The sequence below is a fragment of the Ischnura elegans genome, chromosome 12, assembly GCF_921293095.1.
Source record: "Ischnura elegans chromosome 12, ioIscEleg1.1, whole genome shotgun sequence".
NCBI classification, from domain to species: domain Eukaryota; kingdom Metazoa; phylum Arthropoda; class Insecta; order Odonata; family Coenagrionidae; genus Ischnura; species Ischnura elegans.
Genome location: NC_060257.1, coordinates 65692810 through 65764898, shown reverse-complemented (window position 1 = coordinate 65764898; position 72089 = coordinate 65692810). Strand labels below are relative to the sequence as shown.

The 72089-nt window shown below is 39.2% G+C and overlaps 1 protein-coding gene across 1 annotated transcript; it reads left to right on the top strand.

Annotated features, from left to right (window-relative positions):
- The first annotated feature begins 27412 nt into the window (after positions 1–27412).
- On the top strand, positions 27413–47014 carry LOC124169378. The gene is made up of 2 exons (XM_046547968.1): positions 27413–27902; positions 40606–47014. Exon 2 carries the CDS (start codon positions 40626–40628, stop codon positions 46227–46229), a length of 5604 nt encoding a protein of 1867 aa, XP_046403924.1. The 5' UTR covers positions 27413–27902; positions 40606–40625; the 3' UTR covers positions 46230–47014.
- The last annotated feature ends 25075 nt before the right edge of the window (positions 47015–72089 follow it).

Below are 72089 nucleotides of genomic sequence, written 5' to 3'. Positions count from 1 at the left end.
GCAACGTTCGGAACTACGTGTATTTTGCTCCGAACAAGGGTTCACTCAACTAGTTCTACCAACTATCGTTAGGACAATCGTTTGAACAATCGTAATCCGAACGAGGCATTGTTGGAGGTGGGGGTGCGAAGGCCCTCAACGAAGGGATGAGGAGAAGGGCCTTAAGCCCGCATGACACTTTCCAATTTATTGGCCAATAACTCAGCACGCAAATTTGGCGTACCGTATGTCTCGTTTCAATATTTACACCAACATTGGCCATAACAGTGCTATGAGCCGTGTCCCAATTGGACATTTGCATATTCCAATCCCAGGATTTAGGCATGACGCCATCTTGGAAGGATGTCCCAACTCGCTAGCCAGCTTGAGGGAGGGAATTTAGGCAGCTAACGCGGCCGCCAGATTTAGGCATCGAGGAGTGCATCCTTCGCCCCACTTTTCCCATGATTAAAACGTGCAAAGCGTCTTCAGGAAGAAATCAGAGTAAGGGCATCATGACTGTCAACAAGGGATAGTACTTGTTTGCAAGTAGTGTTGATATTTTGAGACTTGTTTGAATAATTAGTAATTTTTATTTTGTTTATAATAATGAAATTTCATTAATAGATATGTGGGAATTACGGAGAAATTAGTTAAAGAGAAGGCGGCGTTAATTTTAATTCCAATTAATGCTTATATGCTTCTTATACATGTGTGTTATTTTATATTTATTATATTGATCACATGTTATGTTTTTGCTACCCTTTACTTTTTTGACGTGTTAAATAATTTCTATATACTTAATTATCTAACACTATGTCTAAATGCTTATTCATGTAACACCTTTTTTGCACATTGGGTTAACACCCGTAAGAACAAACAATTATGATATTATTATCATTACACATTGCTGCAAATAGACTATTGGCTGGTGGCAGCATTAGATGTACTATGGGGGAAAAAAGTATCCCGACAGAGTTTGTGCCGCCACCATCGCTTCGCAGGAGAATGAAATCTCTTTCTGACGGTACATAATCCTTGGAATTAGACGAGGGAAATTCAAATGCGATCTTTTTTCAGCCACCAAGGTCGTGACGGTGAATTTTTCTGCCTCGAACCGAGGCTCGAACGTATTTCGTACTCCTCTCTAGAATGTTGGCACATTCGATATCCTTAGGAATTGAGCCTTCCTTTTACCCACTATCTCACTCTAACCCTCTTTTCCGTTCCTTCTCCGCACCTACTCCGCCACTCGTAATACAATTCACTGAAAGCCCATCACCACTTCCTCATTTTCTCGTCTCTGAAAATTTACGGGATAAATATTTCCTAGACGTAATCTGCAAGGCAGCAATGGCGAGGAGCGATTTTGAGCATCAGGAATTCCTCTAAATACACTGGTCAACAAAAAACTTTTTTTCTATCCTAGGAGTTGTTGTTGGGTGATCCTAGAGGTGATTTTCGTATTGATTCCAAATCTGAGCTCAGATGTTTTTTTATTAAGTCTACTTTCTTTAGGACAACCGAACTAAATAAGGGTTCAAGGATATTTAAGCAAATAAATCGAGATTTTAAAAAATGTGAAAAAGTACTTTCATAGGATTTCCTCGTATATTTAGCATCTGGTAAGTTCCTATTCAGTGTCAATCAGTAATGTGCTAACATGTTGCTGAAATTTCTTTGGTTCTATTTTTCCAAATGTAAAATATCTTGGCCAAGACGCTAACTGTGTTCATCTCTAACAGCGCTGAGGCTTGGTAGAAAAAGACAGGGTTTGAGTCGAGAAAATAAATTTTAAATTCATATTGCAGCCCGTATTTTGATACGATTTAATTATATGATTATAGCCACCAGATTATGATAATTTTCAGCCATGATATTTGGTAAAACATGTTCAGATACATTTCTAAATGCGTTCCACGCGCTTCTCTCCGTTGACCTAACTTACTGTTAAAATGCGGAGTCCTTCAATCCCTAATCTGTGGCCCAATGCATATTCCTTATTTGATCTTTGCCTTCCTTCATTAAAGGATTTTTTTTCAAATTAGTAAAACCAGCACCATTATTGTCCATGGCTTCAACAAAGTTTAAAAAAGTCCTTATTTATTTTTGCAGAGGTGGAAAAAGAATATTTTTTGGATCAACCAAAGGCTGACAAAAGAAATTTTTGGATCAAGGGACGAGTTCTTTAGGTTCCGGGCAAATTTTTTTCTAGTAATAATTTTTTCTGTCTCTGATGTCCCATTCGCAGATGAAGCAACAACATTTCGTATAGCCAATCTGTAATCCTAGTAACATTGCAATTACTTTAAGTGGTCACAAATTTTCCATTTATATTTTTGGTAGTGATTTCTTTCTAAAAGTAACTGCAAATTCTCGTTAGATTCTTTCATATCAGTTTCATGAGTTAACAGTATTGATGGGAGCTCATTTCCATTATATAAGAGATTAGCCTTTAAATTAACATAGGAGGACTGAATGAACAAACGCTAATCATCTGTGTTTAATTCAAAATTAAGAGTATCCATAACAGAGAGAACATCATTGCAAAAAGAAATTCGTTTTTTGGAGAAGAAGCAAATTAAATTCTTCATGATGAGAGCGGGACATCAAAAGTTTCAAATTTGGATCCAGCAATTTTCAACCCTTTAATCGTGATCCTAAGATTTTACCTTCCTTTTTTGATGAAATTTAAATTGTGCAGTAGATCATTTAAATCTTCTTGCGTTATAAAATGAGGTCCAGCAGATTTACTCGGTCAAAAATTTGGGTTCTTCGAGTCTCCGAACTCTTCATTATCACGCTCTTGATTACTTTCTGAATCTTTGCTAAGATTAACATACTCCATTGGTGTCGGCACTTGTAAATATTTGCAGTGAGGGAACGGTAGTATCGCTGATTCAAAGTCGTCTGGGTATTTTACTTCGTGTTTTGACTTCGCTGTAATTCATTTCATTTTTTAAATTGAAAAATGATCTGCCAAATCATGGGGACGGCAAATTCCTTATGACATTTTCCATTAGTCCAAACATTAAGAAGCTCTACACTTGTGCCACACAACACATGGGGAGCCCATTCTTTATCTTGGCCACCCAACAGGAAGTAAAAATAAAGCTTATAATCATGTCTGAAAAAGGGAGTAATTTTCCACCTTTGAGCCTTCAAAGTACTTTCACCGAATACATAATCAAAAAATCACGATGGTTCACGCACTATCTAGACTCGATTAAAGCTAAGCCACTTCTCAGCGATTACATTGTAATAAGCTGTAATTTCCTGCGAGCATCAAAATTCTCCATCTTCTACCATCTTCAGAGAAAGCAAATGTCTTCACGCTCCTACAGCTGGTCACATAATTATGTGAAGTGGCAGCTGAGGCAGCATTGCTTTGAATAAAACGGTAGGATAGCACAATTTTAAACATATTTTGACAGAATAGCAAGGCATGACATCGTAGGACAACATGTTTTGTCAGGAAAGTTTTATTTTCACTTTCTCATGCTATCACGATACATAAATGAATTAATTTACTACTTTCGTAAAAGCAAAAACAAGCATTAGGCTGTACTAAAGAAACTAGATGTGATAGAAAGAATCTAATCACAGATTCGGAATCAGTGCAAAAATACGTCTAAGATCACTCAAGAAGGTCTCTAGAACAAAATCTATGCTGGCCAGTGATACCTAAACAATTATCACTTTAAAAGGTTTTAGTGCGTCAATTGAGACTGAAAACAAATTTTTTAAAATTAAAAAATGCATGACACTTTGCTGCCAAATTACTTTTAACAATATATAAGGGCCAAATAAAATATCTAAATTAATGTAACAAAAAATGAAGGACAAAAAATATGGTCCAATAAATTCACACTTCACTTGGGACAATATCTCTCCTTTTATTAAATTCAAAATCTCAGCAGCACTTTGATGTATTATAATATGTCAGCATCAACATATCCGGTTGTACACCTAGGTCCTAATCAGTCTCTTCTCAGGTGGAGGTCTTCTCCGATTTTTCAATGCATCATTACCCTCCCTGTTGCGTTTCTCTGAGTAGTGTACGGTACTTAAATTTTTATTCATCCTTCGCTATGTTTCCGCAACTGTTAAGCCTGCCTATAACATGCTGACTACTTTTACCTCTTTCGCCTGCCGACAAAGGTATCCTCAATCAAGAAAGGAAAGCATCCTTCTCGATCGAAAGGAAAACGCGTTCTGACAATGTGCACGGCAAAGCTAAAACTTCTTCAAAACCAACTGCATTCAAATGTGTGGTCTATCAAATATTCTCGTTGACTGCTTTGTTTACGTTGAGAGAAAGCATACTGATTTTTGTCGTTTTGATGAGATATGAGAAGGAAAATTCAGAGGAGCGTTCCCAATGTGCGCACATGATGCCATCGAATGCGCCTCAAATTCTACAGAGTTCATCGCCAGTCATGCTCTGGGTTGCGGGAGACTCAGTAGTCGGTCGCGTATTTAGACGACGGAGATGAGAAATGGTTTGCCTTGTTTGAATTTCCCTCACTGACCAAAGAATAACAACCCACTGGAAAGGAAACCCACTATCCCGCGGAGCGATAGTGGCGGCACAAACTTTGTCGGGATACTTTTTTCCCCCATAGTACATGAATAACAAATGTGTACATACAAAGTTCATATCTATCTAAAACAAGTTTAAAAATAGAATCGACACCCATGGTAAAATAATACAGTCATTCTAATCTCATACTACTAATAATTTAACATTGTCCCAATAAACCAATTTCAAACAATCCATTAAATACATTAATTCTAATATAATGCAACTAAAAAATGAACATTGGCCAAATTAATCCAATTTCACAGACTCCCTTTTAAGCACTATGTAATTAATCAATAAGTGATGAACACTTCTTCCCAAAAATTTTCACATTTGAAGGGAAGATCTTAAAAATAACTTCAGGTAGGTCATTCCACTCCTTTATTCCTCTATGTAGGAAGGATTTTCTCAAAATGCCTGTTTTCTGTTCTTTTAACTTAATTTTGAATTTATGATCTTTCCTTCCTATGTAGCAGGGTGAGTCCAGCTTCAGGCCTATTTCTTTCCAACCCCGCTCATTTGTACCTAAAAAGTAGACTCTCGATAGTTTGACACTCTGGGGAAAATCGACAAGCCTGACACATTTTTTCCTCATCTCCATAACGTATTTTTGAGGGGGCTCGGGCCCCTCTGGCCCACGGATAGGCGTCTTTTTAATTTTCTTCAACATTTATTTAATCTAATTTTTCCATCCCTGCATTTTTTCAAGGTAGATTTTTCATGTCCTCAAAGGGTCCATTTGCCATGAATTCTTTTCGATTTTTCTCATAAATTCCCTGACTCCATTTCTCTTGAGGTAACAGAACGCAAAACCAAACCTTACGCTTGTGACACGAGTTACTCGCAGTCACCCAAAGTCGGGAGACATAAGGTGAAATTTGGTAGCGAACGCCATTTTATATAAAATCATTTCCACTGCCTTAGCATGTGATCATACCATGCTGGTAATGGCGCTAAATGAAACACGATAGACTTTATAAATATTATATGTAGCTGAACCCTATGTTGGTCTCACGTATCAGGGGTAATATTTGTAACCTTTAACCTTTGATTGTACCTGCAAAAACCTTGCTTATGTTTGTGTTCAAGTGGAGAGACGAAATTGTTAAAAAAATTTATTTATTATTTGAGAATACTGTAAATTTGACTTATAATAATAAAATCGGATTTAAAATACCGTATAAGGGAGACAGTGGAACCATTAATTTACTGAAACAATTAACTCGGTCGAAAAGCAAATGTATTAAATTTAAGGGAGTCATATCACGAGAAATAATTCACAAAAATCTTATTTCAATATTTAATGTATCTTCGCGTAAATGCTATAAAATATGTTTTTGCTATAATTTTCGTAATTCTCATGTTGTGAATCATCATCACTGGTCAACAATCCTAGGATTGGTTTGACGCAGCTCTCCACTCAGTTCTCCTATCAGCTAATCTTTTCACACGTACGTATTTCTTCTCTTTCACATCCTTCTTCACTTGTTCCATATATTTTGTTCGAGGTCTTCCTTTTCCGTTCTTGTCTTCCACTTGTCCTTCGACAATTGTCTTCATCAGGCCATCATGTCTCAAGTTGTGGCCTGTAAGGTTGTTCCATCTTCTTGTTAAGGTTTTCATGAGGCTTCTCTTCTCTCCTACTCTCCTCGTTACTGATTCAGTCGATCCATTTCGTTTTCATCATTTTTCTGTAGCACCACATTTCGAAGGCCTTTATCTTTGCTTTCTCCGCTGCGTTCAATGCCCATGCCTCACTTCCGTATAGGAGCATACTCCAAATGTAGATTCTTATAAATTGTTTCTTCACTTCCATATTTAAGTTTCCCGCTGTAAGCAGGTCTCCCTTTTGGTGGAGTGCTCTCTTCGCCTGGGCTTTTCTGCTGATAATTTCCTTCTTACTTCTCCCGTCACTAGTTATCTTGCTTCCCAAATAACCGAATTCATCCACCTCTATCAGTTTTTGCTTCCCTATTTTAATGTTGGTCTTCACTTCTTCTCTTCTGCTGCAAACTAAGATCTTGGTTTTCTTCGTGATTATTTTCAGTTGATATCTACCCATTACCCTACCCATATTAACCAGAACATTTTTCAAATCCGTCTCTATTTCTGCTACAACGGCTATGTCATCGGCAAATCTTAGCATGCTAATTTTTTTTCCATGGATATTCACTCCCAATGCCTTTTATTTGAGATCATTAAAAGCTTTCTCAATGTAAACGTTGAAAATTACGGGTGACAATGTACAGCCTTGTCGCACTACTTTCCTAATTCTTGCTTCTTCACAGCTGGGCCCTGATTTTATCAAGGCTACTTGGTTTTAGTATAAACTGTGGATGATTCTTCTGACATTATAAAGAACCCCAATTTCCTTTAGGATTCCAAGCATTGTGCTCCAATCCACGTTGTCAAATGCTTTCTCTAAGTCCACAAACTCAACGAACGTTGGCTTGTTCTTTTCCATTATCTTCTCTATGAGTAGTCTAAGGGCTAGTAATGCTTCCTTTGTGCCTTTGATTTTTCTGCATCCAAATTGGTCCTCATCCAAGTACTCTTCTGCTTTTCGTTCTATTCTTCTATAGATGATCCTTGTCAGTATCTTCGACGCGTGATTAGTAAGGCTTATGGCCCTAAAGTCATTAGTCGAAGACCAAATGTACTAAAATTACCGGAGTCATATCTTGAGAAATAATGCACAAAAATCATATTTCATTATTTATTGTATTTTCGCGTAAATGCTATAAAATATGTTTTTTCTATAATTTTCGTAACTCTCATGCTGTGAATATATATGCAGTTCTCCTATAGCCTCTTATTGATCATGGAAAAAAGACATATGAATCTATATATTCTACATTGTCTCTTATTTTACTCATATTATCTGATCTAACGTAGTATGTTGGCGTTGGTAATACATGGCTAACTTCGTCCGAGAAGACATTGCTCTTGAATTTATTTAATAAGTTTAGTCTTTTTTTCAGACTATGATCTGACGGAAATTCCCATCCGAGTTTATCTAAGAGGTCAGTTACACTAACAACTCTGGGGTACAGTGGAATCATTGATTTACTTAAACAATTTACTCGGTTGAAGAGCAAATGTACTTAAATTAATGGAGTCATATCACGAGAAGTAATGCACACAAATATTATTTCATAATATTATTTAGCTTCTCGTAAATGTTATAAAATATTTTTTGCTATAATTTACATAACTTTCATGTTGTGAATATTTATGCAATTCTCCTAATTATAGCAAGATTTATAAGGAAAGACTTGGCGAATATTTCTCTAAACATATTTTACGAAAATAACACGTTTAAAATATTTGCTGACAAATATAAGACTTCAGGACAAGCGGGCACTGTCGGACAGCTCAAATTGGAACACAGTGGGACAACTTGGATTGGGGCACAGTGGGACACCGACTAACAGCCCAGGTGCTTCGAACTATCAATATCCGTAACCTTAACGCACTCAAATTCATGTCATGCTTACTTTATAGTGTTTTGGCTTCAGATTGATGCTTTTTGATTTAAAGCAGTACATTTCAATGCAACAATGTGCGGACAAAACTGGCAATAGCAATGCGCATAAGAAAAGTAAATCCGAAGTGAATGATTAGTGTGTACCCCGATCGTATGCGACAATTTGTCTAAATTACCTGAATCCCACAACTGTTATATATATTGTGATAGATCACGGGTCTATACAATAATATCGTGGAAGTTCTGCGGCGCGCGTTCGCGATAAAGGTATCTAAATACTGGGGATGGATTAACCTCAGTGCAGAGCACAGCACAAGATAGAAACGACCTCTTACAAAATGATCGGGTTTACACATTTATTTGCAAAAATTGACCGTACAAAAAAAACAAATCAGAGAAATACCCTTTCCTAGTTCTAATGAGGGATGAATGATTTGCTTTTGTGATGAAACATAAATGAAAAATAAATGAATCAAAAGACGAAGAACACTACCCCACCAAAATTACTTAATTCTAATACAAGAAAAATAATAGGATGAATGGATGAATGATGAATTTACAAATGCCAAAGAATGTACAGGCTCCTCGTCCAGTTCTGCGAAATGTCCAGCACTATCGCTTTGAATATGCAAACCTCGTGGACGGGAGATTAGTGATACAACTTTTCTCTTTGAACGTTGAAAAAGCTTGGCAAAGGGTTGCGTGATATCGTTCCACAACTCACTAATTTCGAGTGAACAGCACTCGGGGTCTCTTCTTGAGGAATTATGTTGGATCGAGCAGGGAGAGTGGATAATACACTATCCGGGGAGATGGGTCTGAGTATTTTACCGCGTCAATGGTGTGGTTCTCTGTCGAATCACCGTCTCGGCTGGTTGAGCCCAACAGGCTACTCTCCGCCTGCGGCTTCGAAGCACAGCGGGTGGTTCCCACGTTGAGTCGTGAACTCCGACTGACTCCTTATCTCCCGTTGACTCTCGTTCTCTTGTGCGCTGGCCTTATCTCGGCTCGGAAGGTCTCTCTGCTTCCGCGCACTTCCAAACACAAATGTCCTCCCGTCTCCTCGTGAACACCCGTTATATAGCGGCGTTCACGTGACATAACAAAAAAAATGACACTCGAAAAACCCTTGTACTTGATGGGGACGCCGCTCTAACAGTGCTGTGCCCGCTAAATTTAAATGAGCGATGGCTCACACCTGGAACCTATCGCGATGAAATCATTGAAAAAAAACGACGGTGCTAGTCGTACCGTCACATCGCCCCCCAGCACGAACGAATTTTTCCGTTTTCTTGCTGGGTGAAAGATGAATGCAAGAAAAATGAAAAATGAGTTCGAGCTTCTGCACGAAAAAAAAAAATCAAGAAACAATTTACTTTAGTGATTCCTTATCCCCTATAAGGAACCAAGGAAAATGCATTATAAATGCCTAATTCGGATCCATCCTCCCTTGACAACAAGTAAGCATTAGGACCAACCTTCTTCCCATCTGTCTCGGCTGGGGACTGGAGGTGAGTCACACAGCCGACGCGAGTTTAACGCGAAGTCTTGACCTTCTACTCGAGGTGCGCCTGGAGGAGGCGGACTGGGGGATTTCTCCTTGTGTCGCTCCTTCCCAACCTTGCGTCCTCGCTCAAACGTGACGGAATTTATACGATAACCCTTATCAGCTGCTCGCGGCCTCGTATTTTCGGAACCTTGCAATGCACCTGGTTGGAACGAATTTTGAGTAGCCAGCGTGCCTGTCTGATAAGACTGGTCATACAATCCTAGTAATACAATCAGTCGTTCAACCGTTAAATGATCAATTGACTTTAACATATTCTGAATCTGAATGGAAAACTGTCTAATTAGGACCTGAATAATTTCTTCTTCACTCATCGGTGGGGAACACAATCGCGCTTGCGCTACTTTTTCAATCGCAAACTGTTTCATCGTGTTCGACTTTCCCCTCACATACCTGTCTGTAATGATTTGCATGCGGAAATTATACTGGGTGTCAGTATCCCAAAAGTTAGCCAAAAATTTTTCCTTAAATTCCGCAAGTGTTGACGGAACTGGCCATAGCGAGTTACTCCATATCTTGGCATCACCGCTCAACATTTGAAAAAACACTTGTGGTTGCAACGCCTCTGGCACAGAGACTATGGAAAAATAATTATTAACTTCCTTTAGGAAGGCAATAGGGTGCTCGTTGCAAAGGGCAGAAAAGGTGGGTTTTGTGAGAGAGTGGGTTGATACGGCCGCTGATTGCGTGGTCGTGCCCCTATCTTTTAAAGCGGTCACTTCAGACTCAAGGGAGTTGATTCTAACGTCGCAGTGTACTTTCACTTCCTTCTGCGTCGCGATCACTGCATCGTAAGCCTGTTCCAACGCACTGGTACGAACCTTTACATCGCCAATCTCCGCACTTACCATTCCTCTACATTCTTCGCGAACGGCCCTTCCTATCGTTTTTACACCGTCTGCATACCGTGTTTCTACCTCATTAATTTTCCTTTTTACTTGGGAAATCTCCTGCGAAAAACCTTCGTTCCACCTATTCATCTCAGCTTTGATTTCCAGAAACATGGCTTCATTACTTTCCTTACTCTCACGTATTTCCTGTCGCATGGTATCATTACTACTTTTTATGTATTTTATCTCCTGTCGAATGGTATCATTACTACCTTTTATTTCCTGACGCGTGATTTCATGACTCTCATTACATTTATCAATACCTTTTTTCACCTCCTGACTCATGAGTTCCTTACTCTCTTTTATCTCCTGTCGCATTGAATGCATTAAGGAAAGGAGGGTATTAAGCGGGTCTTCGCGGGACTCCGTTTGACTGACATTGAGACTACCGGGTTCGCCGGGTTGCACGGATAAAGATCCAACCTCCTTCCTTTCGGGGGTCTCTAACACCATACCCGCTAGTCCGAGCGCCAACCCATCGGTATCTGAATGAACGCTCTGGTCGTCCGTATCGACCTCGTCATCCTTTTTCTCCCGATACTGTCTAAACGCTGCCATCTGATCCTCCTTGTCTGCCATTATTTAAATTAAACTTGCAAAACCCAATGATACGGAATCTGAAAATTTTGATTCGACGTAACCCTTTTGACAAAATGAATCGCGTATTCATACGAAATATGACCGCGCGTTCATGGACGTCAATTGCGACCATTGGTCATTAAATTCAATCTCAAAAAAGTGGTGCTGACTGAAGGTCACTTTCAACTGAAAGGAATTTTCCATGCCAGTACGAACTATTCGAGCGGCCCCGCACGTTGGTGCGCCAATTGTGATAGATCACGGGTCTATACAATAATATCGTGGAAGTTCTGCGGCGCGCGTTCGCGATAAAGGTATCTAAATACTGGGGATGGATTAACCTCAGTGCAGAGCACAGCACAAGATAGAAACGACCTCTTACAAAATGATCGGGTTTACACATTTATTTGCAAAAATTGACCGTACAAAAAAAACAAATCAGAGAAATACCCTTTCCTAGTTCTAATGAGGGATGAATGATTTGCTTTTGTGATGAAACATAAATGAAAAATAAATGAATCAAACGACGAAGAACACTACCCCACCAAAATTACTTAATTCTAATACAAGAAAAATAATAGGATGAATGGATGAATGATGAATTTACAAATGCCAAAGAATGTACAGGCTCCTCGTCCAGTTCTGCGAAATGTCCAGCACTATCGCTTTGAATATGCAAACCTCGTGGACGGGAGATTAGTGATACAACTTTTCTCTTTGAACGTTGAAAAAGCTTGGCAAAGGGTTGCGTGATATCGTTCCACAACTCACTAATTTCGAGTGAACAGCACTCGGGGTCTCTTCTTGAGGAATTATGTTGGATCGAGCAGGGAGAGTGGATAATACACTATCCGGGGAGATGGGTCTGAGTATTTTACCGCGTCAATGGTGTGGTTCTCTGTCGAATCACCGTCTCGGCTGGTTGAGCCCAACAGGCTACTCTCCGCCTGCGGCTTCGAAGCACAGCGGGTGGTTCCCACGTTGAGTCGTGAACTCCGACTGACTCCTTATCTCCCGTTGACTCTCGTTCTCTTGTGCGCTGGCCTTATCTCGGCTCGGAAGGTCTCTCTGCTTCCGCGCACTTCCAAACACAAATGTCCTCCCGTCTCCTCGTGAACACCCGTTATATAGCGGCGTTCACGTGACATAACAAAAAAAAATGACACTCGAAAAACCCTTGTACTTGATGGGGACGCCGCTCTAACAGTGCTGTGCCCGCTAAATTTAAATGAGCGATGGCTCACACCTGGAACCTATCGCGATGAAATCATTGAAAAAAACGACGGTGCTAGTCGTACCGTCACATCATATATATATATATATATATATATATATATATATATATATATATATATATATATATATATATATTGTGACGGTACGACTAGCACCGTCGTTTTTTTTCAATGATTTCATCGCGGCCAATTCCAGGTGTGAGCCATCGCTCATTTAAATTTAGCGGGCACAGCACTGTTAGAGCGGCGTCCCCATCAAGTACAAGGGTTTTTCGAGTGTCATTTTTTTTGTTATGTCACGTGAACGCCGCTATATAACGGGTGTTCACGAGGAGGCGGGAGGACATTTGTGTTTGGAAGTGCGCGGAAGCAGAGAGACCTTCCGAGCCGAGATAAGGCCAGCGCACAAGAGAACGAGAGTCAACGGGAGATAAGGAGTCAGTCGGAGTTCACGACTCAACGTGGGAACCACCCGCTGTGCTTCGAAGCCGCAGGCGGAGAGTAGCCTGTTGGGCTCAACCAGCCGAGACGGTGATTCGACAGAGAACCACACCATTGACGCGGTAAAATACTCAGACCCATCTCCCCGGATAGTGCATTATCCACTCTCCCTGCTCGATCCAACATAATTCCTCAAGAAGAGACCCCGAGTGCTGTTCACTCGAAATTAGTGATTTGTGGAACGATATCACGCAACCCTTTGCCAAGCTTTTTCAACATTCAAAGAGAAAAGTTGTATCACTAATCTCCCGTCCACGAGGTTTGCATATTCAAAGCGATAGTGCTGGACATTTCGCAGAACTGGACGAGGAGCCTGTACATTCTTTGGCATTTGTAAATTCATCATTCATCCATTCATCCTATTATTTTTTGTATTAGAATTAAGTAATTTTGGTGGGGTAGTGTTCTTCGTCTTTTGATTCATTTATTTTTCATTTATGTTTCATCACAAAAGCAAATCATTCATCCCTCATTAGAACTAGGAAAGGGTATTTCTCTGATTTGTTTTTTTTTGTACGGTCAATTTTTGCAAATAAATGTGTAAAACCGATCATTTTGTAAGAGGTCGTTTCTATCTTGTGCTGTGCTCTGCACTGAGGTCAATCCATCCCCAGTATTTAGATACCTTTATCGCGAACGCGCGCCGCAGAACTTCCACGATATTATTGTATAGACCCGTGATCTATCACAATTGGCGCACCAACGTGCGGGGCCGCTCGAATAGTTCGTACTGGCATGGAAAATTCCTTTCAGTTGAAAGTGACCTTCAGTCAGCACCACTTTTTTGAGATTGAATTTAATGACCAATGGTCGCAATTGACGTCCATGAACGCGCGGTCATATTTCGTATGAATACGCGATTCATTTTGTCAAAAGGGTTACGTCGAATCAAAATTTTCAGATTCCGTATCATTGGGTTTTGCAAGTTTAATTTAAATAATGGCAGACAAGGAGGATCAGATGGCAGCGTTTAGACAGTATCGGGAGAAAAAGGATGACGAGGTCGATACGGACGACCAGAGCGTTCATTCAGATACCGATGGGTTGGCGCTCGGACTAGCGGGTATGGTGTTAGAGACCCCCGAAAGGAAGGAGGTTGGATCTTTATCAGTGCAACCCGGCGAACCCGGTAGTCTCAATGTCAGTCAAACGGAGTCCCGTGAAGACCCGCTTAATACCCTCCTTTCCTTAATGCATTCAATGCGTCAGGAGATGAAAAAAGGCATTGATAAATGTAATGAGAGTAATGAAATCATGCGACAGGAAATCAAAGAGAGTAAGGCACTCATGAGTCAGGAGGTAAAAAAAGGTATTGATAAATGTAATGAGAGTCATGAAATCACGCGTCAGGAAATAAAAGGTAGTAATGATACCATGCGACAGGAGATACGTGAGAGTAAGGAAAGTAATGAAGCCATGTTTCTGGAAATCAAAGCTGAGATGAATAGGTGGAACGAAGGTTTTTCGCAGGAGATTTCCCAAGTAAAGAGGAAAATTAATGAGGTAGAAACACGGTGTGCAGACGGTGTAAAAACGATAGGAAGGGCCGTTCGCGAAGAATGTAGAGGAATGGTAAGTGCGGAGATTGGCGATGTAAAGGTTCGTACCAGTGCGTTGGAACAGGCTTACGATGCAGTGATCGCGACGCAGAAGGAAGTGAAAGTACACTGCGACGTTAGAATCAACTCCCTTGAGTCTGAAGTGACCGCTTTAAAAGATAGGGGCACGACCACGCAATCAGCGGCCGTATCAACCCACTCTCTCACAAAACCCACCTTTTCTGCCCTTAGCAACGAGCACCCTATTGCCTTCCTAAAGGAAGTTAATAATTATTTTTCCATAGTCTCTGTGCCAGAGGCGTTGCAACCACAAGTGTTTTTTCAAATGTTGAGCGGTGATGCCAAGATATGGAGTAACTCGCTATGGCCAGTTCCGTCAACACTTGCGGAATTTAAGGAAAAATTTTTGGCTAACTTTTGGGATACTGACACCCAGTATAATTTCCGCATGCAAATCATTACAGACAGGTATGTGAGGGGAAAGTCGAACACGATGAAACAGTTTGCGATTGAAAAAGTAGCGCAAGCGCGATTGTGTTCCCCACCGATGAGTGAAGAAGAAATTATTCAAGTCCTAATTAGACAGTTTTCCATTCAGATTCAGAATATGTTAAAGTCAATTGATCATTTAACGGTTGAACGACTGATTGTATTACTAGGATTGTATGACCAGTCTTATCAGACAGGCACGCTGGCTACTCAAAATTCGTTCCATCCAGGTGCATTGCAAGGTTCCGAAAATACGAGGCCGCGAGCAGCTGATAAGGGTTATCGTATAAATTCCGTCACGTTTGAGCGAGGACGCAAGGTTGGGAAGGAGCGACACAAGGAGAAATCCCCCAGTCCGCCTCCTCCAGGCGCACCTCGAGTAGAAGGTCAAGACTTCGCGTTAAACTCGCGTCGGCTGTGTGACTCACCTCCAGTCCCCAGCCGAGACAGATGGGAAGAAGGTTGGTCCTAATGCTTACTTGTTGTCAAGGGAGGATGGATCCGAATTAGGCATTTATAATGCATTTTCCTTGGTTCCTTATAGGGGATAAGGAATCACTAAAGTAAATTGTTTCTTGATTTTTTTTTTTTTCTTTTTCGTGCATAAGCTCGAACTCATTTTTCATTTTTCTTGCATTCATCTTTCACCCAGCAAGAAAAAGGAAAAATTCGTTCGTGCTGGGGGGCGATGTGACGGTACGACTAGCACCGTCGTTTTTTTTCAATGATTTCATCGCGGCCAATTCCAGGTGTGAGCCATCGCTCATTTAAATTTAGCGGGCACAGCACTGTTAGAGCGGCGTCCCCATCAAGTACAAGGGTTTTTCGAGTGTCATTTTTTTTGTTATGTCACGTGAACGCCGCTATATAACGGGTGTTCACGAGGAGGCGGGAGGACATTTGTGTTTGGAAGTGCGCGGAAGCAGAGAGACCTTCCGAGCCGAGATAAGGCCAGCGCACAAGAGAACGAGAGTCAACGGGAGATAAGGAGTCAGTCGGAGTTCACGACTCAACGTGGGAACCACCCGCTGTGCTTCGAAGCCGCAGGCGGAGAGTAGCCTGTTGGGCTCAACCAGCCGAGACGGTGATTCGACAGAGAACCACACCATTGACGCGGTAAAATACTCAGACCCATCTCCCCGGATAGTGCATTATCCACTCTCCCTGCTCGATCCAACATAATTCCTCAAGAAGAGACCCCGAGTGCTGTTCACTCGAAATTAGTGATTTGTGGAACGATATCACGCAACCCTTTGCCAAGCTTTTTCAACATTCAAAGAGAAAAGTTGTATCACTAATCTCCCGTCCACGAGGTTTGCATATTCAAAGCGATAGTGCTGGACATTTCGCAGAACTGGACGAGGAGCCTGTACATTCTTTGGCATTTGTAAATTCATCATTCATCCATTCATCCTATTATTTTTTGTATTAGAATTAAGTAATTTTGGTGGGGTAGTGTTCTTCGTCTTTTGATTCATTTATTTTTCATTTATGTTTCATCACAAAAGCAAATCATTCATCCCTCATTAGAACTAGGAAAGGGTATTTCTCTGATTTGTTTTTTTTGTACGGTCAATTTTTGCAAATAAATGTGTAAAACCGATCATTTTGTAAGAGGTCGTTTCTATCTTGTGCTGTGCTCTGCACTGAGGTCAATCCATCCCCAGTATTTAGATACCTTTATCGCGAACGCGCGCCGCAGAACTTCCACGATATTATTGTATAGACCCGTGATCTATCACAATATATAAAAGTTTAAAAACACAGTCACCAAAAATAGACACAAAATAAAAAAGAAAACACTCACACGTAAATTAAACTGAGAGACTTTCGCGGTTGTAGCCGCTTCATCAGTCAAGGAGAGAATGAGGTGGGAAGGAGTGTTTTGGAAAAAGGAGTGTGTTGGCAAAAGGGGAAAAGGTGATGGGAGGAGGGAGGGGTGTATTGGGGCGGGGCTAACAGGATACATTCAAACCAGGCTGTTTATTGGCTTGCAGGCGCCAGATGCATGCCAATTCGAGGGTGTGGAGATTGAGGGGCGAGTCAGTGGGTGGCAGGGAGGCAATGATAGAAACTTTGAAACATAGATTAAACATGGAATCATGCGATAAACAATGTGTGGGGACCGGGAGAGATGCATGTGGGGATGACGGACAGCAGGAGGCGCGGTGATTATTTATTCTAAGGTTGAGAGGGGTGGTGCATTGGCCTATATAAAAAGCGGGGCAGAAGTTGCATTGAAGGAGGTATATGATGTTGGTGGAGGTACAGGTGGTGGAAGGAAATATCGGGAGGAATTTAAGTTTGGAGAGGAAAGAGGCTGGGGGTGGAGAGAAAATTTTGCAGGTTTTACATCTAGGACGGTTGCACGGCGAGGGTGGGGTAGTGGGGACTGAATTCAGTTTTTGAAGGGGGCGGGTGGCTTTGAAGATGGTGCTGAGGTTAGGTGGTCTCTTATACGTGATCCGTGGAAGAGAGGGGAAAATTTGTGAGGTGGATTTGTGGTTGGAGAGAATGGGGTACAAGTCCTTCAGGATGTCCTGTAAGGCATGAGCACCGGGGAAGTAAGTGGTGAGAAGAGATGGAGAGCAATTCTTTTCGGCACGGGGTTTATTGGACCTGTAGGGTTTTTTTTCTAATTTTGTTGATTAACAGTTTATCGGGATACCCGCGGCGTAGAAGAGAAGTGTGTAGATTGGAAAGGATTGTACCCCATTCTCTCCAACCACAAATCCACCTCACAAATTTTCCCCTCTCTTCCACGGATCACGTATAAGAGACCACCTAACCTCAGCACCATCTTCAAAGCCACCCGCCCCCTTCAAAAACTGAATTCAGTCCCCACTACCCCACCCTCGCCGTGCAACCGTCCTAGATGTAAAACCTGCAAAATTTTCTCTCCACCCCCAGCCTCTTTCCTCTCCAAACTTAAATTCCTCCCGATATTTCCTTCCACCACCTGTACCTCCACCAACATCATATACCTCCTTCAATGCAACTTCTGCCCCGCTTTTTATATAGGCCAATGCACCACCCCTCTCAACCTTAGAATAAATAATCACCGCGCCTCCTGCTGTCCGTCATCCCCACATGCATCTCTCCCGGTCCCCACACATTGTTTATCGCATGATTCCATGTTTAATCTATGTTTCAAAGTTTCTATCATTGCCTCCCTGCCACCCACTGACTCGCCCCTCAATCTCCACACCCTCGAATTGGCATGCATCTGGCGCCTGCAAGCCAATAAACAGCCTGGTTTGAATGTATCCTGTTAGCCCCGCCCCAATACACCCCTCCCTCCTCCCATCACCTTTTCCCCTTTTGCCAACACACTCCTTTTTCCAAAACACTCCTTCCCACCTCATTCTCTCCTTGACTGATGAAGCGGCTACAACCGCGAAAGTCTCTCAGTTTAATTTTCGTGTGAGTGTTTTCTTTTTTATTTTGTGTCTATTTTTGGTGACTGTGTTTTTAAACTTTCATATTATGTGCTACGTTGCATCGCATTTCTGCAAAACATTGAATATATATATATATATATATACGAGTTGATGAGCGCTTGAATTCATCAAGCGGGTTTTGGAGGGGGGCTGGGAACATATTCGTGTCACGTGTGTTCTAGTATTGGATCCATAAGTTTCTTAAAAAGCGAAAAAAAAACACCCAAAATGTCGTTGAAATGGGCGGAATGGACGAACAACACGCTCATTTGCCCTCAACAATACTTAAGGTCGTCTTAGTTACCACGATGATATAAGCGTTGAGGGAACGTTTGGAATTGAATATTTACGCAATGGAGTGATTGATAATAGATATCGATATAAATTGAAAAATATGGTTGGCAAGGAGACGTTATTTTCACTAAATAATCATATTGTTAATAAGGTGTGACGCTGAAAATTTCAGACGAGTAAGGTCAATATCATAGGAGAAAATTAAACCTATAGATATAACATCATATCGATATATATTCATAAGGAAACGAATCGCATGAAAATAATTTATATTTATGAAGAGTACATTGCTCTCTTAAAATAATGCTTATAGTTTTATCCCAATTACTATTGAAATTTGTCTGGAGAAGGGATCTATCGAATGCTCACTTGTATCGATTATAACTTTGACTGTAATAACTGCATTAGTTTCCTTTTACTTTAAGTTATTTTGTATTACAATATTATATTTAAGCAAGAGTTTCAGTCCCTTGACTTAATTAATAAAAAATATATTAGGTAAAAATCGAATTCCAGGATTTTCGATATGATTTTTCTTGCTGGCTAATAGATGAAGCGGAATTTCTATCATTTTTAATTGTGACCCCTGTGAGAAGGATTATATCCTTAAATTTTTGTTCATCTCGCAAAAGAGGAAACGTATATAGAACGATTTGAGTATATCCCCATTTACTTTACATTAAAAATAATTATCGACATAAAACGAAAACTATGGTTGCCATGGAGCCCTCATTATAAATAAACATTTATATTACCAGTCAGGTACTACCCTGAAAATTACGGACAGGTACGGTCAATAGCAAAGGAGAAAATGAGACCTATCGATATAAATTCATATCGATATATTATCATTAGGAATCGTTACCCATCAAAATTATTTACATGTGTGCATAGAGCTTTTCCGTCTTACCATAATATTATAATTTATATTCCGTAACTATGTAAATAAGTCTCATAAAGGGATCTATCGAATGCACACTTGTATCGATTATAACTTCAGTTGTAATCAATTGATCCGCTTGATTTATCTTTTATCGGATAAAATACATTAGAAGTTGTATTATGTATAACTTTCAAATTCAAAACTTGATTAACAATAAAGTTATTAGCGATTAAAGCGTAACTAAGGAGATTAGTATCGATGTAACTCGCACCTGAATCGATCGAGCGGAATGGCCATCATTTCAAAAGTTGACCTTTTTAATAAAAGTATTACCCTGAAAATTTCATTCGTCTACCTTGAACGGTTGCTAAGATATTCAAGTTTGTATGCTCCAAAAAAAAATGGCGACAATGATTTTTCGCGTACAGGATATTTTTCGGAATTTTATTATGAATTAACCAAGATTGTTGCGGGAAAAGTAAGGTAGATCATGTACGAGCCTGCGTTATTGGGTTTGCGTATTTTGGGGAGAAGATAGAATTGTGGAGTGTTGAAATCGGCAGGTGAAAGAAGATTACTGTCGGAGGGGCTGAGTCCTTCTGCGGCGCCAAAATTTTTAGAAAGGAGAGGATTTCTTTTTGAAATTGCGGGTTGGGATCTTTAGGGAGGGGAGAATAGGAAGTCGGGTCGTTCAGTTGCCTTAAACCTTCCTCCACATATTTTTCTTTGTCGAGAACGACTACCATTGAGCCCTTATCCGCTGAGGTTATGATGATGTCTTTGGAGGTGGAGAGATTTCTTAAGGCCTGAAATTCCAGGCGTGTGAGATTTTTAGGTGGGGTGAGAGAATGGAGGAAATTGTGGTCAGTGATTCTGTTTAGAAAAAGTTTGATGAATATCTCTACGGGATGGTTTGCATGGAGTGGTTTAGGCTCTCGTACAGACGGTGGGGCGAATTGAGCCAGTGGGTGAAGAGTGTCATGGTTGGAAGATGTGTTATGTTGGGACTGCCAGAATGCTTTCCATCGCAGGTTTCGGCAAAAATTAAGGGCGTCCGTCATAAGGCTCACGTGGTTAACTCTCGGCGTGGGTGAAAAAGATAATCCTTTGCTGAGGACTGCCCGCTCGTTGGCGTCGAAGACATGCGAGGAAAGGTTCACAACATTGTCTTCGAGGGAAGGGTTCGCTGCATTGTCTGTCTCGTTTTCGCACTGCATGTGTGGAGGCGGTCGCGGTGGGTGGCCAACGATGTTATGTTCACCAATTTAATATTATCCCACTATCAATCCCTCCACACACACACTAGCAATCTCATATCCCTCACAAAAATCATTGCTATGTCCCAGCCTCACACAATTGTTCTTCCGATAAATGTTTTTCCCTAACCATCATTGAAATTCTACCAGAGAAGGCAACCATCATCGGGGTGAGAACGAGGGAAATGGCACATATTTGGGTTGAAAAGGCGTTTGAAGAACCCGGGTTAAACATTGCCCACTGAAAGTCAAAGCAAACCCTACCCTCCCTTCCCCCCTCTCCCCTTCCCCTTCTTCCACCCGCACTACTTCACCAAGGAGAGCTACTGGAGGATCTGCCTGCAGCAGTTTACTTCCAGCACTGAGGATAGCGGGTCAACATATATGTGCTCTTTATATGAAACAGTTCAGTCTTCGCCAGAAGTGAGCTTGAGATAGTGAGGAGAGAGTCTCATGAACATTAGTTGCAGCGACATTACTCCTTTCTACAGGCCTGCTCAGGAAACATTCAGTGATTTGCGTGAAGGGAAGAATAAAAGGCAATTAAATTTATTTTTTAAAGAGAATTTTGATGCAATAATGTTTACGAAATACTATTGAATTTAAATTATTTATATATTATGATATCCAAGGCTTATAAAATAAATTGCCACCATAGTAAACTTACTTTCAACTGCAGCACGACCTCACCACGGACTGTCTCCCCTGCTCACGAAAAAATTAGCATATTACTTTTCTCAGAGAAATGGAAAGAAATACCCGCCATCGTGCGATTAGAAAGGAACCGCTGATAATGATTTGTTTCACGGATGTGCGAAGCGGAATCCTTCGATTAGTCTTCGGAAACCAGAGGCAACCTCACTGGCAAGAGCCATGGGTTTCAATAGGACGGTTCTCGACTGCATTTTTTTCCGATCTATCAGCTCTTTATGCCAAACACGTATTTTTTCTGGGAGTGTATACAACCATGGTGAAAGTGGTTCCACCACCGTTCAACTCCAAGTGAAAGTGATAGCCTCCAAAGGTGAAAAACAAGTAGATTAGGTTACCTCCTTTGAAAGAGACTCCTTGATGATATTTTCTTATATTATAAACGCTGAGGTTATTACAATTGCTCCTTTTTTGAGTATTCTAGAGTGGAATTCCTTCCAAAAATACTATTTAAGTGTCCCATAGGATCAGTAGGTGCCTCAAATCCTTCTAGATGGATGACTTCCTATTTATTTTTACTGGTTTTAAAACATTTTAATCGATCATGCAAAATGTTCTAAAGAAAATTTTGCACTGCTAATTGTACACAACCATGAATCGTGCATTTCTGTTGATGCTATTGAGTTAGTGAAAACGAAAGGGGTTTTACTGTTAACTTTGCCACCTCACTGCAGTTACAAACCGCAGCCATTAGATAACTGTGTCTCCGCCACTTTGAAAAAAATATTAAAATGGCCGTGACTCGTCCAGAAATCATATAGAAGAGAGAATAACAATTTGCAACTTGGCTGAGTTAGTGGGTACAGCATATAAAAAGCATTTACATCCAACAATATTATTACTACGTTTACTCCAACCGGGATATGCCGTGTTAACCCTAGTATTTTCAATGACAGGGACCTTGCCCAAGCCACTGTCAAAGATCACTCTGCTGCACCTTCAGAATTTCATTTAGAAACCGACGATATCGCGAAAGCCCAGGACACCCCGGGCTGAAAACTTCGTTTCAGAGGGCAAAGTTGTCCATCCCTCAGGAAATTTGTCCAAAATCTATCAGGCTAATATCTAAAAATACTAGACAGAAGAAAAGATCGGAGATCCCTAGTACCCTACGGATACACAAGTTAACAAAAGACTGGAAAATTAATATCATCAAAGGAAGGCGAGAAAAAACATCCTGGCCATAAGAAAATATTGAAAAATATATGGTAATAATGTCAAGAAAATAAAAGCTTTTCACATTTAAGGACTACAAAAGGGGATTTGAAATGGAAAAAATAGCTACGATTTTAGAATGAAGGTACTAAATTTACAGCAAAGGACAGTTGACAGAACGTAAGCTATTAATGTAATTAAATTTTGTTGAAAAACATTATATGCAGTGATTTAAAATTGATAATGACATGACTAAATATTTTTTTCCGCTCATGTATCTTGAATAAAAACTTCTTGATAAAAAATGTTCGCTTGCATATATATATTTTACCTATTAATGTAAATAAATTCATTTGTACCCTCAATAAATTTAAACTTTGTTGACTAGTGCATGCCTGTGCCTACTCTGTACCATGCACTGCCCCTCGGACACTTTTCAACAAAGAAAAAAACTTAAGTATGTCAACTATTTTAAGTTAATTGTGTTACTTGCGGATTTTTTGTGCGTTTTGGAATATACTCTTCATGCAATGGTACCAAAATTTTCCATTAACCAATAATTCTGTGGGAAACAAAAAAGCAATGCTAAAACTGTCACACTGTGCCCCAGTCTCCCCTACGATAGAAATTATTTACTCACTCCACCACAACGAGAGAAAACACCTACCACTCAAAATAACCGCTGCCGGCCCTTCTATTGCAAGGGAAGATGGTTACAGCTTATGCACGCCTGAAGGCTGAAAGCCATGACCCAAGAGTGCGACTTGATTCTTCATAGTTCGGTCCGCTTCTCATCTACTTACGAACGCAACGTGGATTATAATATCGAATTGAAGTCTAGGAAAGATAAGATAAGCATGCACTCAAAAAAGGATAGGATGAGGCATCCAATTTTAACTAGATAAGTGAAAGTTGGATATAGTATCCACTGCAAATACACGGCTGCCAACACGATCGGGTATACTATCCAATTAAATTGGACGCTTGCAACTTGGTTGTAGTGTCCAGGTGTTGGTCCCGTCGGAAGAGATCGCTCATCCAACAGTATAATCCCACAGCCAACTCGATAGTTAAGGCGATTAATGACTCGTTCAGAATACGATTGTCCTAGCAATAGTTGGCCGAACTAAAAGTGTGAATGCATGTCCTGACAATAGGTACTGTAGTTCCGAAATTTGCCACTTTACGATAGTTAGGCGCTGGGAGAGGAAGGCCGAATGAGGGAGCGACAGGAGAAAGACGAAAAGTTCGTGAATCTCCCTTCGCTCTATTTTTTTCATAAATTTCCTCCAAGTGAGGAAGAAAATGGGCGGTAGAAAAATTATTCGTTGAACATACTTCGAACACAGCAATGAATACCCGGCATCTGCGTCACGGTTGAGGAAGTTACTTCTCAGCCGTATCTCGATAGATTCCTTAATCATTATTTCCCTGAATTTAGTCTCACGGCATAGAATTTTCACTTCTTCCCACTTCCCTGCATGGTCGGATTTAATGGCGTGTTCTACAACCCCCGATTTTTTCGGGTTGGCAGAGCCTAAGGTGCCTATTATGTTCTTTAATCCTGGTATTAATGGTTCTTCCCGTTTCCCCAACGTACACCTGCCCACACTTGCAAGGAATTTGGTATAATACTGGAGTTTCGAGAGCACAAGTATCCACTAAATACAATTTGGAATTATGTCACTCGGTGGGGTAGCGTGGCATTTCCTTCGGGGTGGTCTAGGGGGGATTTTTGATCTACATAGTTCTAAGTAGAAGATTTAACACTAATTGGTGCACTTTTCATATTCTAAGAAAATGTTTTTGTAAATTCATGATTTTTTAATTTTTTTGTTCTCATTTATTAAGTAAATACATAGTGTTTTCATATTTCGGGGGGGTGGGGGGTGGGGGAATGTTCCGGAACCCCGGACCCCTACCCTCGCTACGACACTGGTGTCATTATTAATAATAATATCCACTCCTTATATTATTAGTTATGGCTCCCTCATACTTAATATATGGCGTCCCAGAAACCAATTAAATTGGTTGTGGGATGCAACTCCTGGATACTACATCAATTTTTTTAAAGTGCATACTAGCGCCAGGTCTCGTTGATAAGACGCGATTCGTTTGGTGGATATGGCAATTGTTGAACGTCGTTCCCTTATTCCTTGTTCCACTAAGATTAACACCGCTCCTCGAGACGAAGATTGCGATATGCTCAAGGTGACTTTCTTGAAGGACTAGAAGTTTTCGATTGAGTAAGTAGATCGAACGCGAAGAGATTGCCTCTTATCTCAGTGGCTCTTTCACAAAACATGTTTCCGAAAACAAGGAAGATTAAATACTGGAGTGCTTTAAGAAGATTGAAAATCAAGACGGCGGATTATGCTTGAAAAAAAAGAACTCTTAGCCTTAAATTCACCAACAGCAATAATGTTGGTGAATCTGATATGCATTGATCAGAAAGTATAAAATTTATATTCTTACATTCGCATCTCATTTTTCCATTGCGATTCTAAAACTTATTTTAATTTTCACATCAATCACACATTAAATTTCCAAAACTTCAAGGTACCGTAGGCCGTAAATTTCTTCTTTTGAATGAAACACTTGTCTTTTATAAAAAAAGCTATTTTTTATACTTTTATACAATTTTTATTCCCGGTCGATATTATCGTTTTAAACAATATTCACTGAGCCAACATTATTGCTGTTGGTGTATTCAAGTCTATGATTTTTTTCAAGCATAATCCGCAATCTTGATTTTAAATCTTCTAAAAGCATTCCAGTATCTAATCTTCTTTGTTTCACATTCGATCTACTTACTCAATCGAAAACTTCTAGTACTTCGAGAAAGTCTCGTTTAGCATATCGCAATCTTCGTCTCAAGGAGCAGTTTAATCTAAGTGAACAAGGAATAAGCGAACGACGTTCAACAATTGCCACATCCACCAAACGAAGCACGTCTTATCACCGAGACCTGGCGCGAGTATGCACTTTAAAAAATCGCTTTGATTCCAAGAGTTGGATCCCACAACCAATTTAGTTAGTTTCTAGGACGCCATTTATTATGCATGAGGGAGACATTTTAAATGGCTGAGTAGAGATGGCTGTGAAAACAAACTCGTTCGATTTCATAGCCAACGTCATTGGGACTTACGCCCATCTATATTGGCGGCATTGTTGCTATAGCGTTCAATGAATGGGTAATATTTCAACGGATATTATTATTAATAATGACAATAGTGGCGTAGCGAGGGGAGGGGTCGGGGGTTCCGGAACATCCCCCCCCCCCCACAGAAATATGAAAACACAATGAAATTACTTCATAAATGAGAAAAAAAGTATTGGAAAATCATTAATATACAAAAAATATTTTCTTTGATTATGAAAAGTGTACCAATTAGTTTTAAATCTTCTACTTAGATCGCTGAAGATCAAAAATCCCCCCTGGTTTTGGACCACCCCGATCGAAATGCCTGACTACCCCATCGAATGACACAATTTGAAAGTGTATTTAGTGGATCCTTGTGGTTTCGGAACTCCAGGAGTCTACCAAATTCCTTGCGAGTGTGTGCAGGTGTACGTTGGGGAAACGGGGAGAACCATTAATACCAGGATTAAGGAACATAAGAGGCATCTTAAGCTCTGCCAACCGGAAAAAATCGGGGGTTGTAGAACACGCCATTAAATCCGACCTTGCAGGGAAGTGGGAAGAAGTGAAAATTCTATGCCGTGAGACTAAATTCTGGGAAATAATGATTATGGAATCTATCGAGATACGGCTGAGAAGTAACACCCTCAACCGTGATGCAGACGCCGGGTATTCACAACGTAATGTTTGGAAACCGGCTCTTAGGAAAATAACATTGGCTGCCTCCCGGCCAATCACATTAGACCTTCCAACCGATGAGAGCTATACGAGCTGGCAAACTTCATCCACTCACAATGATCCCTGAGGATGGAACCCGACTCGTGTTCCGAAACGTCGGCAGAATGGAGAGAGACCACCCGGCTGAAAGCCCGAATAGTCTTTTTCTAATATATTCGCTGGGAATGCATCAGATCTTGCTTCAAACTTAAAAGCTACTTACTTACCAACAAGCACGCCAAACATGTGCATTTATAAGTCGTTTATTATAGGAACATGGAGCGTATGGTTTCGCAGCGAGAGGCATCGCTGTTAACGCCTTTCGGGAGCAGCTACTTGTTGCGCTTAGCTTTCGCGTCCATTACAGGGCGCAACATCAGGCGAAGAATGATTGAACGATGAAGGAATGAATGATCATCAGGCATTCATCGCCTGATGATGAGCCCTGTAATGGACGAGAAAGCTCACACGACAAAGCGGAGCACGCAGCTGCTCCCGAAAGCCGTTGGCAATGATATTATAAGAGCTGTTTGGGAGTCCGTCGCTATAGCGATGACTTTGACACAAAAGCGATATTATGCGTCGTTCAGATTACGATTGTTCTAGCAATCGTTGGAATGATCGTGCATTCACACAACGATGGTAAGAACCTGTGCTACCCAAAAATGCTGAAATCTAAAGTGAACGAGAAATTGACGGTTAGCAAGACTATTGAGTTATGCAGGGTCAAGAGATTAGGTACTGTGTTCAAAGTATATTTAACAAATAATTTTACTTCCACCATATTCTTCCTTACTTGGACAAATTTATGAAAAAAATAGAGCGAAGGGAACTTCACGAACTTTTCGTCTTTCTATTGTCGCTCCCTCATTCGGCCTTCCTCTGCCAGCGCCTAACCATCGTAAAGTGGCAAATTTCGGAACTACAGCACCTATTACAGGACATGCATTCACACTGCTAGTTCGGCCAACTATTATTAGGGCGATTGCTAGGACAATCGTAATCTGAACGAGTATTTAGTCGCCTGAACTATCGAGTTGGCTGTGGGATCCAACTGTTGGATGAGCGATCTCTTCCGACGGGACCGACATTTGGACACTACAACCAAGTTGCGAGCGTCCAATTTAATTGGATAGTATACCCGATCGTGTTGGCTGCCGTATCTGTCGCAGTGGATATTTAATCAAACTTTCACTTATCTGTACTGTACTACTGTGTGTCCTACAATCCTTTTTTTGACTGCATGATTATCTTATCTGTTTCCAAACTTCAATTCGATATAAGAATCCATGTAGCGTTCGTAAGGAGGTGAGAAGCGGACCGAAGTATGAAGAATCAAGTCGCACTCCTGGGTCATGGCTTTCAGCCTTTAGGCGTGCATAAGCTGTAACCATCTTCCCTTGCAATAGAAGGGCCGGCAGCGGTCATTTTCACTGGTAGGTGTTTTCTCTCGTTGTGGTGGAGCGAGTAAATAATTTCTATCGTAGGGGAGACTGGGGCACAGTGTGACAATTTTAGCATTGCTTTTTTGTTTCCCAAAGAATTATTGGTTAATGGAAAATTTTGGTACCATTGCTTGAAGAGTGTATTCCAAAACGCACAAAAAATCCGCAAGTAACGCAATGAACTTAAAATAGTTGAAATTCTTAAGATTTTTTCTTGGTTGAAAAGTGTCCGATGAGCAGGGCAATGGGACAGAGTAGGCACAGGCATGCACTGGTCAACAAAATACAATGTATATATTAATCGAGGGTACAAATAAATTTATTTACATTAATAGGTGAAATATACATGCGCGCGAACATTTTTTATTAAGAAGTTTTTATTCAAGATACATGAGCGGAAAAAAATATTTGGTCATGTCATTATCAATTTTAAATCACTGCAAGCAAATTTTTTCCAAAAAAATTAAATTATATTAATGGCTTACGTTCTGCCAACTGTCCATTGTGTATATGTTGTCACTTAACTGTAAAATCGTAGCTATTTTTTCCATTTCAAATCCCCTTTTGTAGTCCTTAAATTTGAAAAGCTTTTATTTTCTTGACATATTTACCGTTCATTTTTCAATATTTTCTTATGACCAGGATGTTTTTTCTCGCCTTCCTTTGATGATATTAATTTTTCAGTCTCTTGTTAATTTGTGTATCCGTAGGCTACTAGGGATCTCCGATCTTTTCTTCTGTCTAGTATTTTTAGATAGTAGCCTGATAGATTTTGGACAAATTTCCTGAGGGATGGACAACTATGCCCTCTAAAACGAAGTTTTCAGCCCGGGATGTCCTGGGCTTTCGCGATATCGCCGGTTTCTAAATGAAATCCTGAAGGTGCAACAGAGTGATCTTTGACACTCGCTTGGGCAAGGTCCCTGTCATTAAAAATACTACGGTTAACAGGGCATATCCCGGTTGGAGTAAACGTAGTAATAATATTGTTGGATGTAAATGCTTTTTATATGCTCTATCCACTAACTCAGACAAGTTGCAAATTGTTATTTTCTCTTCTATATGATTTCTAGACGATTCGCGGTCATTTTAATATTTTTTCAAAGGGGCGGAGACACGGTTATCTAATGGCTGCGGTTTGTGACTGCAGTGAGGTGGCAAAGTTAACATTAAAGATCCTTTCATTTTCACTAACTCAATAGCATCAACAGAAATGCACGATTAAATGTTGTGTAAAATTAGCAATGCAAGATTTTCTTTAGAACATTTTGCATAATCGATTAGAGTGTTTTAAAGCCAGTAAAAATAAATTGGAAGTCGTCCATATAGAAGGATTTGCGGCACCTTCTGATCCTGTGGAACACTTAAATAGTATCGATAGTATTTTTGGGAGGAATTCCACTCTAGAATACTTAAAAAAGGAGCAATTGTATTAACCTGAGCGTTTATAATATAAGAAAATATCATCAAGGAGTCTCTTCCAAAGGAGGTAACCTAATCTACTTGTTTTTCACCTTTGGAGGCTATCACTTTTACTTGGAGTTGAACGGTGGTGGAACCATTTTCACCATGGTTGTATACACTCCCAGAAAAAATACGTTTTTGACATAAATTGTGTGTAATAATTTATTTCTCAGCTGCCGTATCACTCATGATACCTTAATAAAATTATATTTTAAAATTATTGCCTTGTAACTATGGCATTAATTCTGAACATTTCTCGTTTGAGACTATTATATATTTTAGCTATTTCTATGTTTGTAATCTATCATCTTTACACTTATTTTTCATTTTTTTCAACCCTGTGATGAGTTGGTTCAATGATTTCAAGTAGGCAGGTCATACTTTTCTAGATTACACTTCCATTTAATTTCACATTTGGCAAGACAGTTATAATATTAAGCAATTCGGAGAGCACTTGATGCTTATAAATTGCACCTGTTGCTAGCTATTGAAATCCTTATTAATTATGCTTCGCATAGTGTTGCAGTGTGTCCTCGTTCACAACAACTTAAATCGACTTACCGTAACAACGCAGTAGAATGCTGAGGAAGAGCGTGTACTAGTTAACAATAAGTGAGTACAGTAACTCGACTGGATATTGCATTAGTACAGAAAAGGTCAACTTTCTCACAGAATACACGCAAGGGCAAAGGATGATTGACAGTAAGTAACCCGTTTTACATATTTTTTCGTCGATTTCAAGAATTCAACGTCATCATAGTTGTGATTTCCCATATCAGTCTGGGTCGCATTTAAGTTAGGTTAATCCAAATTATGATAATGTGACATATTCTGAATTTAGAAAAGTGGCTTTGTTACACTCTAACATTGCATTTGATTCCATTACTTCATTTTTACTTTTAATTGTTAAGGTTTACATCAAAATACTCGCGTTTGCTCGTTAGGGGTTCCGCCCCTTACAACCCCCGGATTCGGCTTCGCCGTCTAATTTTTTTGGGTGTGCAAGGAATTTTTAATCGAATAATCTGACCCGAAAGTGTTATGAGCCGGCTTCGCCGGCTAGGGGGTGGAGAAGAGGACCCTTGGCTGATCAACCACCAGCTTCGTCGGTAAACTCTTCGGAACGTCATCGCCCATCCTCTTACCGCTGTCCACAAAGTCCTCGGGTGCTATAGCACTCGAAACCCTAGAACCCACTTCGCGGCCAGCTTGGTCGGCCGCCTCCCCGAACCGCTTCGCCGTTCCCTGCCGCGGTTGGTCGGAGGGGAGAGTCGCTAACTTCGGATACGCCGATCCTCGTTTCAGGGGTTGGATATCAACCCAGGGGCAATGGAGTCCCCCTAAGCTGCGCCGCTTGTTCCTCGGGACGGCTTCGCAGTTTCTAGTAAAGGACGAGGGTAGAGTAGTAATAGGCGAGGGTTACCTACGCCCCCCGCGCCTACACCTGGTAGTCCTCGAAACGGCCGGCGCCGTGTTATTTTGTTGGTATTTGAAGAATTTTCATGCGAGTAATCTGACCGCGAAGTGCTAGTGCAGAGGGGAGGGAAGCGGACCCTTGGATGCGTCACGACCGCCATTGCCGGTTAACTCCTCGTAGCACCTTTGCTGTTCCTCGAACGTCTGTCTAAGTTCCAGGGGCCGATATTTCCGGCCGGGGGAAAGTGTAGCGCCCGCCGCAGCTAGCTTCGCCAGCACACTTATTCGATGACGTATACAAGTACGCGGTAGAAAATGCGTGTAATAAAATATTACGTGAATTAAAGTTATGTCTGGATAGTATTATACTGCGTTACGTTACATTGTAAATTATCCAAACATGATCATGTTGTACATACAGGCAATGACCTTTCTTGGGACGTTAAGTATGGCTAAAGTGTCGGTATTTATATTGCGGGTTCTACTCATGATTTTAAATATAAATATACTTAAATGGAATGCAATTATAGTTATACATTTAATAAAAACTGTACAATGATGTGGAAAATGTTGGTGTTCTTTTGTATCAAAAATTCGTCGAAAACACCACAATATGGAGAAACACTGCATTTTCTCCCGTTATGTTTACGATTCGAAAGTTTTCCGGTAAAACTTACATAAAAAACGAGTAAAATAAATGGAAGAGAGCCTGAAAACATTCATTTGCTTTCCTAGTAAACTGTAACCACACGTATAGCATCCAAAGGTCGGGTGTATGAAATTATAGCATGCGCCCCTTCGGAAAATAGTAAACTTCAAAGATGGTTTAATTCTTTTCACTTCAACAAAGTATGACGGAAAGAAACTGTTATTAATGTTAAGTGGAGAACATTGTAAGAATGAAAAATGTATTATTTTACTTCGTCTTACTGTCAAAAGTACGTGGAAGGGAGCACAAAGTATTGTAAAAAAGTACAATTTCTGCGTTTGAATAATGCTATGTAAATTTATTTTCCGCAGAAATAATACTACCGCTGCTGCGTGCATCTGTATAAGGCATAATTTTATGGGTCATAATTATTTCAATTCCATTCCCTAGACTCATTAGCTTCAACAGATTTATTTGATTATGTAGCCTACTATATGGCTACACGAACTCGAAAAAGTGAAGTGAAACAGAAATATCACCAGACCTGTAAGTTTTATGTTCTCTAACATCCTTAAAATTAGCAATTCTAAAACCTATTCTTCTATGGTTATTTTCATTAACATTATACATAAGAATAGCTATTCTGATACATGTTTTTAATTGTTACGGGATAGATGGTTCCAAGAACGCAAATCAGCGTTAGACGGTAGTCACAACCGGTTGCGCAAGGTATTTTCAATATCGTTATCCATAAAAATTTAAATTCTAAAACATTTTCAGCACTGTTACGCGAGAGAGGGCACCTCTAAGAAAAAGCAGCGTTAGACGATACCCGCAACCACTCAGTAAAGATTTTTTCATAAACATTTTCCACATAAATTTACATTTAAAACCGCATTCATCACAGATACGCGGGAGATTATACCAGGAAAGCAAAGAAAAGTGTATGGGTGTTACAACCAGGAGGGCTATTTTTACTGCAACATTAACCATAACAATTTCAATGCAACACCATTATCATCACCGTAACGCGAAATACTGTAGTCCAAATTGGTCGTTTGGGCTTTCTGTTCTGTAGTAATTCGTGACATAATTAGGCAGTTATACTGGTCGGAACAATAATAGAGTGCACATTGCATTGAAAACAGTGTGTTGTTTAACTACTTTATTTGAATTAAGTTTTTAAAACTCCCCTCGAAAAGTTATATCGTTGCTTCCAAGTCACTTTCACTTCCACTCCATGGGAAAAATCGAACCCTTGTCTGAGTGTAGAGGTAGCGTCAACGGAGAGCTCCACACGTTTCGTATGGCTACATTGACAATCGGTTCACTGTCCGAGATTCCTGTACCCCAAACAAGCTTCCCTAACTCCTATGCGTCTATGCACGGAGGGTACCTCTCAGCACCGCTGACGCTTTCCAAATTGATCGTTTTGCATTGTTGCTATGAAGTAAGGCGTTATGTAAATAAACATTTATTCGGGACGGACCAACAAGAGAGTGCACATTACATTGAATTCAGTGTGTTATTTAACTCTTTTATTTTAATCGAGTGATTAAAACTCCCCTAAGATCCGTTAAGTATATATTATGAGAATGTATTGAAAACAGGATATAGTTGCATTCGAATCTTTCCTTGTACACTATAGCTTTCGATCTAATTTTTCCTTTACCGACATTCGCCATATTCATTAAGAAAACAGGAGTGGGGCTATTTCCCTCTCAGTAGGTGTCTTTGGGGAGGAAGACGCAAATAAGTTGAGGCTGTACCCCAGGGAAGAAAGGAAAGAGGGCTGATTCATTTCTCATTGACTTTCTTCACAGTTGCCAAATGCATTTATCAGTGGAATTAACCTCAACTTCAACACATGATAATGTATTTACTTACGTCTCAATATTAGCTATCATATTAAACTGCCAATGGAATACATATTATAAAAATTAAGAAGAAGCCGAATGGAAAAGCGAAGTCGGCCAAGGGTTGGCGGTAAAGCACGCAGCGGGGATAAAAAAAAACCGTCTCGTAGCTGATTGGCCATGTGATCAGCCGCCGGCAGGGAGCACCACGCCCCCCCCCCCGTATTTAAACACACTCTGTCATTTATCTAATTCCAGGATTTTCGATATGATTTTTCTTGCTGGGAAATAGATCAAGCGGAATATCCATCATTGCTTAATGTGACCTCTATGGTAAGGACTATATTCTTATATTTTTGTTAATCTCGCAAAAGAGAAAACTGATATAAAACGCTTTTACTTTGTCCCTATTTAATTTGCATTGAATTAATTTTCAGTAAAACATAAAACTATGGTTTCAACGAAGCCATACAGGTAACTGAAATTTTATAATGCCAATTGATGTACTATCCTTTAAAATTTCGGACAGGTACGGTCAATAGCAAAGGAGAGAATGAGACCTATCAATATGAATTCACGATATGCATATCTGTTTTAAAAAATTTTAAATTAAAAGTCGATTTTTTGGAGGTATATAGGGGAAACCGGGGGTTGATAGGCTTGCACTGCCAGGGGTCAAGAAACCTCCACATCAATTCCGTGGTGATGAGTGATAGGGGTTGGAAAAGCGGCGGAATTGTGACGAAAAGTACCCGAAAATGGGCCTTTATGGATATTTAATTTTTTTAGGGGATTTCAGGTGGTTCAAAGATGACAGTATTATATGGTCACATCTATTTACTATCATATCTAAAAGAGGTTACCCCTATGAACTCCATATTTCGAGAGTAATACAGCAAAGAGTAAGTCTCTACCGGGAAACAAATGAGTAGCGTCCGTCATTTTTATTTTTTCGCAGAAATATCGATTGAAACATTTCTTAAATGATTAAGTTTTCCAAAACATTATGCATAGTTGTATATAATTGAAAAGTTTTAACTACATCGGTCAGGAATAAGTGGGCGAAATCTTGTGTTAATGTTTTGGAAATCGTAATTTTCGATGATTTTTGGAATATTTTCATTTTATTCTGAGTAACCAAGGGCGACGAAATAAAATTGTTACCTACATTCCGTAGACGATGTTATGAGCATATATAATATTCAGTTTTGTTATCCTACACCTGAAATTACGTCGAGAGTAGAGGAAGGTTTATTTAACTCCTTTATTTGATTTAAGTTTTAAATCTCCCCTAAGAACCCCATAAGTATAAATGAATAAGATGAACGTATTCATCAGGGGCGCAGCTAGGTATAAACGCTAGCGGGGTTACAGGCGCAACTAATACTGGGGTGCTTGGGGTATTGCATACCCGCTAGGGTAAGCGGGAGGTGCGGAGGCCTTCCGCCGGAAAAAAATTAAGATAAACGGTTCAAATTGGTGATTTTTACGGCCTTCTGAGGGATATTTTTTTTAATTAATTCTAGCACTATTCCGTAAGTAATATTAATCCAATTAAGTTAAATAGATTTAAGATTTAAATTAAAAATTTATGTGAGCCTTGGGGGGGGGGGGGGTTTATCCCCCATAACCCCCCCTCGCTGCGCCACTGGTATTCATGACAGTACATAGTTGCATTCATGTCTTTCCCTGTACAGTATAGCTTTCGATCTTATCTTTCCTTTACTGAGATTCGCCAAAATGGAACCCAGTAAAGAAGAGTTGATTGGTGTCTCATTGACCTTGGGCCCATGAGGCCCTGGAATGGGCCCTGAGTCATTTCCATAAGAAATGCATATAAAGTTAGTTTTTAATGCCTGCAGACGTATTTGCTTTCGCATATTTAAATTAGTGATAATTGTCACATTAAGTTAAGCCATATACCATTGGAAAGAAATAGAAATGCACTTTATTATTCCAGCAATCAAAATTTCGTTTTCTACCATATTTACGGTGAATTTAGAAACAACATCCAAAAAATCCTGAAATTTGAGCGTTTTGGCTTACTGTCGTCTTGACGACCGTCAGTATTGTTTATTTTGTTTGAAATCTCTTTCTATCACACTAAATTATAAATGGCATTTTCCAAGAAGATGTATTACCACCACGAATTTCTATTATTCCGACAGATGTGCCAATTGAATAAAATCGGGTTAAATTTCCAATTAGATTGGCATTGGTAATGGCAGTAAATAAGACCAAAGTATGTCTGTTTGTGGCTTAGATATGGAAAAACCGTATTTTTCACGCAGACACGATCTTACATGACATGTTTTATCGCCTGGGTATACCATCCAGTTTGTTTGTGTTGGCTAAAGATGGACTTACTATATATACCATACACTTCATCGCACTAAAAGACAAAAATTTCGGGCAGGTACGGTTAATATGGTAGGAGAAAATGACACCTATTAATATAACTTTATATCGATATATCTTGATAAGAAGATGTAGTTTGCAAAATACTTGATATGTATCGATACTACGTTGCCTTCTAGCATACCGTTAAAAGCCTTATCGCTGCAACTATAGTAACAGGTCTGCAAAAGCGATATATAAAATGCACAATTATACCGATCACAAGTTCAACTGTAACAGCTGCATTAGTTTTCTTAAACTTTAATCTTGTTTTGTACCTTATTTTTATCTACTGGAAAGAGTTTCAGTTTATTACCTAATCTATTAACAATAAAGACCACTTACGACCACTCATTCATTCACGTATACAAATGTTTGGGGTGAACGAGACGAGATACGGCAAAAAGTCCAATGAAGACCCCCTCTAAAATTGTCTGAAACCCCAGGAAAAATTATGAAAACACTAAATTTACAATTATTTATCAGTCTATTCATATAAAATTGAGTGTATGGGGATTAGTTCAAAAAATGGCCACCAAATTCCAATGGCGGCGCGGCAGTCATACAAACGAACAATCATAGCAACATATTTGTTTATGCAAACAAGAGGAGCTAAATTGGGAAAGAAGATAAAGGAAATGAAACAAAAAACTGATAAATATAAGGAAGGAAATTAAGAAAGTAATATTTGAAGTGCCTATTTCTTTGCGCCTTCTTTCCGCAAGAACAAACATCTGTTTAAAACAAAGCGCATTCAAATGAAAAGCGGAAAAATATAAGGTAGGAAATTAGTTGTTGTTTTTGGTGTATTACATCGAGAGTGTTGTGGTTATTAATTTCAAAGTTAATTAGTGCTCTAAATGCCATATTCATGCTGTTGACTATCGTTCGTATCTTGTTGGCGATACACGATTGTAGTAGAAAGACTTTTAAACAAGTGTTACATAATATAGGTTGGTAAAAATGATTTTATTATCGTGTTTTGTGATGGTGATAACTTTTTATTTTTGTTTACGTTCTTTTTTCCGTTAATGTCCTTTTTAATGTACAATGTTATCCGTGAGCTGCAGGAGTGAATAGGCATTGAATAATACAATATGGAAGATAAGTGCAAATAAAGGTATTTCTTATTCAATTATTTGTCTTGCGAAAATCACGTTTCCTTGAGTGACTAAGTTATTCAACTGTGAAAATTATCGAAATCTTGACATTCACAATGTCTTGTACACCAAAGGCAGTGATCCGTTACTCACCAGATTTATTGCGCATTGCGTTAGATATTAAAGCTGAGATATTTGTGTATCCCGATTCATTAAAACTTTAAATAGAGGTATTTCTGAAGTGAAATCATTCGCGATCAGGATCAATAATATTTCGATAAAATTCGTCATACTAGCCCCAATTCATGCTAAGGCGCATTTGTTTCTAGATATTGATATTCAGTCCCTACGTAATTCGCTTACGAAGTGGGGAACAGCTGTTACATCTTATTCGTATATGATATAAGAATTTGGTTGAGTTTTGTGGAAAATAATGAATAAACGTGTTTTTCATTGTAATTCGTTGAGTGGTTATGTTATGATATTACGTATGAATGTGGTCTCAACGTTTTTTGTATTTGAATTGAATAAGTTAGAGAAACTCGTAGAAATTTATTTTACTTTTTTAGCCCCTCAGAAATACGTTTCTCTTTATAAATATTTACATTCATATTGTAGCCTACGTACCATTCGCTCGTTTTACGTGAAAGTGGAACTATTGTTTATACCTGAGCTAGCCAGCTTAAAAGTAAACGATCCTTAAGTAACAAGTAGCAAACAAAAAGTGTAAGACCTCCCACAGTGAGCATAACAGGCCGCAGGCCTTTTTCGGGGGGGCCTAGGGGGGGCTGAGCCCCCCCAGCGAGCTAAGCGAGTCTATTTACAATAAAGACCACTTACGACCACTCATTCATTCACGTATACAAATGTATGGGGTGAACGAGACGAGATACGGCAAAAAGTCTTATGAAGACCCCCTCTAAAATTGTCTGAAACCCCAGGAAAAATTATGAAAACACTAAATTTACAATTATTTATCAGTCTATTCATATAAAATTGAGTGTATGGGGATTAGTTCAAAAAATGGCCACCAAATTCCAATGGCGGCGCGGCAGTCATACAAACGAACAATCATAGCAACATATTTGTTTATGCAAACAAGAGGAGCTAAATTGGGAAAGAAGATAAAGGAAATGAAACAAAAAACTGATAAATATAAGGAAGGAAATTAAGAAAGTAATATTTGAAGTGCCTATTTCTTTGCGCCTTCTTTCCGCAAGAACAAACATCTGTTTAAATCAAAGCGCATTCAAATGAAAAGCGGAGAAATATAAGGTAGGAAATTAGTTGTTGTTTTTGGTATATTACATCGAAAGTGTGGTGGTTATTAATTTCAAAGTTAACAAGTGCACTAAATGCCTATTTAGAAATATGATTCGTGCTGTTGCCTATAGTTCGTATCTTGTTGGCGATACACGATTGTAGTAGAAAGACTTTTAAACAAGTCTTACATAATATAGGTAGGTAAAAATGATTTTCTTTTCATTTTTTGTGATGGCGATAACTTATTATTTTTGCTTACGTTCTTTTTTCCGTTAATGTCCTTTTTAATGTACAATGTTATCCGTGAGCTGCAAGAGAGAATAGGCAGTGAATAATACAATATGGAAGATAAGAGCAAATAAAGGTATTTCTTATTCAATTATTTGTCATGCGAAAATCACGTTTCCTTGAGTGACTAAGTTCTACTGTAAAAATTATCGAAATCTTGACATTCACAATGTCTTGTACACCAAAGGCAGTGATCCGTTACTCACCAGATTTATTGCGCATTGCGTTGGATATTAAAGCTGAGATATTTGTGTATCCCGATTCATTAAAACTTTAAATAGAGGTATTTCTGAAGTGAAATCATTCGCGATCACGATAAATAATATTTCGATAAAATTCCTTGTACTAGCCCCAATTCATGCTAATGCGCATTTGTTTCTAGATATTTATATTCAGTCCCAACGTAATTCGCTTACGAAGGGGAACAGCTGTTACATCTTATTCGTTTATCAAGAATTTGGTTGAGTTTTGTGGAAAATAATTAATAAACGTATTTTTCATTGTAATTCGTTAAGTGGTTATGTTATGATATTACGTATGCATTGGGTGTTACATTGGAACGTGGTCTCAACGTTTTTTGTATTTGAATTGAATAAGTTAGAGAAACTCGTAGAAATCTATTTTACTTTTTTAGCCCCTCAGAAAAACGTTTCTCTTTATAAATATTTACATTCATATTGTAGCCTACGTACCATGGGCTCGTTTTACGTGAAAGTGGAAATATTGCTTATACCTAAGCTAGCCAGCTTAAAAGTAAACGATCCTTAAGTAACAAGTAGCAAACAAAAAGTGTAAGACCTCCCACAGTGAGCATAACCGGCCGCAGGCCTTTTTCGGGGGGGCCTAGGGGGGCAGAGCCCCCCCAGCGAGCTAAGCGAGTTAAATAATAAAGATATAAGGGAAAAATCGATTTCCAGGATTTTCGATTCGATTTTTCTTGCAAGAAAATGGGTCAAGGGGCATGTCTATCATTGCTAAATGTGACCTCTATGGTAAGGATTATGTCCTTATATTTTTAGTAATCTCACAGAATAGGAAACTTGTTTAAAACGATTTTAGTATATCCCCAATTAATTTACATTGAAATTATATTGCGGCATAAAGTTAAAACTATGGTTCCCAAGGAGACCAAAAGATAACAGAAATCTTATATCACCAAACGTGCTAAGGCTCCCATGTTAATTCAAGTCGATATAACTTGATAACTAATCAATTTTTTCGTGTTTTCGGAATTTTCCTCCGGATTATTTTCGGTCCGCCACCTGTGTACCAAATTTCAACTCTCCAGCTCTTCAGGAATTGGTCGGCCATTAGTATACATGAGTGAGTGAGTGGTTACTCATGCGAATGTATATATAAGGAGAAGATGGGGAGAAGATTCTCAATTGTATACGTAAAAATACGACCTTTTGACATTTCAAAACACGTAGACACTTCTAGTTTTCGACACGTATTGTCATTATCACGGACCTCGTCGATAATGACACTAAGCGTCGATACCGGGTCGGTATTCAAATAAGAAGTGGGAGTGGGAGTTTACTATTCATAGTTAATTCTCACGAAGGGCTAGCTTTTAAAACTGTTGAAATCAGTTTTCGCAATCGAACTTAAACGAAAGTTAAAACTTGTAAATTTCCGATATAAACGAAAAAACTGAAACCCGGAGAGCTAAACTCAGGGTTGAAATGCAATCGGAGTTAATAAATCTTCGTACTACATTGGGTCTACTTCGGGTCAAAACTAAACTAAACCTCTGGGACGAAACATAACAAAGACTATGTTACACACCGGAGATTCACGCATTTCACCTTCGAATAGTTTAGTTTCGATCCAAATACCAAGGACGAAGCATGATTGAATGTATTAAGGGTTCAGCGTATTGCCATTAGATACAAGGAGCACTCATATTTTGACCACAAGCAGGAGAACATTGAACGCAAACTGTACATCCGATTTTTAAGCTAAATGCTTTAACATCTCTACACGTACGTAAAAAATAATGCGCTAAAGCTATTCCCTCTTATCTCCCTCTACTCAACTTCTGTGGTTGAAATTTTGCTTTAAGCAGAAGAGTTTCAATTAGTTTAGTTTATTTTCCAGGACTAAAGTTTCGTCCAGGGTCGAAACAAAGAGCCTTGGTGATTTTAATTTTGTGCGGGAACGAAACTAAACCTAACTGTAGCTTTACCTTTGGGTCGAAACGAAATATTTTTGTTTCGTTTCAGTTGCCATATCTGGTTAAAATATATTATTGCTTTCAGGAATCCTCGCAGTCTTTGAAATGGAGCTGTCATCCCTGGAGGATCTCCTGGAAGTGAAGTACGCCGCGTGCGGAGGGCGGGTCGTGCTTCCGCGTGACGCATGGGAACGCCTGAAGGAGAGGACTGACGCTGATGGGACCACCTTGCTGATGAAGGCGGCGCGAGATGGCTCCAGGGAATGCGTCGAGCTCCTACTCTGGTGCGGTGTCGACGTCAATGAGAAACGACGTGTCGAGGGCGCTCCAGAAAGAGCTATCGAGTTTGCTATCGACAGAGGTCACTGTAGCATCGTAAAAATTCTCCTCCAATGGGACTCTATCCTTCCCGACCCTTTAACAATGGCGCTTTGTGACAAGCTACACTCAATCGAAGAAGTGGACGAGACCGTTCGGGAACTCCTCTTGGAAAGAAACGAGCTTCACGAGAGAGTCAGGAGAGGAGATCTGCAAGAGATCAAGGAAATTCTTAGTCACCTGGATGATCAAAACCGTTCTGGTCCCAGGTACTGGGTCGACGAAAATGGATGCTCTTTGTTGTACTCTGCGGCTATATACCGTAGGCACGATATTTGGGCCCTGCTAAAATCAAGAAAATTCGAATACTTGGAGAAGGAGATTGGAAAAATCAACACAATGTTTCGAGACGATGAATTTAGATGTCAATTCGACCGTGCAATGGGAAAATACTTCACTGAAGTGGACGATTGCCACATCCACAAGCTTCTTTCGAAAACAAAGGTACGTGGTGGATGTGATGATGCAGAATTGAAAATTCAGAAAATTTATCATGACGCCAACAAGGTGCCGGAAGCTAGGCTCCTGATGGAGTGTCTGCAAGACGATCCATACTTAGAGGTGATCTTTGATTTAGAACGCAGTGATATAACGTGCGTGTACTCTTGGTCCACTTCTGCGGTTCGGGGCGTAACGGATCCGAAGCTTAAGCGGGTGTACGCGTCTGCATCGCTAGAAACTCATACCCAGGTAGTGAGCAACTTCGTACACGAGTTATGCCATCGAGTTCTGTACAATGTCTTCATGAACTGTGGCCTCCCTTACAAAAATACCGACTGCGAAACTATAATTGTCTATGACGAGATTGCCTCTACTATCCTATTTAGAGAAAACTTGAAATATTGCAATGAAGTAATAAAACTAGTGAAATTGTACCCAGAGGAAACACAACATCAAGAATTGATTGTGAGAGTACCTGAAATACTTACCAAACATAAACTGGATGGCATGGGCGGTAAAAGTCCTTGGATGACCCAGAATGAGGAAAACCTCGCCTCCTTTTACTCATTTTGCGTAGAGCCAGAAATAAGGAGATTTATTGCAGCCAATCACGCGAGACTATTCATTCCAACTGTGGACCTATTCTCTCACCCTGAATTGCTATCAAAGCAAAAGAAAAATTACGCCCAGGTTGCTGAAATAGAGACGCCCAAATTTAGTTCGCATCACGGGGTTCGATTTCTCCAGGTATCTAATTTAACATTGGGAGTAAACCATTTGGAAAAAACGTGTAAAAACCTCGTCGCTGTGGACTGGAGTGTTTTCGCCAAATCTGAGACATATTTCGAGACAAATTTGATGAGGGGAAATATCCCCGACCTTGCAATTGTCTGGGACGAGGAAATGGGGTCATCATTCTGCGAAGACCCTGGATGGTGCAGAAAGTCCTGCCCAGCGAATAGATTTCAAAAACATGAGCAGTACGTCGTCTTGCTTATCCCAAAAGACTTCAACGTGCACCAACATCACGCACCTATTGATTACATGTGGGAGCATCTATCGGAGGAGACTAAGTCTTGGGTTTTATGTAGACATGTGAACTTTCAGGGCAGGGACGTCGTTCTAAAAGATGTGATAAGTGGAGCGATGGGAAACGAGCAAGGAGATGCTTCAATGAACGCCTTAGTGGACGAGCAGGACGTGTCATGGCTGATCGACCGGGACACTTTAACATTCGGTGGTCAGTTGGAAACGGATTTGGCGAAAAGAAGACACAACTTACTGAGACAAAATCCTCAGAGCTTTATCCCTCGAAGAATTACTGTGCGACCCATTGACTTCAAAGATGTGATGTGGAGGGACTTTGATGCCGTATTCATCTTCAACACCAGGGAGAGTTGTTTGAGAGAACATCAAATTAACGATGCGCGACCATGGAACGGTGCAATTGTACCAGATGAAGAGGCACGGTACTTCCTTCTTTACGATAGGCTAATTCAATCAACTCGGCTCGCTTACTGTAAAGATATATGCAAAGAACTGCGGGATTTGTCTACTGCTCCACGGGACTGGTGGTTGTTTGCGCACTTCTATCGATACGAGTTGAATAACTTTACCCACGTTTACTCTCAGCGAGTCCACGACGTACGCTGTCTTTTGGTTGCCGATGACCCTGGAAGTGGCAAATCTGTTCTTGTAAATATAAAAGCCGCGGAGGAGAAGGGGAATAACCCAGAGAGATGGATAGAAGTCGTGCAGTTGACAGAATGTGAAGATATACTTGCCACGTGGAGTGATCATTACGTCACTCAAAGTGGAAAATTTGAGGATTTTCTGTATCGTCTGATCAGCAACAAAACCCGTAACAACGAGGACCTCCCAATGGTAAAGAAAATTTTCCAAATCTTATGCCGAGTCGTGGAGAAGGTGACCATTTACTTTGATGGGTTCGACGAAATATGCCCAGTGTACAAAGAATACTTCTCTTCGTTCCTTAAGGCGCTACTTAAAAATACGAGCGTCTCCTTCGTAGTGACGACGAGAAAAGAAGAGCGAGCTGACTTGGAAGATCGATTGTCCACCCTAGCTTACGCACTTGTTCCCTTCGACAAGGAGGAGCAAGTGCTGTTCATTAACCGCGAGTGGAATGCCATGCTAAATTCCATGCCAAAAACGGAAAGAGAAGATAAAATTAAAGCCATCGCCAAAAAATACGAATCATGCGGTTATTTTTTAGAAGATTATCATGTACTTCACAATGAAGATGGGTATGATATGCTTCACCATTGTATAGTAAAAGGTCTGGGATCGAGCCAGGATACAGATTTCAAAAGAGAAGACTTCTACTTTAAATTGGCATCAGAGGCGTTGATAGAGAACGGAAAGTCCCTCATCGATAAGGAAGGATATTTCTCAGAAATCCCCCTCCATACATGGATGCTTGCAGCCGTTTCCTTTCAGCAAGACTTGTTTCTCGAGAATTCCGTGAGCCTTACATTTCTTTACCATCGGTTTGTCGACTTGAAAATTGAATTATATAGTTCTGAAAAGGCAAAACATAGCGGACTTGTGGCCGGGACCAGCATGAAGAAACTCTTCGTTTCGTCGATGTGGAAGATGTTGAAAAAGTTCTCCGTATTATTCTTCCTCCAAAACAAAAACTGCCAACCACATAGCGAAGAGATCCGTGACATGCAGAGGGTTGGTCTGGTAGTGGAAAGAGAATTTTCAGTCGAGTTCATTCATCGAACTTTTGGAGAGTACCTCTTATCACTCTGGCTCATAGAGAAAATGGAGGACGTCAGCGTGATGAAGATTCTACTGGATCAGGTACTCTTGGACGACCAGTTTGCTAAGGTGCGCAAGTTTCTTGATGGATTACTGTTATCTGAGGATGATATAATGCCAGGAGAAAATTCAAAACCAGCTGAAAACAATTTTCTTCCTGAAGGGCACAAGTTTGTAGCATCTATAAGAAATTGCTTCTTGACGGCTATTTCAGAAAATCGGAAAGGAATTTTGGCATTTCTGGTGGAATTATCCGGGGAGTCTCGCACTGATGTTATGTTTGGTGAGGCTTATGATTATCTGAATATATATAAGCATTTGAGGTGGAGGGTACCTTATTTCGAAAGACGAAATTCGTTCACCATCTGTGGTGCTCTCGTATATTGTTCTGATATATTAGAAAAGGTAGAATGTGTCAAATTACTCCAAAATGTCCTTTTAATCGCGGAATCAAACTGCCTTATAGACCATTTGGGACATTTGATATCAAAAGAGGGTCTTTGGTGGACCGGTATTATCGTCCACATACTTTGGAAAGAAGATAATGGATTGGAAATGTTTCGCTGGATATTTAACTTCTTATTAAAGCATAAGAAATCCCTAAAGAAGCCATTGAGACAATACTTAATGTGTGAGGAAAGTGCAAGGTTCTTTAAATATGCCTCCAGGTATGATTTCAGTTTGCTGGAACAGCTAATGGAAACGATTCTTAACAAGAATGATTTTCGGAAGTTGCTAGCCCCCTCTTGGCTAGATAGACATTACAAAAGTAACAATAATTTGGTTTCTGCTTGGATCAGTGTCGTCTCAAATGGAAGCCTTTCAGACGTTAAACGTGTGTGGAAGTTCTTGGAAAGCAAGCTCACCCAGAAGAAAATGAGAAAGACTTTTCTACAAAGGAAGGATAAATGGGGTTGGAATGGTCTCTTCGCTGCATTTTCCAACTCTTGTGCACCCTACGTTGTTAGTTATGTGTGGGAATTAATAAAAAGTGAGTTTGGCGAAGGAAAGTGCAAGGAAATTGCATTTGAGATATTTTTTGATGTAGTAGAAAAATTGCGTTTTCAATGGTTCACTGACTTCTTCATGAATTGGCTATCCTCCGTCTTAAATAACGGTTATCTACACTTGGGTCAAGTAAAGGCCCTTATGCGTATTCAAAATGAATTCAAGGTTAGATCCCTATTAAGTATCCACTCCGAATTCTCACCATTCAGCTTGCACAAAATGCAGGTGATACTAGAAAACGCTTTCACTGATGAAGCAGAAAAATTGTGGAGTCATGAAATCCTAAATTGTATGGAGGGTGAATATGCCTACTTAGCACCTTCGTGTTTTAGTTTCAAGAGGAACGACTCGCTTCCTCTCACTGGTTCGATGATCCATGGCGAATTTGAAAGAATCTTGCCGCACCTAATGGCCACAGGTTTACTTAATGATGTTTTTTTGGACTTAGATTATAGTATTCGCGGCATCAGTGATGAAACAGGGTCCAGTATTCCAGGATATTTTTTGTTGGAATATTTGACTCTTCTGTGGAGACAAATGGAACTGGAAGTAAAACATTTTTCGGTGGATTATCTAGTCGCCAGAGTGAAAAATGAGTGGCTTCAAATGTACAAGAATTTCCCTGTTTTTAGAATAAAGTCTGGATGTAGTCCAATTGGAAGCAGATGCTTCATCATTCCGTATTTCTTTTCCGTGCTTCTGCATTTCCTCTCGAAGGAAAAGGTGTCGGAATTCATCCTTCATGGAGACAAGGTGAATGTATCCGCGTTCTGGATTGCACTGGGCGGCGACTGGTTAAAACCGCTTGACACCATGTCATTCTTGGCTTTGTATGACGTCGCTCGACTGTGCATGGGGGAGGAGGCGTTGTGCAGGATACACTCTCTTTCAGATGGGCAAGAGGGAATAATCCTAAGCAGAATCCTTCGCACTCAAGATGAAGGTCTCTTCGAGAAGCCAGTTATGTTCATCAATGATAGCCACATGAGTCATAATATGACAGACGATCATTCAGAGTTCTACTCATTATTGTCATCTATTCGCGAATGCTGCTCGTCAGAAGCAAATAAGAAATATTTGGTCTCTCAGGAATGATCGTTTTTAAGGAAGGATTCTCACTGTCCATCATCCTCTGTGTAATCCTCAACGTCGCGTGCATCTACTGTATCTTCTTCAAGTTCCTTTTCTTCTTCAGAATCTCCATGTTAGCCACTGAAAAACTTTATTTACTTAGTAAAAACATTCGTATTGCTTAGAGCATTTTTCAGGGAAATAGGAAGTCCAGGTGATATGTTATTTTGTGCTTAATGGGCTTACTATAGGAAAATTTAGTTGGAACCCTGTCTTACGCTACCATTTTCAATTTCAATTGTTGTTGTGATTTTTACTTTTATTTGTACTTTTATCAGCTCTGTATCAAGTGTGATTAAAACATTAGCGTGTATTTTACGTTTTTCTCCTGATATTCTGAGGCAATAAAGTTCTTAAATTTGAAAGGAGAAAACATTTTAAGGTTGTATGTTATTCATTTTAAATGGAAAAAGTGAAATATAGTTAAGAAAAATGTTAATTTTTACTGTAAATGGTCAGCTGCATACAGGTATGCCGTTGGTTAAAATTATTGCCAGAATAGCAATGGAACTATCATGGGAGAGAAAGCTATAGAATTTTTTTCGTAAATATTATGTGGGCCGTCATGTTCATGTATATTTCCATAGAAACTTGTGACAACTTTATTCAGTGGACTATTGACTTTGGAAACAGTTTCTAAAGAATTTTGAACATTTTGTAGCGTGCTTTTCATCAATATGTGAATCAAAGATGCTATTTGTATCAGAGTTAGTGTTCAAACTGGAATATTTAACTGTTTCAAAAAATTATGTATTATTTGAAAATATTGTAAATCTGAAATATGTATATATAATATATATATATATAAATTATATAAATTATTTACACACACCATCAATATACTTTCCGGTAAAATGGCTACTGCCGGCACTTTAAAGGTTAGTGAAAAAACGGCTCTTTTAGTCCTACTTATAAGAATACTTATGAAATCTTGTAATACATATAGAAATACTTATTAAAAGTAAAGAATATCATAAATAGGTTAGAAGGGGTGAACAAAGGCTTTATGAAAGAGTGGGCTTGTAAGGAATCAGGTCAAATGCTGGACTCACCCAGCCTCATAAGAAAGAACGATTATAAATTCAAATTATACGATTATAAGTTCAAGAAGCAGAAAACGGACATTTTGACGAAGCAAAGCTATTTCTGCTTAGAGGAATAAAGAAGTGGAACCACCTACCCGGTGATATTTTTAAGATCTTCCCCGAAATAACTAAATTTTTTTAGGAGAACGTGTTCCCCGATACTTGTTTGATGCCTATTTGATTTATTTTGGAGAGTTCGAAATTTGATTATTTGGTTCAAACTTCATTTGCTAGTTGTATTGAATTCGAATGGATGTATTATTTAGAACCTATGTATTTCCTTCCTATTACATTTGGGTTCCTGAGGAAACATTCGCTGCCTCTTACTGGTATTCATGTCAAATTTGAAAGACTTTAATCGCACCGAAAGGCCTCAGTATTAGTTGAAGATATGACTATCGGCTTAGATGATGGCATGCGAGACTTCAGGGATAAGATAAGGCAAGGTCATTCAACTCATTTTATTGATAATGTATATGGTAAATCTGTGGAAACACGCAAAACTCAACATCCTGTAAGATTGCATACTACAAGTGTTTCACACCTATCGTATGCACGCTTCTCGTTTGTACACTAACCTCCAAATATTCATGAAACCAATGAGGGCCGGTTTTCATGCTCTTAATGAGAAACATTATGACTGATCAAAGCAACTACCTAAGTCACTATGCGAGAACCTTAGAGTAACCACAAGATGCATTTATCTGCAAAACTTTCCTCATATTTTTATAGAGAAGAGATCCCTTCCATGCTGTACAGCAGGGGTTCCCAAAATGGGGGGCGCGCCCCCTGGGGGGTCGTGGAGACAGTCCGGGGGGGGGGGGGGGCGCGACACCCAAATGAAATAAATAAAAAAATTACAAAAATAATTTCCTCAGATCTTTGAAATAAATTCTTCCGAAGTTTTCATAATTGTATTCTTTCCATTCTGCGTTACCACATTCAACGGTGAACAAAAAAATCTACCTACTCACCGTATCAAGTGGGCACATACATGTACGAGTAGTACAAGTACTTGTAAAAGTAGGAGTTGGTATGTACGGCACCGTGGAAAAAGGGTATTGTAAAATGGAAAGCTGATACGTGTAGCGGGGGGGGGGGGGGCGTCGTACAAAAAAGTTTGGGACCCCTGCTGTACAGCATTGTCAGCACGTTACTCCGAAATAAGGTCTTGGCGATAAGAGGAATAAATGCCGCCTAATGCCAAGAATTGTTCACAGGATCATTTCAACAGCCCATAGACGTAGATTAGATGAAACTCGGAGGGAAAAATTTGTCTAAACCCACCAAGGGTGCGTGCATCTAGCAAGTGCATTTTTTTCTCATATAATAACGGAATGAGGATGACAGCCTCCTTCGCCAGAACCATTCCATGGATGTGATGAATATTTCCCACTCAGTTTCATTTAATGATTTTCTTAGCGAACAAGTGCTGTGCTCCGAAATGTGTTAACACTGGACGGCAAAAAATAACTTTTTCTCGAGCCCTGATACCATTCCTGCTAATTCTTATGTGAAATGACCTCCTAAATCCGAATATGACATCCGTTTTTCTCCATCACCCACCATTTTCGGGGGAAGCCCCCCTCTAATTTTCATCACTTTTGCAATAATTTGGAGGAATGAAAAGGATTATATTAGCATTTATATTTCTTATTAGGTTTTTAAGAGGTGAAAAGTTCTAAAATATGATAACTAATGGTAAGGATGTAGATTTGGGGGGATTATTTTCCGTTAATGATTAAAAAAACACGTTAAAAATTATCAAACTTTCCATTTTATCGCAATTTTTCGACTTATTTTCTGCATTTTTCAGCTCCCATTTCATCTTCCCCTACCCGAAATATCCCAGAATGATGGAAAAAAATATCAGTTAGCAATGTAAAATCATGTTACCAATAATAAAAATAGGTATTTAAGAACACGGCATAGAAAAAATAATGAAAATTTGTGCCAACAGTTCAGAAGGTATGATACCACGCTGGCGCCCTCAACACCACACGCGCATCAACAAGCAGAAAAATAACAAATGTGAAGATCGATGAATAACATAAGTAATTTGGTATTTGAATTCCCTTTACACACTGAGGTAAAAGTTTCTCATACAAAAACCAGCAGTAGGCTTAATATGCATACCAACATGCCCGCATCCAACTTCTCTGAAAATCTCCTCTCCTTTGGTGATATCTTCATGGAACCGTTCCAAATGTTAATTTGATACTGCTCCAAAACATTCTATGAAAAGGTCCAAGTGTGAATGTAGGACATGCAATTTTAGTGATATATTACACCCCATGGCCTAATAAGCTGATAGCAATCCCTCAACATGGGCGACATAATCATCACTTCTTTGTCACCCAAAAAGTTCTAACACACGTTTCAGAATCGAAGGCTAGCTCAATTTTCTTTATGATTCAGGTGTTTCATAAACGTCGAATCTTGGAATACTTTCCAAATCTGGGAGCACACGAATTTCTTACTTGGTTTTATCCTCACTAAGACGAAGACTTTAAGTTAAAAATTGAAATTGGGCACCTGTCTTGTCGATTGGTTTTACAAAATATTTCATCTGCCCTAGTTTGATGTGCAATGGTGGCAAGTGAATTTTTTCTGTCGGAACCAGGGAAACATGAGCGACATTTTTATAACCATGATTGAAGCTTTCTTGCAGAGGCCAGTTCCGTAAGATGTCATGTATTCTCGGGCGTGGCTGTTGTATTCACAAAGGAAGCAGTTTAGAAGCAGCAATAGCAATTTTACCAAGTATTTCGTCAAATTACTGTAACAAGTGGTAGAGTAAACGCTTGGAGCTTAATCCTAGCCCTGAGAGCTAATTTGGCAGCCAGAGTAAGCTTTATATGCAGTTTTAAGAATTAAATAAAGAGGTTATTGTTGCAATGTTTAAGTCAATTCACCGCATGCATAGCTGAAGGGATGAGGATGATTTTCACACACACGTAAAATTATTACAAATTAAATCACGGTAATAATCACAGCTCAAGCCCATATACTGACATTTGCTTGGAAAAATCAAGATTAAAACAACTTATGCTGTTTTGCTCAATTTAAACTACTTTGAAAAAAAAGGATCCTTGTCCAGAACACCGAAAGAGTTGATTCTGTCATCACTAGAGGTAAACCAGGGAAGGTGACGACAACTTCAATATACATAATTGATTTGAGAGGCTGATACTTTGTAGAACTCCATGATTAAGGAGAAATAATACTTTTAAACTCCAATGAGAACATATAAATCTCGATATTTTATTTTTCGTAGAATTAGAAAGTATTAATTTTCCTTTTTTAGCAGCAAAAGCAAGAGAATAGCCGTCCAAGCCTGAGCGGGAGAGAAACTGCGAAGGCCAGCGTAGTAAACTGAATCTTCCGAGCTATTGCTGCATATTTTAGTTACTGTTGCTATGCTATGCAGCAAAATATTTTTATAATTACTGATGTATGTTGTTGTTACATATTCTTTTCATCCGGGTGAAGATGATGTGAAATGGAAGCTGGTAATTTTTTAAATGCAAAATTGATAATTTACAATTCGTTTTTACAAATTTACGGAGACTAATTCCCCCCAAATCAACCTCTTTACCATGAATATTTATGTTTTAGTATTTTTTACCCCTCAAAATACCTAGAAAAAATTTAAATGCTAAAATAATCCTTTTAATTTCTACAAATGACCGAAAAGTGATAAAAATTGGAGGGGGGAGCTCCCCCGAAAATGGTGGGTGATGGGGAAAAACGGAGTTCATATTCGGATTTAGGAGGTCATTTTACAAATGAATCAGTAGGAATTGTTTCAGGGCCGATTTTCATGCCGTCCAGTGTGATTAAAGCACTTGGTTTGCCAATGTTTGGTATGCAAATTTCAGGATACTCCGGAAACTGAGAAGCAAGTCTATATAAGCTTGTATATCTTTTATTCAGTGTCAACTCATGCTTTCCGGGTTATTATTCGTTAAAAAAAGACTACTTTCATAAATCACATTCATCGTTTCAGCCGTAAATACACCGTTTAAATTTGAATTATGGAGGGGGAAATTTTTTCGTACTTTGCGGCGTACAATAAAAATGCAGAGAGAAAAGAATATTCAAAAGCGAAGGAGAAGGAATATGTCGTGGAATATTTGAAAAAAAGATTTCGACTGAATGAAATCAAGGATGGCAAAAATATTATGACGCGTTTTATGCGAAGAATGTTTTCCCGAAATACCTGATAAAGTGGAATCAAACCTCGAGGACAGATGAGCATTTCAAAGAGACGTTCAAACGCTGGATTCAGAAGGAAACGAAATTTCCTCCAAAAGTATATCAATATCTCCCTCTCGCTTCTAGTGAGTGCAAATGATTACCGTGCATGCACTGTCGGCGAATATATGCAGTGTGTAAAAATAATCATTCTTTAATCTCAATCATTATATTTTTAAAAGTATAGTTTTAATTCAGGATTTTATTTCTGAACAAATTGAAATTACGTGTAAATATAAAATTGTACTCAATAAGTAAGAAATATTGGACCGGTTTCAATAATTTTGATAAATCTACGAACAAATGCTTTATGTGTATGAAATGTATTTATTAATGTGATTTTCAATTTTCATGATAGGTATCAATGAAAGACTTATCCATTGACTTTCAGTGATATTAAAATATATATACTGCGGCTATGAGATAAATAATGAAGCATTCAGCCAGTACTGCATGGAAATAGCTGAGCTGTACATCGATTATGGTTGGTATTATATGTTGCTCATGGTACATAAAGTGCTGATACATAAAAAAGCATTTTCTGAAGAATGCTTTTAGGCAATTTAAGTTTTAACGGAGGAAGAAGCATTGGAGGCCAGGAACATGAGGAAATTCCGCAAGCAGCGTACAAGAAAATCCTTTAGATTGTTAAATTATGAATATATCTTTCAAAGACTCCTTTAAATATCTGAATCATACATTTTACTTACATCAGGAGTTGCAAAAAAACGAGATCAGCCTACCGGGTGAGGTGAAAATGTGCTAATTTTAAGTGATTCGCAGAGCGACAATGAGTACGATGGGGTGACATTGGACGACGATTATTTTAAAATTTTGTGATACTTGAAAGCGATTTTATTGCTATTCAACCATTATTACCTTCAATGTTCTTAATATCAGTCATTTTATTTCATCTAATGTGACTTATCAAATGCATGGAAGCAAAAAATGAGTGAGTGTGAGTATTTTTTCCGATTTTGGTATGTCACCGACTATGCTGATGGTCGCGGGTTCGAATTTCACCATTTTCATGTCGTAAATTTTAAAATGGCTTTTGACTACAATTTTTACATGTTTTACCTTAAAATGATACTATTTTAAACTCTCTGTGAACACCAAGTTAACGCCAATCGCAATGACATCCATATCGAGATTTTCCAAAAATTGGTTTAATAATAACATCTCAAAAAATGCTTAAATAAAGAGATATCGTAAAAATAATGACAAAATCAGATTCAAACGATCAAAATCAGCAAGGGACTACTTCTTTTGATGTTATTTTAAGTAAAATTACGACGTCATTAATTTTGGCCAGCTTTTTTCGAGGTGGGACGACTGTGCGCCGCCTCGTCGTTTCTCTAGTAGTACCGTGAAAATAAATTGGTGGGAAAGTACAAAGTTTTTCTTTTCATTTGCCCATGATGTCATTGCTTTGAAGTTGAATGATTAAAGGTGGCGAAATTTTGTGACGTGAGCATAAATGAATAGAATAGTTTTATCATACAAAAAATCGAAGTAATAATACCTATTTTATAGTACTTAGTAGAATAAATTACGATATTTTATATGTCTCGGATAAAATAAAGGTACAATTGTTGTTTTTATATTGTAAAATTGATTAATACAAATTGAGCAAGACTATTTTACCGGAACCTGGACTAAAACTTGGAACGCTAGACTCTGCGCTGAGGGCCTTTCAAATCCAAAAGAAAAGCAACCAATGCTGGCCACGTGAATGTTTTGTTTGATTCCAATTAGTGAACTTTTTATGAGCGAGGTTGGCCATCTGAAAACATAAAAAATACTTTTTTCAGGACGTTACATTGCGGGTGACTCCCGTAAAGTTATCACCGTGGTTAATCCCGTTATACTTGACCTAGTCAAGAGCGAAAACCTCTACGTGTTCCAAGTCCGGGCCTTGCTCTCCGGCTGTGGCGATGTTCCCACGATTTGGCATTCTGTAGAATGTATACCCAGCAGTCCATACTGCAGTCTCCAAAAATATCGACAGACTTGACTGTCTGAAGCACTCAAACGGAAATAGAGGGATCCAGGTTCGTATCCTGGTCAAGGACAACGATTTTTTTCTCTTTGGATTTTTCGCATAGAACGTTGAATGATAATTTCCGTATTAATGCGAAGAAATACACACTGAATTAATTTACAATGATTTAGAAAAAATTAAAAGGTTTGGATATTAGACAGATATCCAGGCAACTTTAATTGGATTAACGTGGATCTTGCTCGGGTGTCATATGTTTACACCTACAATGTTGTCTGGATGTCATTGGAATATTGAGATCTGCTTGGGTGGTGAATCCTACAAAAATGATTCATTGAGCGCACTGACTCATCCGCGATAACATTTTTTTTCCATTTAGACAATGCTATCTCTTGTCCCTAATCACCGGCTCCGTAGAAGATTTGCCGATCAAAAAGTGTGTTTCCAGTTGCCATTCACTCTTGCTGTGGCATTATAACGCAGTGTTAGTGTCTTCCATTGTCATCAACAAATCAGAAGCTCATAAAGGTCTACACTAACCCTGATTTGTTACCAATCGGATCTCGAAGAAATGGTCCACGAATTTTATACTTTATGCATTCGTTGGAGGTGAGTATTAGTTTCTCATTTTTATTGGAACATTTTTCTGAAACCAGTAAACGTATCCTCTTGCATATTATTCTTTACAAATGCATTTATTTTGGAAGCAAGCTATAAGTGGAATCCTATGTCATAGATAATCTCTATTTCCTCCGGCTCAACTTTGTGGAAGCTCATTTCTAGCTAATGAAAAGAAAAACGTAGGATGTGGGTGGCCCGGCGGCCATTTTGGTGAGAGACCAAAAAGCACAAAGACCTGCGCCAGACTCGTGTTTTCGACGACACCGCTCGGTGTGTCACAAGTTCCAAAGTCCTCTGGATCGCAGATCTCTACACTACTCCCTCATTGGGTTATTCATGTATCACAGGATTAACTATGTAGTGTATTATCTACAATCCAGAGGACTCTGCGTTCAGAGCTACAATAACAACGCCGACGGATCAAGTGTTGATTTATCATCAGAGTTAACCATTTATTAAAATCAATGTTGACGACTACATGCCGATCAAAAAATAACCTAGCTTCACTTCGGAACTCCTCATACATGATGGCTGTTAAAAGATACGATAAGTGGTTGAATCGATTTGGTGACTATGGGGGACAATAAAGTAAGTTTCAGTTTTAGGGTGTATCTAATGATATTGCTCTAACTTTAGTGGTTTAATTTTTATTTAAAACGGCAAATACTGTCTGAATTACCCTCGTATATGGGGGAAGTGGTCCAAGTAAAAGGCAAGGTGTGTGGATGAGAATAAGTTGTCCATGAAAGATTTTGCAATGTTTCCTTTTCTGACGTATGTTATCGTCATTTTTGATTGGTCGGGTTTTGATGACCGTATTCATTGACCATGATCTAGTGGAAGAAATTCTCGGGGTCTTCACCAGGTGATGCAATCGGTTGGCTCATCGGCTCTGAAGAAGATGATGATGATGGGAACAGTATCTGCAGTAATCATCAGAAATGAAAATTAAATATGGAGTTCCAAGCATGGCCACTGCCAATAATCTACTGGAGGCGATGCAATCACAATACGCGCCTATAATATGTTTGTTTTTCTTTGCTGTTATTTTTAACAGATCATTGCGATTTAGCATTCCTCTTATAATTGGCCTTGAAAATTGCATATTGCTAAGCGGAATTTTGGACTTCGCGCTTTAATTTTTCTGTCTCCCTTTCGATTCAGCCATTGAATAAACAAAGTTTGCCACAAAATTATTTCAAATTGAAGGAAAATATTACACAAATTGAATGTAGAGATTAAAATATTATAAACGAACGAGAAAATGAAGAACTAAATACGAATATAGTGTGTTAAGAAACCGATATCTGCGCATCAGGACAAATTAGGTTTGCAAATTACGCAGTTAATTTAGAATGCCTTATGAAACTTATGACGGCTCTTGATAAAAAAGCTGTATTAGATCTATATTCTTTCCGCTTTCGCTAAGTAATTTATTAGCGAAGTCTGACAGAAAGTATAAAATTTATATTCCTTTGTGCGCATCACTTTTTTCCATTTTAATTTTAAAACTTGTTTAAACCTTAGCGTCAATCATGTTTGAAATTTTCAATAAGCTGAGGTTCCGTAGGCTGTAATTTTCTTCTTTCGATTAAACAATGTTTTTTTATAAAAATGCTATTTTAAACTTAGATATTATTTTAATTTCCCGTCGTATGAAGTACGTTTAATCGGTCGTTATCGTCGTTTTAAACAATAGTTCCCCCGCCAAGAGTATTGCGGTAGGTGAATTCAATTCAGTACTCTACTACAGGGTAAGGAGTACATCCTTTTCAAGAGTATATCTTGTAAATCCTCCTTGAGCACTACAGTATCTATCTTTGTATACGCAAACACGACTTTTTATCAGAGAGCCAAAGAGATAATAGACGATCTCTGAACATTCGATGGAAGAACTCGATCGTCATATATTGGTCCTTGCGAAACCCACCCGGAGAATTTCGCAATCTTCGTCTTGTGGAGCAGTTTTAATCTCACAATCAGTGGAACAAGGAATATAGCGGACGGTGTTCAGCAATTGCCACATCGACCAAACGAATCACGTCTTATCACCGAGACATGGCGCGAATAAGCTCTCTTATTCGTTACTCAGATTTCAATTCGATATTAGAATCCACACGGAAAAAAATTTGGTTAGAACTATCGAATTCTGATTAAACTTTTCGGATCATGTGGCACAATGAAAAATTCAGTAACAATCACCAAACCAGTTTGATAAATTCTATCTAACTAGTTTGGTAATTGTTACCGAACTGGCCACAGAAGTTTGATAGAAACTACCAAAATCAAAAGGATAATAAAACTGACGTAGCGTCCACATATGAAAGATTTTCCGCCCAGAAAAATATTTTTCTGATTAAAAATCATAAAATTGAGAGTATAACATAAGCTTCTGCAAAAGAAACACAAAAAAGAGGAGAAAAAATACGTTTAATCGGTCGTTATTATCGTTTTTATCCATAATTCCCCGCCAAGATTATTGCCTTAGGTGAATTCAATTCAGTACTCTTCTCTAGGCCAAGCAGTAAATCTTTCTCAAGCATAATTCGCCGTCTTGCCTGTAAATCTTCCAAGAAAACTTCAGTATCTAACATATCTTTGTTTTCTCAAACACGTTTCCCCAAAGCGCCAAAGAGATAAGAGGTAATCTCTAAGCATTCGATGGAAGAACTCGATCGACAATTTTCGGTCCCTTGCGAAACACACCTTAATGTGCCGTCCTTCATGTTATTTGCAACTTTCATTTTGAATTCTTCTTCCTCTTTTTCGTAAAACCACTACCCACATGATGTCCTTTTTAGACCTACCATTTGATGGATACATTTCCCTAGAATCACAAAACGTTGTTCTCTTGCACATATATTTCCGTCCATAGTCAATAGGTCCGCGTGCGTTGAATCCATTTGGGATAACTTTCGTGACCTAGCGCCGATTTTCTTGTATTGCATTGGCGGGTCGAAATCAATCGCCACGATGAGGATATTCGTTGGATTGAGATGCCATTCATTCGCCCCAGACAATTGCTAGGTTGCAGCAGTTATTCCCCCTAAGTTAATCCTTGAAATATGTCTTAGAGATAACGAAAACCAATGGGACTGCATGGAGGAGGCCCAATAGCATCCCAAAGGAGGGAGATTACTGTTGCTATTTCGGTCCCATTTTAAACGGCTCTCAAAAATGTCCGCGGCGGCTTGGCAGTTGAAACGAACTACTTTTTCTCCAACACATGTACTAAAATGTTTGTAATTTCGAGTAATAGCATTGGACTTTTATGAAATTGATAGTTCTCGTCTTCATTTATGCAAATTTGGTTAAATCTACTAATCATACCTAATTCTTTCGTGAAACGCGGATCGCTTTTTCCGTCAGCGATGCGAGTTGGAACTTTTGAAAACCCATTTAAAATCGCGGTGGTTGACAACAAATTTATAGGCCGACTTAAGGATCCAATTTGTTTAGTTACACTTCAATCTACTGCATCAATATCATTTCGTGATTTTTCCATATGCCTAATTCCCAGAGATAAGTTGGACAGCCTGGAGAAAGCCCACACTACGGTGCGAATCAACTTTGAATTATCTGGTTCATTAACATGGGGCCATGCCTTTTTAGTTTGGTAGAAACGTGGTGGTCGGGTAGAATGTCGTCAGTTGGAATGGACCGCCTTGCTTGGTTTTCTGCCCCCAATTCCTCGACCTCTGTCTGCACGTGTGGAATAAAATTCGGATGGTTCTTACTTGTGCTGTATCTTTCATTGATTTCTTTGTCCGATGTTCTGACGTTATGGACTGTAATTCTATTCCCCCACAGACGTGGGACTTCATTAAACGTTAAGTAGTTTATGTACATTTGTAGTAAATTCATATATACTTACACACAATTCAATCAAGTTATTCTTCCCAATTTTTTGTTAGCAATTCGGAAAGCGTAAAGAAATTCATAAAATTTTTAAATATGTATTACTTTTACATTATTACTAATTGTATTTACGATGGAAAATCATTTTTGCCTCAGTTGCTATATTGCTCATGATACCTAAATTTAATTATATTTTAAAATTATTGCCATTTAACTATGGCATTAATTATGAACATTTCTCGTTTGAGGTTATAATAGGTTTACGATACTTCTAAATTTATAATCTACCGTCTTTACCCTTATTTCGATTTTTTTCAAATCATGTGTTGAGTTGCTTCCATGAAACCCAGTAGGCAGATCGTATTTGACTAGATTATGCTGACATTTTATTTCACATTTGGTAAAATAGTTATAATACTAAGCAATTTGGAGAGTAATTCATGCTTATAACTTTCACTGCTAGCTATTTACAACTTTATAAACTATGCTTCGCATAGTGCTGCAGTATGTCCTTGTTCACGAATACTTAAACTGACTTAACGTTATAAGCAGGATGCTTAGGAAGAGCGTGTACTGGTTAACAATAAGTGAGTACCGTAACTCGACTGGATATTGCATTAGTACAGAAAAGGTCAACTTTATCATAGAATACACGCGAGAGAAAAGCATGATCGACAGCAAATAACCCGTTTTATATATTTTTCCGTCGATTTAAGGAATGTCACGTCATCAGAGCTGAGATTTGCCATATCAGTTTGGGTAGTACAAAAGTTAAGCTAATCCAACTAATGATATAGTGACAGATTCAGAATTGAGAAAAGTGGCTTTTTTACTGTCAAGCTTGACATTTTAATTCGTTACTTCATTTCTACTTTTAAATGTTAAGGTTTTTATAAAAATATTCACAACTGTAGACATGAAAATACGCCCTGTTGGCATTTCAAAACACGTAAACACTTCTGGCTTTCGACACGTAGTGTCATTTTCAATGACCTCCTCGATGATGACGATAAGACTCGATACCGGGTCGGTATTTAAATAAGAAGTGGAAGTTTACTATTCATAGTTTATTCTCCCGAAGGTCTAGCTCTAATAGTGTTGAGATCAGTGTTTGAAATCGAACATAAACCAAAGTCAAAACCAGTAAAATTCTTATTTAAACGAAAACAAAATGATGCCCGGAGAGCTAAACTCAGGGTTGAAATGCAATCGGAGTTAATACTTCTTCGTTCTACTTCGGGTCAAAACTAACATAACCACTGGGACGAAACATAGCAAAGACTATGGTTACACACCGGAGATTAACGTAATTCACATTCGAACAGTTTACGTACGATTCAAATACCAAGCACGAAGCATGATTGAATAAAACAGAGGTTCACGATATTACCAGAAGATACATGGGGCATTCATATTTTCACCAGGAGAACAATAAAAGCAAACTGGCCATTCGATTTTTAAGCTCAATAATTTAACCTCCCTTCACGTATGTCAAACGTAATGGGTTGTAGCTATTCCTACATATCCCCCTCCACTCAACTTCTGTAGTTGAAATTTTACAATGAGCTGAAGCATTTCAATTAGTTTAGTTTTTTCCAGGAATTGAGTTTCGTCCCGGTTCGAACAAAAAGCCTTGGTGATTATAATTTTGTGCGGGAACGAAACTAAACCTAAATGTTCCTTACCCTTCGGGTCGAAACGAAATATTCTCGTTTCGTTTCAATTGCCATCCCTGGTTAATTTATATTATTACTTTCAGGAATCCTCGCAGCCTCTGAAATGGAGCTTTCATTCCTGGAGGATCTCCTGGAAGTGAAGTACGCTACGTGCGCAGGGCGGGTCGTGCCTTCGCGTGACGCATGGGAACGACTGAAAGAGAGTACTGACGATGACGGGACCACCTTGATGATGAAGGCGGCGCGGGATGGCTCCAGAGAATGCGTCGAGCTCCTACTCTGGTGTGGTGTCGACGTCAATGAGAAACGACGTGTTGAGGGCGCTCCAGAAAGAGCTATCGAGTTTGCTATCGACAGAGGTCACTGCAGCATCGTAAAAATTCTCCTCCAATTTGACTCTATCCTTCCCGACCCCTTATCAACGGCGCTTTGTGACAAGCTACAATCAATGAAAAAAGTGGACGAGACCGTTCGGGAACTCGTCTCGGAAAGAAACGAGCTTCACGAGAGAGTCAGAAGAGGAGATCTGCAAGAGATTGAGGAAATGCTTAGACATTTGGATGATCTAAACCGTTCTGGTCCCAGGTACTGGGTCGACGAAAATGGATGCTCTTTGTTGTACTTTGCGGCTATTAAGCGTAAGCACGATATTTGGGCCCTGCTTAAATCAAGAAAATTCGAATATTTGGAGGAGGAGATTGTAGAAATGGGCGTGATGTTTCGAAACGATGATTTTAGGTTTCAATTCGACCGTGCAATGGGAAAATACTTCACTGTAGTGGACGATTGCCACATCCACAAGTTGCTTTCGAAAACAAAGGTACGTGGTGGATGTGATAAGGCAGAATTGAAAATTCAGAACATTTATCATGACGCCAACAAGGTCCCAGAAGCTAGGCTCCTGATGCAGTGTCTGCAAGACGATCCACACTTCGAGGTGATCTTTGATTTAGAACGCAGTGATATAACGTGCGTGTACTCTTGCTCCTCTTCTACGGTTCGGGGCGTAATGGATCCGAAGCTTAAGCGGGTGTACGCGTCTGCATCGCTAGAAACCTACACCCAGGTAGTGAGCAACTTCGTTCACGAGTTATGCCATCGAGTTCTGTACAATGTCTTCATGAACTGTGGCCTTCCTTACAAAAATACCGACTGTGAAACTAAAATTGCCTATGACGAGATTGCCTCTACTATATTATTGAGTGAAAACTTGAAATATTGTCATGAAGAAATAAAACTAGTGGAAATGTATCCAGGGAAAACACAGTATCATGAATTGATTGTGAGAGTACCTGAAATACTTACCAAGCATAAACTGGAGGGCATGGGCGGTGAAAATCCTTGGATGAACCAGAATGAGGAAAACCTCGCCAACTTTTATTCATTGTGCGTAGAGGCAGAAATAAGGAATTTCATTGCAGCCAATCACGCGAGACATTTCATTCCAACTGTGGACCTTTTTTCTCACCCTGAATTGCTATCAAAACACAAGAAAAAATACGCCGAGGTTGCTGAAATAGAGAAACCCAAATTTAGTTCGCATCACGGGGTGGGATATCTCCAGGTATCTAATTTAACACTGGGAGTAAACCACTTAGAAAAATCGTGTAAAAATCTCGTCGCTGTGGACTGGAGCGTTTTTGCCAAGTCTGAGACGTCCTTCGAGACTCATTTGATGAGGGGAAATTTCCCCACCCTTGCAATTGTCTGGGACGAGGAAATGGGGTCATCATTCTGCGAACACCCTAAATGGTGTAGAAAGTCCTGCCCCGCATATAGATTTCAAAAACATCAGCAGTACGTTGTCTTGCTTATCCCAAAAGACTTCAAAGCGCACCTTCATCACGCACCTATTGAGTACAGGTGGGAGCATCTATCGGATGAGACTAAGTCTTGGGTTTTATATAGAAATGTGAACTTTCAGGGCAGGGACGGCGTTCTAAAAGATGTGATAAGGGGGGCGATCGGAAACGATCAACTAGAAGCTACCATGAACGCCTTAGTTGACGAGCAGGACGTGTCATGGCTTATCGACCGGGACTCTTTAAAGTTCGGTGGTCAGTTGGAATCGGAATTGGTGAAAAGCAGACATACCTTACTGAGACAAAATCCTCATAGCTTTATCCCTCGAAGAATTACTGTGCGACCCACTGAAATCAAAGAAGTGAAATGGAGGACCAGTGATGCTGTTTTCATCTTCAACGCCAGGGAGGGTTGTTTGAGGGAACTGGGTATTGACAATGCGCGACCATGGAACTTTGCAAGTGTACCAGCTGAAGGGATACGGTACTTCCTTCTGGACGATGAGCTATTGCAATCAACACAGCTCGCTTACTGCAAAGAAATATGCAAAGAACTGAGGGATTTATCAACTCCATGGGACTGTTGGGAGTTTGCGCACTTTTATCGATACGAGTTGAATAAATTTACCCACGTTCACTCTCAGCGAGTCAATGAACAACGCTATCTTTTGGTTGCCGATGACCCTGGAAGTGGCAAATCTGTGCTTGTAAATACAAAAGCCTCGGAGGAGAAGGTGAATAATCCAGAGAGATGGATAGAAGTCGTGCAGTTGACAGAACGTGAAGATATACTCTCCACGTGGAGTGATGATTACGTCACTCAAGGTGGAAAAGTTGAGGATTTTCTCTATCGCCTGATCAGCAAAAAAAACCGTTACAACGAGGACGTCCCAATGGTAAAGAAAATCTTCGGAATCTTATGCCGGACCAAGGAGAAGGTGACCGTCTACTTTGATGGGTTCGACGAAATATGCCCTGTGTATAAAGAAAACTTCTCTTCGTTCCTTGAGGCGCTACTGAAAAACACGAGCGTCTCCTTCGTGGTGACGACGAGAAACCAAGAGCGAGCTGACTTGGAAGATCGACTGTCCACACTCGCTTACACACTTGTTCCCTTCGACAAGGAGGAGCAAGTGCTGTTCATTAACCGCGTGTGGAATGCCATGCTGAATTCCATGCCGAAAACGGAAAGAGAAGATAAAATTAGAGCCATAGCCGAAAAATACGAATGTTGCGGTTATTTTTTAGAACATTATTATGTTCTTCACAATGAAGAAGGGCAAGATATACTTCTCCATTTATCGGTAGAAAGTGTGGGATCGATCAAGAATGAAGACTTCAGGAGGGAAGACTTCGACTTTAAGATGGCAGCAGAGGCGTTAATAGAGAACGGAAAGTCCCTCGATGATGAAGAAGGATATTTCTCAGAAATCCCCCTCCATACTTGGATGCTAGCAGCCGTTTCCTTTCAGGAAGACTTGTTTCTCGAGAATTCGGTGAGCCTTACATTTCTTTACCATCGGTTTGTCGACTTGAAAATTGAATTATATAGTTTTGAGAAGGCAAAAGCCAACAGAATTGTGGCCGGGATCAGCATGAATGAGCGCTTCGTTTCGTCGATGTGGCAGATCTTGAAGAAGTTCTCCGTGTTCTTCTTCCTCAAAGACAAAAACTACCAACCAAGAAACAAAGAGATCCGTGACATGTTGAGTGTTGGTCTGGTAGTGGTGAGAGAATTTTCAATCGAGTTCATTCATCGAACGTTTGGAGAGTACCTCTTATCGCTCTGGCTCGTCGAGGAAATGGATGACGTCTGCGTGAGGAAGATTCTACTGGATCAGGTACTCCTGCAAGACCATTTTGCTAGGGTGCGAAAGTTTCTTGATGGGTTACTGTTATCTGAGGGTGATTATAAGCGAGGGGAAAACAAAAAACCAGCAGATATCAATTCTCATCTTAAAGGGCACAAGTTTGTGGCATCTATAAGAAATTGCTTCTTGACGGCAATTTCAGAAAATCGGAAAGGAATTATGGCGTTCCTGGTGAAATTATCCGGGGTGTTTTCCCGTGCTGTTATGTTTAGCCAGGCTGATGATGATCTGAAAATATTTAAAAAATTGAGTTGGAGGGTACCTGAATTTAGAAGGCGAAATTCGTTCACCTTCTGTGGTGCTCTTGTGCATTTTGCATGGTCTGAAAACAAAAAAGAAACGGTAGATTGTCTCAAAACACTCCAAAATCTTCTTTTAATCGCAGAATCAAACTGCCTTATAAACGACGTGGGATATTTAATATCAAAAGAGGGGCTTTGGTGGACGGGTATTGACCTCCTCACACTTTGGAAAAATGTTGACTGTTTTGAAATGTTTCGCTGGATATTTAGCTTTTTCTTAGAGCATAAGAAATCCCTAAAGAAGGCATTAAGACAATATTTTATGTGTAAGAAAAGCGATGTTTTCTTTAGTTTTGCCGCTCATTATGATTTCAGCATGCTGGAAAAGCTAATGGAAACGATACTTGACAAGAGAGATTTTCGGAAGTTGCTCGCCCCATCTTGGCTAAATATACATTACATTTGTAACAAGAATTTGGTATCTGCTTGGATCAGTGTTTCCTCCAGGGGAAACCTAGTAGACGTTACGCGCGTGTGGAAGTTCTTGGAAAGCAAGCTCACACAGAGGAAAATGACAAAGACTTTTCTACGAAGGAAAGACGAATTCGGTCTGAATGGTCTTTACGCTGCTCTTTCCAACTCTGAGGCACCCGACGTCGGTAACTATGTGTGGAAGGTAATAAAAAGTGAGTTCAGCAAAGAAGAATGCAAGAAACTGATATTTGAGAGCTTCGTAGCTGCACACAAAATGTTGCGTTTTCCATGGTTCACTGACTCCTTCATGAATTGGCTGTCGCTCACCGTAAAGAACGGTTTTCTACACTTAGGAGAAGTTAAGGCCCTTCTGCTCAGTACATATGTATCGGGGGATCGAGCCGTATGGAATACGAATGACCCTCGCATATCATACAGCTTGCACAAAATGCAGGTGATACTAGGAAACGCTTCCACTGATGAACCAGAAAAATCGTGGAGTCATGGTATCCTAGAATGGATGGGAGGTCAGTATGCCTGGTTAGCACCATCTTGTTTTGAATCCATGAGGAAATACTCGCTTCCTCTCACTGTTTCGATGATGCATCGCGAATTTGGAATAATCTTGCCGCACTTAATGGCCACAGGTTTACTTAATGATGTTACGTTGGACTTTGACTATAGTATTCGCGGCATCTGCGATTTAAGAGGGTCCAGTGTTCCAGCTTTTTTTTTGTTGGAATATTTGATCCTTCTGTGGAGACAAATAGAACTGGAATTAAAACATTTTTCGGTGGATGATCTGGTCGCCAGAGTGAAAAAAGAGTGGCTTCACATGTATGAGAAATTCCCTGTGTTTAGAGTAAAGTCAGGATGTAGTAGTTTTAAAAGCAAATGCTTCATCATTCCGTATTTCTTTTCCGTGCTTTTGCATTTCCTCTCGAAGGAAAAGGTGTCGGAAATCCTAATTCATGCAGGCCTTTACAATAGCTCCGCATTCTTCATAGCACTGAGCGACGACCGGTATCTACCTTGTGACACAATGTCATTCTTGGCTTTGTATGACGTCGCTCGACTGTGCATGGGGGAGGAGGCGTTGTGCAGGATACATTCCCTTTCAGATTGGGGGAAGAGCATAATCCTAAGTACCATCCTTCGCACTCAAGAAGGAAGTCTCTTCGAGAAGGCAGTTATGTTTATTAATGATAGCCACATGAGTCATACGACAGATAATATGACAGACGATCATTCAAAGTTGTACTTATTATTGTCATATTTTCGCGATTGCCGTTCGTCAGAAGCAATAAGAAATATTTGGTCTTACAGGTTTGCTAGCTTTTCAAGTAAGGTTTCTCACGGTCCATCATCCTCTGTGTCATCCTCAACTCCCCGTGCATCTACTGAATCTTCTTCAAGTTCGTATTCTTCTCACGTCTCCAGTTGGGACCAAATAGATACTCCGCTGTGAATTTTAAGAATAGTCTGCAACGAAAAATATCTGGTCACGTGGGTTAAATTTGTATCCACTGTTGTCATGGCATAACATTGAAATGTAACTAAAAGTTTTCACACCCTCAATTTGAGGATTTTCAATATTTATATTTGGTTAAAAATATTTGTTTCTAAATAACTCGGAGAAAGAATGCACTTAAATAATAACACACTACTTACAGATACGGACAGTATTGTAGAAAGAAGGTCACAATATTTGCAAGTGCATGTGAATTTTTTCTTGTTTACTGTGTTTTTGACTTGATAAACTTATTTTGGTAAGCATTGTAGGATGAGATTATTTGCAGGTGATACATAAACCAGTGTAAGACAATATTGTAAAAATATTTTTGCTGTACGCATATTCTCCGTGTTAACCACCAAAAAGCTTAATTTACTAAGTAAAAACATTTGTAATATTACGAGCATTTTTAGGGAAACAGAAAGTCAAGGTGACGTTTATTTTGTGATATATGGGCTAACCATAGGTAAAATTAATTGGAACAATGTCTTACGCCAGCATTTTCAATTTAATTTTTTTCTGTGAATTGTAATTTTATCATGGAATAACAAGCTTTGTGGAAAGATCATGCCATTAGTGTGTGTTTTATGTTTTTCTCCTAATATTCTGTGACGATAAAGTTTTTTATTTCTAGACAAAAAATATTTAAATGTTGTATGTAACTCTTTTTAAATGGAAAAAGTGAGATATAGTTAAGAAAAAGTTACTTTTTACTCAAAATGGTCAGCTGCAAATATTTATGCTTTAAGTTAAAGTTATTACCAGAATAGCAAACGGAACTATAGAGGGAAAGAAATCTAATGGTATTTTTTGGTAAACACTATGAAGCCCGTCAGTTCATTAACATTTCTATAGAAATCTGTTTAAGTTTATCCAGTGGACTATTGACTTTGAAAACAGTTACTAAAGAATTTTGTACATTTTGCCGTGTGCTTTTACATCCATATGTGAATCAAAGATGCTCTTTTCCTCAGAGTTTGTGTTCAAGCTGAAATAGTTAATTGTTTCAAAATTTTATTATTTATTTGAAAATATTGTACATATGAATTAAAAATAAAATAATTTTTTTCAAATATATTACATTATTATAGTGAGCAATTATTTACACACACCATCAAAATACTTACCAGTCAAAATTCCGGCACTTTAAGGGATAGAAAAAAGACACCGCTTGTAGAACTACTCCTTAAAATACTTGTCATACTTGTAGTAATGCTTATAAAAAGTAAAGACCATTATAAATAGGTTAAAAGAGGTCTACAAGGCTTTATGAAAGAGCGGGCTTGTAAGGAAAAAGGTCAAATGCTGGACTCACCCTGCTACATAACGCAAGGAACGATTTAAATATTTATTCAATATTCGACGATTCAAATATTATAGACAACATAAATTCAAAGAGACGAAAACGGACATTTTGAAAACAAAACTCTTCCTGCGTAGAGGAATATAGAGGTGGAAACACCTACCCGTAGGTATTTTTAAGATCTTCCCTGAAATAACTAAAATTCTTAAGAGAAGGTGCTCCCCGATACTCCCCGAACTATAATGAAAACATTTTCCGGCGGATGACCTTGTGGTCAGTGTGAAAAAAGAGAGTCATATTGAATTTGAGATTTTGTGTATTTTCCGTACCTTTTTTATGCTCCAAGGCTTTTCATTCGTATTTTAAATAATAATAATTTAATAGCTCCCAAAATTTTGATTGTAAAAACTGGTTATAGCTAAGGAGAGGGAGCTTTGAGTGGTCTCCGAGGTCGTAAGACCAGAATTAAACTACCAGAAAATAAAAAAAATATTTGTCAAGAAAATAAATGCAGTAACTATTATATCAGTATTGTTGCAAAGCAATAAAATCAAAATACATGCTCAATTTTTTCTTGGGAAAAAAAGCCAGTTTTTGGCGATTTTTAACAATTTACTGAAGTTTTTTATTTCAGTGGGCAATGGAGTAAATATTTTGATACTATTTTTGGGGTGTACAAATCCTTTGTAAAGGAGAACATAGGTGGTGTATTGGCTATTCTTCGCTTGATATCGAGATTTTAAGGTGTTGCGAGAGATATTTATTTCATTTACCAATGAATCTTTCCGGGGAATGGCAATAAATTCCATTGGAAAATGAAGAATGCTATTATTGCACAAATATATTTTATTAGCTACTTTTTTAGTAAAAAGTTAGAGTTTCTCCGGAAAGATTTCTTTTGAGATAAAATATTATTACAAGTACACAACTGATATTCTCTTTTACCAGGAGGAGAATGTTTGAATGACTTCTAACGTATAATTATAAAAAAAATGTCACGGTCTCTTAGATACAACGGTGGATTCATTCCTTAAAACTGATGTTTTCTTCATCATCGTTACTGATCAACAGTCTCAAGATTGGTGAAAAAAGATATGATGTTTTCCCGGCGAATAATGTAGGTGAACTTTTCTCGGGATACCTACCGTGTTTAATTCTCCATTTCTGCCAACGTTTCGACTCTGGGCTCATTCTCAGGGCTAAGGAATGTCGATTTCTTTGTTTTGTTGTTTCTTAAGGCCTGGTTACACGGTACATTAGAGTGTACAAGAAAATGTGAGAATGTCTGAATCTCAGAATGAACGCAAAATTGCACCGTGAAACCACGCAAAATGTAAGAATGCATACTTTCCCGGCGTATGCTGGTAATGAAGGTAGCAACGGTGCTCCACCGGGTAATCTCCTCTATGGCTGCCAACGTTTCGGGGTACGAGTCGTACTCCATCATCAGGACCGAATATCGTGCCTTGGAAAGTAGTCGCGTTATATAGCGGTGGCGGGGTCTGTTTTCCTATCATTGGTCCTTGGTTTTGGTCGGACGTAATTTTCGCAGGACGAATTTCCAGTTGTTTCTCAGGGAGTAACCGCCGAAGTGGTCCCAAATCGAAAAAAGCTGGCCAAAAGTCATATTTTCGACTTTTTACGAGGAAGTTTTGAATTATGTATTCGGATTCTGCAGAATATGGCCTACAATATTTCGTACGTGATAGGTCTGTGTGATTATAATGTTGACCTGAGTAACCCGTCAAACATGGGCATGGTCAGCCTAAAACGCCCGAGGCGTAGAAATAGACGATTTTAGGGTAGTTCAACTTTATAAATGACTATTTTAATTACATGGGATTAATCTGTCAATTTTAATACGGTAAGTTTGTATGTTTTTTCACAATATTATAGTATTTTTAGTTCGTTTCAGAATTTCTTATGACAATATTTAATTATTTATAATGTTAGCTATTTTTGGGCCTATTTTTTGTCGATCTAGTTTCTTGCTCCTCCGTGCTCCTTGAAATTCCTTTGCTGAATCCTTGGGAAAAGTATGTACAACAAGATGGAGAAAAAAGTCTTGCCTTTATTTGCCTATCCGACATCTAGAGGGTTTTAAGTTGAGCGGTGCACCGCTCCGCTGAGTGCGGCTGGCGGGAGAACGAGAGCCATTGTCGCTCAAATATTCCTGTATCGGTGGTCGAACTTGCATGGTGTATACTTCGCATAATTCTACATCCTGTAATATTACATACAACAAGTTCGTCACGCCTATCGCAAGCACACTTCTCGTTTGTGCACTAACCTTCAAATATTCATGAAACCAATGAGGACCGGTTTTCATGCTCCTAATGAGAAAAATTATGAGTGATCAAAAGCGACTACATAAGTCACTATACGAGAACCTTACCGTAACCACAAAATGCTTTTATCTGCAAAACCTTCCTCATATTTTTATAGAGAAGAGATCCCTTACATGCTGTACAGCGTTGTCAGCACGTTATTCCGAAATAAGGTCTTGGCGATCAAGGAAATAAATACTCCAAAATGCCAAAAATTGTTCACAGGATCATTTCAACAGCCCATAGACGTTGATAAGATGCAATTCGGAGGAAAAAATTTGTCTAAACCCACCAAGGGTGCGTGCATCTGACAAGTGCATTTTTTTTCTCATATAATAACGGAATGAGGATGACAGCCTCCCTCACCAGAACCATTGCATGGATGTAGTGAATATTTCCCACTCAGTTTTATTTAATGATTTTCTTAGTGAACAAGTGCTGTGCTCCGAAACGTGTTAACACGGCTAACTCGAGAAACTTCTCCTGTCCAGATAATTAAAGCACTTGGATGGCCAATGTTTGGAATGCAAATTTTAGGATATGCCGGAAACTCAGAGGCAAGTTTATATAAGCTTTTATATCTTTTACTCAATGTCAAATCATAATTTCCTGTTTGTTATTGGTTAAAAATAGACAAGCTTTTTAAATCACATTCATCGTTTCAGGCGTAAATACACCTGTTAAATTTGAATTATGGGCGCCGCAATTGTTTTCTTAATTTGCGGTGTACAATAAAGATACAGTGACAAAAGAATATTCATAAGCGAAGAAGAAGGAATATGTCGTGGAATATTTGAAAAAAAGATTTCGACTGAATGAAATGAAGCATGCCAAAAATATTCTGACGCGTTTTATGCGAAGAATTTTTTTCCCGAAATACCTGAGAAATTGGAATCAAAGGTCGAGGTCAGATGAGCATTTCAAAAAGACGTTCAAAAGCTGGCTGCAGAAGGAATTGAAATTCCCTCCAGAAGTATATCAATATCTCCCTCTCGCTTCTAATGAGTGCAAATGATTACCGTGTATGCACAGTCGGCGAATATATGCAGTGTGTAAAAATGATATAAGGTTAGAAGTTCTGCAATCCATACATAGCTGTCCGTATGTATAAGTGCCGCTTATTTCTTCATTGCCTCAGTCTAATAAGGGTATTTTGCACTTTTGAAGATCGTTTTTCTTCGACAGTCGTGCAAGCGATTTCTACAAATTAGCTCGCTCTGGGTTTCCCACAAATGCTTGGTTGAAAAATTTTCCCTTTCACGATTTTATCGAGAAAATTAGTCAGTTTTACTTCGTGAGTGCAAAAGGATCTCAATGCTTGTGCTACAGAAGCCAAGAACCAGGGTTTATTTTCCCGTAGACCGTAGAATTTCAGCGTTGAGGCCAAACTACCACTACTGGTAGTGAAGCATATGTCAGATCGATAAAAAGGTATGTTTTCCAAGTAAAAGATCACAGTGATTATGTGTGTATTATCCTGGGAATTTTATTCTAATTTCGATTCCCTTGTACGGTGATTTATACTAGATATTTCGGACGGGAAAAAATGGAGCGCTTGGAAGTAACCCGCAAAGAAATACACGTTATTGTTAATGAAAGAGGAAATTCGTTGTTTTCAAAATGTAAATTGAACATTCGAACACAAATCTTCATTTATATTGGTGGTGGCTTTCGGGTATTGCTGTGTAGAAAACATTATAACCTCAGCCGCATATGGAGAGGGTTCATAGCACAATATAATGACCAACGGCTATCGCCTAAAATTCAAATCCGGCACAACCATGGGTAGCGAAAAAAACATATACATATAAGCTCGGGACGAGAATAAATTCCTTCCATTCTCTTGATAACGCTCCCAGTAGGAGGAGTGAAACGTTGAGTTAAAATGTTTTCTACACAGCAATACCCGAAAGCCACCACCAATATAGATAAAAGAAGCTGTGAAAATCTTCAGACGAAAACAAATCTTCATTATAATAAAACTTGGGTAAAGACGTGAAGGCAAAGGAAATTTTGAAAATGTCATGAACAAGTAATTTTCAATAGGCATTTTCAGAAATTGGAAGATGCAAGAGAACTAGCGAGAGGTTTGAAATACAATTTCGGTGATGGTTAAAGAAGGATTTACCGATTCCAGCAGACATGCACAAATCTCTTCATTAGACTCCTTGCTCAGGTTGGTACCTGTATTGTTTAACGTATTCGTATTGACTCAACCACATGCGAAAAATGTTGCGCTTAGCCAAAATGGAAGATATTTTCCGAAGGCTCCTCCCTACTTCGGATCCCCTACAACCAGTTGATAGGTACGCGAAAATGTTAAAAGGAATGTTTCAAAGGATATACGAAACTTACTTTTACTGGAGGAGCCAACTTCAAATAAGGACAGGGATGGCTGGGAATCAGATAAAAACTGGTAGTTGGCTGGTAAATTTATTCTTTATGTTTCCTCATGTTATTTGTTTTATTCTGTTACTCTGTATACTTATGTTAAACGCAAGATAAGAATCATAACACAGAGGTTGGATTTACGGGCACAATAGGGATTAACGCGGTCGGCATGTTAGTACCTGCCGCCGTGGGGCGCCCTGCTACTCGTGTTGCCCTTCAGTTTTTGAGCTAATTGGGGCTATAAAAGACTTATGAGAGTGCCTTTAGGCGAATATGCGAGTGCATATTGGTTAGCATTGGGTAATTCAAGAATTAAGAGTATAATTATTCCTGAGACAAGCTTGTGATTTGCCGGCGCAATCGTTCAGTCCATTATATGTGTCTTGTGATAGAAATCGTAAT

What these genes read in the sequence shown, in the direction of transcription:
- LOC124169378 (XM_046547968.1), top strand. Translation starts at nt 40,626, where the DNA reads ATGGAGCTGTCATCCCTGGAGGATCTCCTGGAAGTGAAGTACGCCGCG.